General features: G+C 39.3%; 2 protein-coding genes across 2 annotated transcripts; both read left to right on the plus strand.

The window, feature by feature from the left end:
• The first annotated feature begins 5,306 nt into the window (after positions 1–5,306).
• Positions 5,307–10,993, plus strand: LOC132828112 (promotilin-like). Its single transcript, XM_060845022.1, has 4 exons — positions 5,307–5,423; positions 5,662–5,754; positions 9,488–9,596; positions 10,986–10,993. The coding sequence occupies exons 1-4, from the start codon at positions 5,307–5,309 to the stop codon at positions 10,991–10,993; spliced, it is 327 nt and encodes a 108-aa protein (XP_060701005.1).
• A 4,739-nt stretch (positions 10,994–15,732) lies between these two features.
• On the plus strand, positions 15,733–45,976 carry LOC132828399 (LEM domain-containing protein 2-like). Its single transcript, XM_060845469.1, has 9 exons — positions 15,733–17,118; positions 23,077–23,117; positions 24,765–24,840; positions 30,339–30,415; positions 33,993–34,072; positions 35,090–35,235; positions 40,354–40,455; positions 41,270–41,372; positions 42,626–45,976. Exons 1-9 carry the CDS (start codon positions 15,738–15,740, stop codon positions 42,771–42,773), a joined length of 2,154 nt encoding a protein of 717 aa, XP_060701452.1. The 5' UTR covers positions 15,733–15,737; the 3' UTR covers positions 42,774–45,976.
• The last annotated feature ends 26,113 nt before the right edge of the window (positions 45,977–72,089 follow it).

Below are 72,089 nucleotides of genomic sequence, written 5' to 3' on the forward strand. Positions count from 1 at the left end.
ATTAAACTATTTGGTAATGTCACCATTTCCTTCAGTATAATGTGTTATTGCTGTAATAAAATTAGATGGCACTGTTTCTATAGAAGTGGATATATTTTACAGCAGCTCTTTGGAATTCAATATATGTTACAGGAATGTACTGCAATATGAAAAATAACTACAATAAACTTTGCAAAAATAGTATAATATCTTTGTATATATATCTTTGTGGACCGAACTTCAAAAATCATAGAAAAGACCACACAAAAATACACTTAACTTCGGCACATAATATGCTTTCAAACGTTACACACTGAAAAATTAATTGATTAATGAAAATTTGAAGCCATTTAAATACTTATCAACTAAAATTCATATATCTATATAACCACCTATGTACCTCATATCAGTTTCATAAAAATAAGCAAAGTTAGTTTAATTGATTCCTTAATGTTGCCTCAGTGTATGTTGCTATTTATTTTGGTTGCTTTGTATCAATGTTCATTAAATTGCTCTATTTATATATCATATAGCAGACAATTTAAACAATGTGCACAGTTTTCTTTTCAATCAATTTCATCCTTTCCTTCTCTTATGAAGGAATTAGCTCCTCAATGACATACTTTTCAACGATTCCTAGTAAGCCTAAATTTTTTTGACCAAGTGTCCATTCTTCACTTACAAGCCTCAAGAATCACCAAACTATTTGATTGTGCTGCATATCACAGAAAAGATTAATCCTCAGCAGAAAAGTAAATTTCCAGCTGGCATCACTGAACAGCTATCACAGTATTGCTCCTGGCTAATTTTCTCTTTTCTAACTAAATGTCTCTATATCCACCTGATTAAGATCAGTTCTGAAGAAGAGTCATATTGGCCTTGAAACGTTAACTCTGTTTCTCTCACCAGAGGTGCTGCCAGACCTACTGATTTTTTCCAACACTCTTGTATTTGTTTCAGCTTTTCAGCATTCACAGCACTTTGGTTTTAATTGCAAGCTATTACCAATGTGGAAGACTGTGAACAGTTAGACTGTGAACAGCCTATCTTCCCAGGCTCCTGTGCCATCAATCAGGAAGTAGCTTGCACAAGTGAGCCTCTGTTTTTTTGGATAGTTATTTTTTACTGTTAAAAGCTGAAAGTGTTCATTATTTAATAATATTAAAGAATATTTCAAAGCAAGTTTTAAAGTTGGTTTGTGGTTCGCCTGAAAACTTTAAAAACAAAACTTTACTGGGAAAGTAAGCCAAATCATAAACATGTGCCTGCTTAAGACTCAAATATAAAAGAAGTTTTAACTTCTTTTCTGTATACAGCAAGTTTATCAGTTTAAAGTACTTGTCCTAGCCAAACAGTTATCATTTCTATTTCTTGGCTCAGAATCTAAATTGTTGCCTCAAAAAGAACTGGATGCCATAGAATCATAGAGTTTACAGCATGGAAACAGACTCCAACCAGTCCATGCTAAACATAATCTCAAACTAATCCCCACCTGCTTGCTTCTGGCCCATATCCCTCCAAAGCTTTCTTATTCATATACTTGTCAAAATGTCTTTTATATGTTGTAATTGTATTCACATCCACCACTTCCTTAGGACATTCATTCCACACATGAACCACCCTCAGTATAAAATAATTGCCCCATATATCTGTTTTAAGTCTCTCTCCTCTCACTTTAAAAATGTGCACCTGAGTCTTGACAATCAAGGTATGTTTCAATGCATAATTTCAGTTACATCACACTTTAAAGTTTTGCTATAAATTCTGTGCCTTACAATTGTGGCCTCCACAACCACCTGATGAAGGAGCAGTGCTCTGAAGGTTAGTGTGCTTCCAATTAAACCTGTTGGACATAACCTAGTGTTGTGTGATTTTTAGCCTTTCTTTATAACTCAAAAGTTCCATACCCGGCAACATCCTGGTAAATCTCTTCTGTAACCTCTCCGGCTTAAATAATATCCTTCCTGAATGTGTTTAGTTACAGATATTCACTGAGCTGCCTTTTTCCTCATCAAATTTAAATGTTTTGAAGTTGTGATGGAAATGTCTGCACTCTCCAAATGTTACTTTGATTTCCATGTAATGTATAGCATTGTCAAGGAGACTGACAGTTTTTGATCAGCTTTGGTATCAATGACTTCAGCAATATAAGGTTGCCTTTTCCAGTCCTTCACATCATTTTAAAATTCATTCATGGGGCATTGCTGTCTCGACCAGCATTTATTGCTCTTTCCTAGATACCCTTGGGTTAGTGGTGGCGATGTAGCTTCTTGAACTACTGCAGTCCATATGCTGCAGGTAGACCACAATGCCATTCAGAGGAAATTCCAGGATTTTATATCAATGTATTCATACTTTTGACATAAGTTAAGTGTTTAAAAATCACTTAGAGCCTCTCTGTTTTTTGGATAGCTAGGTTTTGCTGTTCGGGTGCTGGCAGGTGGGACTAGATTAGTTTGGGATATCTGGTCAGCATGGACAGTTTGGACCGAAGGGTCTGTTTCCATGCTGTACATCTCTGACTCTATAACTCTAAGTGTTATTTCTTTCATAATATAAAAGAAGACATCAAAGCAAGTTTTAAAGGTGGCTTGTGGTTTGCCTGAAAACTTTAAAAATAAAACTTTACTGGAAAAGTATAGTCAAATCATAAACATGTGCCTGCTTAAAACTTAAATACAATTGTTTTTTTCTGATACAGTAAATTTATCAGTTTAAAGTACATGTTCCAGCCAAACAGATGTCATTTCTATTTCTTGGCTCAGAATCTAACTTTTTATCTAATTTGTAGATTTCAAATTCTGTCATCACCTTGAATTTATGACAATCAATAGTTATTTTTACAAACAACATTTTAACTGGAAAGCGAAAGAAGCTATAATCTACATTGTATCTTCTGTAAGCAACTTCTTTGTATTCAGAATTTCCTTCTTGTATTATTTTGAGACTACGGTTATTTTAAACTCTTTCCTGGAAGCTTCCATACAGTTCAATTTAAATCTATTCAACAATTCCCCATTCTGTTGTGTTCAGTTCATTAAACAGCCTCTTCTCTTACAGGTTTGTGTTTATAAGTCACAATTTGTAAACAGGAGAAGCTACATGCATTACTTTCTCAAATGTTACTTTAACTCAGATCTTTGAATATTCCTAGATTTATTGTATTGGGCAGTTTTGAAATAAAATGTCACATTGCACTCATCAAGGCATCTTCAACTTTTAGAATGCCTGAATTCCATTACCTAGCAAGCTAAAGACAGCAGATGCCTGGAACCACTTGCAAGTTCCCAGTCAGACCACAAATCTATCTGACTTGGAACTATGTTGTCATTTGTTCATTGTTCTTGATTAAAATTCTGAAATACCCTTCCCAATTGCATTGTAAGAATGTACATCCACCAGATGTACTGCAGTGGTTCAAGAAAGCAACTCACACTATCTTCATATCGGCAACAAAGAATGGGCAACAAATTATGACTTTGTCAATGAAGCTCACATCCCATGAAAACACACTTAAAAACAATGCACTGCAGTATTACTGCAGTCATTGAATGATCTACTTCTTTGCCTAATTCATATGCTTGTAGTATCAGAAGGTCTCTCTGAAGGAGTTTCATGTCAGTTGGCTGAATATTCAATTTTGATATTGGACTTATGCTGCTACAAAACCACAATTAGAAGTGATAGAATGCTGACAGTCCAGGAGGCATAATGAGAATTCTTAATTATCTTAAAGTAACATTTCTGCATTACATTCTGCATCCAGAGAAGATCAGAAAAACACAGCAACATGCTTTGCTGATGCAAGATCAGCCCAATTTTTAAAAAGAAATGTGAATAAACGATTGTTAAATGTGTTTCAGAACATGAAATTGACTTTGATATTTTTTAAAAGTTAAACCATTTTTCACTAATCTTTTTACCAATAATGTTTACAACATATTTTGTGGTTTAATGTTGACATGGAAAATTGATTTAAACCTATGCTAAAAGTAATTCATAAACTGGTCTAAAGAAGAAGTCAACCCTGAGAATTGGTGAGTGACTTTATTACTAATATCAAAAAAGTACAATCCATAAAAACAATACTGCACAAATCTGGACAGCTGGATAAACTATCAATCAACATACATTAACTGTCATCACTACTACAAATATGTTAATATTTATTGCATTTTATGGATATGTGCTCTTCAAAGAAATTGTAGAGAATAGGAAACGTATCTGTTTCTATGAAAACAAAATATTTTGATGGGAATCTTTTTGTTTCAGAAGATGATGTTTTATATTGCTATGGTACGAGGAAGATTCATTCAATAAATTAGTTACCTCTCAACTATATAAAAGATCTGCAGGCAAGCATTTATGTTAGAAAGAGAACTGCAAAATACAGAACTCAACAAAGAAGATTCATAACAGTACAACTGCACTGAGGTACAGCATAGTTTTTTTTAATAAGGATTTACAAATGTTTATGTGTATTCATGAATGCATTTTTGTGGTTACTGTCAACTTATTGATACACGTGTGTCTCTTTTATTCACTACTTTTAAATAGTGCACCTATACATCAATGACCTACTCTGAAAGTGTTGCTTTTTGCTATTATCATTTATATTGTTATGAAGATAGCTCTGCATATGGTGACAGACTTAAGCAGACATTCACTGCTGATCATTCATTTTTAAGTGTCTTGAAAGTAGGATTGGGAATGTGTAATTTTTCTTTGGAGAGCAAAATCAGCCATTCTTTTATAAAAATAGAAACATTGATTGGTCATTCATATACTGGAAGGTAAAGAAAAGACTGTAAATACAGAGAAAATTAAATCTTGAAACCTAAGTGCAGAAGTTAATGTTTAACGGCAGAATTGGGAACCAAATTCACTGGAAGAATGAAGTTTGATGTCTTTTTCCCAAGTCAGAAGCTATTAATTCCTTTATTTGAAAGAAAAATATGTTGATATTTGAGCTGAAAACTGATGTTAACAAAGGATATTGAATTGTTTATCGCAATCTTTAGTACAAATGAATTGTATTCCTTAATAGTGATTTTTTTTGACAAATCCTGGATCTCTTGCTTGGAGTTTAACATTTTTAACTATTCACTTCAAAATTATTTAATATTTAGATAAAAGCAAAATTAATTTACAATGTGGTATCATTAGTAGTTTGAAATAAGTATCATATCTCCAGCCAAATATAGTTGACATACTGTTCCTAAGTCTGTATGAATAAATGAATCGATATGTGATTAATTAATTACTGTTGTGTTGTATTTTTCATTTATTATTCTTTTAAAAAAAATGTTTCTGCTTTCAGGTCAAAGATGATTTCTAAGAGAATAATGATAAATGTGATGGTGGTTTGCATTGTTGCAATGCTGGCAGAACAGACTGAGGGGTTCCTGACCTTTTTGAGCCCAAGAGATTACCAAAAAAAGATTGTACGTAAAACACTTATTATACAGTTTTAATACTTGATTGTTTGTGTTTTAAGCAGATTATGCCATTTTTCCTTGCAAGTTTGTAATATGTAATTTGTGAAGAAAGAAGGATTGCATTATAATACAGATAAAATGTCCACATATGGTGCAGTCTTGCCCCAGGAAACTCAAATCTGGTTTTGTCAAGATTAATTATCTGCTTGTGAAATGTCATTGACATTATATTTTTGCTTCAAAGGAAAATTACAAAAGCAGAATGAACCTCCAAAAGAGATCTGAAGAAAATAACTTACCAGAAGTGTCCAGTATGGAAGAAATGAAAGTAATAAAGGTAGATAGATGGAAAATAAAGTTGGATAGTTTTTTTGTATGAACTAGTTCTTCAATCTGACGTTTGCATTGATAAGAACCTATAGAAAGCAAATGTGAAAATTTCAGCTTGCTTTTGGCCATATGATATCATAGCAAAATGGTGAAGCAAAAATTCAGCCGATCAAATCTGCTCCACCATTTGATCGTGGCTGATGTTTCTCAACCTCATTCTCCTGCTTTCTTCCCATAACCATTGACCTTCCTGCTAATCAAGAACATACCTATCTCTGCCTTACATACACGCAATGGCTTGGCCTACACAGCCTTCTGCAGCAATAAATTCCACAGGTAACTATCCTCGCTGAAGAAATTCCCCCCCATCTCAGTTCTAAAGGATAATTCACTCTGAGGTTGTGCCCTCAGATCCTCATTTTTCCTGTTAGTGGAAGCTTTTCTCCGCATCCACAGTATTCAGGCCTCTCAGTATTCTCTAATTTTCAATCAGATCTCCCTAATCCTTCTAAACTGCATTGAGCACAGATCCAGAGGCCTCAACTGCTCCTCATGTACCAAGCCCTTAATCAGTGGGATCATTTTTGCAAACCTCCTTTGGCCCCCTCCAATGCTGCACATCTTTCCTGAGATACAGGGCTCAAAACTGCTCAGAACATTCCAAATGTGGTCCGACCACAGCATTATATAGCCTCAGCAGTACAACTCTACCCTCGTATTTGATCCCTATTGAAATGTATGCTAACATTGCATTTGCTTTCCTAACTCCCAAAGGAACCTCCATGTTAATTTTAAAAGAATCCTGAACAAGGACTTCTAAGTCCCTTTATGCATCACATTTATGAAGCCTTTCCCCATGTAGAAAATATTCTATGTCTCAACTTTCCTATCAAAATATATTACCTCATACTTTTCCACATTATATGCCATCTGGCACTTCTTTCCCCACTCTTCCAGCCTGTCCAAGTCCTTCTGCAGCCTTCACACTACCTCAACACTATCTGTCCCTCCACCTACCTTTGTGTCATCTGAGAACTTAGCAACAATGCATTCAGTTCCTTTTCCCAGCCCATTAATGTACTATAGGTCTGGTCCCAACACTGACCCCTGCGGAATCCATACAGTCAAAGTCATACAGCATGGAAACAGACCTTTTGGCTCAACTCATCCATGTCAATCAAGTTTCCTAAACTGAATTATTCTCATTTGTCTGTGTTTGGCCCATATCCTTCTAACCCTTTCCTATCCATGTACCTGCCTGACTATCTTTTAAATGTTGTACTTGTATTCGCCTATATCATTTCATCTGGCAGCTCGTTCTATATACGCACTGCCCTCCATGTAAAAACGTTGCTCCTCAGGTCTTTTAAAGTCTTTCCCCTCTCATGTTAAATCCATGCCCTTCACTTTTGGACTCCCCTTACTCTGCAGAAAAAATCTTGGCTCTTCACCTTATCCATACCTCTCATAATTTTATAAACCTCCATAAGGTCACCCCTCAGCCTCCTATGCTCCAGAGAAAAAAAGTCCCAGCCTATCTAGACTCTATAACTCAAGCCCTCCAGTCTCAGTAACATTCTCGCAAATTGTTTGTGTACCCATTCCAGTATAATAATTGTTTGCGTACCCTTCCTGTAGCAGGGTGATCAAAATCATATACAATACTCCAAATGCGGCCTTTCCAATGTCTTTTACAGCCATAGAATAGTGTCCCATCTCCTGCAGTCAATGTGCTCTGACTAACGAAGACAAGTGTACCAAATACCTTTTTTACCATCCTGTCTACCTGTGACATCACATCTTAGGAACTTTTACTTTCCCCAGGGCCCTACTATTAACTGTGTAAATCCTGCTCTCGTTTGTCTTACCAAAATGCAACACCTCATATTTATCTAAATTAAACTTCATCTGCCACTCCTTGGCCCACTGGCCCAGTTGATCTAGATCCTGTTTTATTCTTAGATAACCTTCTTCACTGTCCACTATATCAACACTATACCACCAAAACTTACTAAACATGCCTCATATATTCTCATCCAAATCATTTATATAAGCGATGAACAATAGTGGACCCAACACCGTTCCTTGCAGCACATCACTGGTCAAAAGCCTCCAGTTTTAATATCAACCCTCCACTAACAACCTCTGACTGCTATGGTCAAGGCAATTTTGAATCCAGTTGGCTAGCTCTCCCTGGATCCCATGTCATCTAACCTTATAATCAGCTGCAAATGTGTTGCTGGTCAAAGCACAGCAGGCCAGGCAGCATCTCAGGAATAGAGAATTCGACGTTTCGAGCATAAGCCCTTCATCAAGAATAAGGATCTTGAAGGGCTTATGCTCGAAACGTCGAATTCTCTATTCCTGAGATGCTGCCTGGCCTGCTGTGCTTTGACCAGCAACACATTTGCAGCTGTGATCTCCAGCATCTGCAGACCTCATTTTTTACTCGAAGATTTTAACCTTATAATCAGTTTATCATGTGGAACCTTAGTGAAGGCCTTGCCAATGTCAATGTAGATAATGTCTACCACTCTGCTTTCATTTATCACTATTCACCAGCTGCAATTCTGAAAAAGACCAACTCTTTGCCTTCTGCCAGTCAGCCAATCCTGTAACCATGCCAGTCAGTACCTTGCCCCTAAATCCATGAGCTCTAAGTTATTCAGCAGCATCCCATGCGCACTTTGTCAAAGGCCTTCTGGAAATCCAGATAGGTCAGTTCCTTTGGCTGTCCTTTGTCTAACTTGCTTGCTACTTCTCAAAGAATTCTCACAGATTTGTCAAGCATGGCCTCCCGTTCATGAAATCATGCTGACTCAGCCCTATTTTACCATGTACTTTCAAATACTCTGCAATCTCATCCTTAATAATGGACTCTAAGATCTTACCAACAATCAAATTCAGGCTAACTAGTCTATAATTCCCTGTCCTCTGTCTCCTTCATCTCTTAAACAGAGTTGTTACATCAGCCATTTTCCAGTCCTTTGTGAGACTACCTGAGTCTAGAAAAGTCATGATCAATGCCTCCACAATCTCTTCAGCTATCTCCTTCAGAATTCAGGGTATAGTTCATCTGGTTGAGATGATTTATCAACCATCAGACCTTTTAGCTTCTCCAATTCATTTTTTAGTGATGGCCACTACACTCAACTCTGCCCCAACTCTCTTGAAGTTCTGGAATGTTGCTGATGTCTTCCAATTTGAAGACTGAGGCAAAGTAGCTATTCAGTTCCTCTGCCATTTCTTTGTTCACTATTACTACCTCTCCAGCCTCTTCTGAATCTAATCTCTTATGTAATCTATCTCTTTACCTCCCATTGATAGCTCTATACTTAGTCATCTAGTTTTCACACTCCAGCATTCCCTGCTAATTCCCTGCATCTTTTCATTTCATTTCAACACATATCTTTGACCAAATTTTTGATCACTACTTCTGACTTCTTTGACTTTGTTCAATTTTGTCTGATTATACATTATGAAGTTTTTGACATTATGTTTACATTGAAAGCATGAAACAAATTAAAGTTCCTGACCACTTTTATTCACAGGAAACATTTGTATCCTATTTTGTAATACCTACTTTATTAATTTTTGTACAGCTCTGTTTTATATGGGCATTTGTGAGACAGTGGTAGTATCCCTACCTTTGAGCCAGAAGGCCTATGTTCAAGTCCCAGTGCTCCAGACGTGTGTAATAACATCCCTGAACAAGTTGATTAGAAACTTTTTTTTTACAGCTTTGTGTTCCTTTTGAAATTGGGATCAAGTTGAGTAGCAAACAATTTCAGAAGTATGGAGAACATCTGGGTGAGCTCCTGCAAAACATTTTGTCAGAAAACAAAAATGGTAAGACAGATTTTACTCAGTCTTTGAAATTTAACTTCAAAAGATATAGAGAAAAGCTTTAAAACTTAAAATCTTGTAATGATCATACTGTAATATATGCTGATAATTAATCAAAAATGAAATATATCTCTGTATAATTATGTTTAATCACTCATTAGTTTAATAAATATGTTTTATTTATGTTTAAACAGTTACTGAGTAGGGAATGGCATAGTAAAAATGTCACTGGACTAGTTACCCAGAGGGCAGGTTAATACTCTGGAAAACAACAAAAAAATGCTCCTGCAATTTTTCTTTTTGTTTCATATTTTCAGCATCCACAGTTCTTTATTTTATAATACTCTAGGGATACTGGTTTTAATGGCGAAATTTAAATTCAATTAGTAAAATCTGTAATTGAAAGTTAGTCTGAAAACCATGTAATTCATTTTAGGGAAGGACATCTTCCATCCATGCAGAGTCTGGCCTCTGTGTCATTCCAGAACCACAGCAATGCAGTTGACACTAAACTAATTAATATAGTAAGCCACTCTATTAAAGAGGAATTGTGATAAGCAACAAATGGTAGGCCTGTCTATGATGCTCATATCCCTCAGAAAATTTAATTAAAAATAAAGTTATTGCTAATCAGATCTAGATATAAATTTGAGCTTAGTTGAACCTTTTCTGGTCAGATCACATTTGGAATATTGTGCCCAGTTTTGGGCTCCATATCTCAGGAAGGATGTACAAGCCCTGGAGTGTGATTAAAGGAGATTCATGAGAATGGGCCCAGGAATGAAAAGCTTAACATATGAGGAATGTTTGAGGAATTTGGGTTTATACTCAATGGAGCTTAGAAGGATGAGGGAGATATAATTGAAACATACAGAATACTGAATAGCCCGGACAAAGCAGATGTTGTTTCCATTGATAGGAGAGATTAGGACCTGAGGACATAGCTTTAGAATAAAGGAAAGACCTTTTAGAACAGAGATAAGGAGAAACTTCTTGATCCAGAGAGTGGTAAATCCATGGAATTCATTGCCATAGAAGGCTGTGGAGTGCAGGTCATTCAGTATACTTAAGACTGAGATGGATATACTCTTGAATATCAAGGGTTACGGGGAGAAAGTAGGAGAATGGGGTTGAGAAATACATCAACCATGATTGAATGGTGGAGCAGACTCAATGGGCTGAATGGCCTAATTTCTGCTCCTATATCTTATGGTCTTCAAATACTGTACAAGTTTTGAATGGTTATATAGTTCTTGATGACATTTTTTCAATGCAAAACCTATCTTGAAATCTACAATATTTTTACACTTAAATATTGTGTGAGAATTATATGATATTCAAAGATATGTAGACACTGACAATAATTTTGTTTCTTTTCCTTTTTCAAAACAGGTCAATGACTTCAGCAAATCAGGCTGATTAAATATCGATGTATAGTTCACAAGTGACAGAGAACAGTTGTAGGAAACTTATATGTATAGGAACATTTAATAATTAATAAAATTATAACATAATGATGACTTTTGTGTGGCATTGAAAATGTCTGCTTATATACGAATGCTGCATCAAACATATAGCAATTCTGGAGCAATCTTGGGATTAAATTTTCCTACATTCTGAGAGCTTTTTCCAAACTTCTGAAACACACTTCTGCCTTTCTCTCCAGAAGGCAATGCCTCAAGCTGAGACATGGAGCTGGATTTAATGTAGCCCACTGCAGATGTAAACATAATGCTGGCCCACTTAATTGTGAGCAAGACTCTGTCAGTCTTTTGACAGTGGCATAACTAAAACAGGAAAACAAAAGTTCGATGGTGCTTTTAACGAAATCAGCACTTTACAAAGTAATTTTGAAACATAGTCAACATTATGCAAGATTAGTTTTGGAACTGGCTTAATTTACAGGTCTATTTTATTTTGAGTAGAAATGTATGAAACAGATGCATTTAAAATAAATCTAATCAATGGTTATTCTTCAATATGTCTATTACACACTTTTGCGATTAATGATCCTCAAATCAGTTTTATTAGACCCTTTACATATTTGTACTTCCTAATCTCCACCAAATAGTTACAGTCTTGTGTTTTTGTCATGGCAACCTGCTGTTTGAGATCAGTATAAAACACACCAATGGTTTAAGGAACACAAAAACTCAGGCATTCATGTTATGTCATAAACAAAGAAATAATGGCCCTTTTCTTTCCATCACCCCTTCCTCTTCCATCCAAAATTTAAGTGACAATTATACACTGGTCATAACACTGAATGTAAACAAATATATTGTCATGAAACAATAAAATATGTGTGCGAAAAAGTTTATTTGATGGTATCATTTCGCACTTCTTAAAAATAGCTCAAAAACTGTTTTTCATATTCAATGGGTTATTTTTGGAGCATAATTACATAAGCAAATGTGGCAAACATTTCCAAAAGCCATAAGGTCAAATAACCATGGAACAGTAACAAGTTAGAAGGAAGTTATTTGGCTCTTACTGTCCATACAAGCTGTCCATAAGAGCAACTCAGCTGGTCCCACTTCTTTGCTCTTTTTCTGCAGCCCATATTTTCTCTTCATACAGTTGCACAGTCCCTTTTTGAAAGCCACAATTAGTGCACTTTCAGATAGTACATTCCAGACCCTAACCACTTGGTTATAAAAGGTTTTCCTTTTCTTGCTTTTGGTGGAGGTGAAGCATGCAGCTACTACTGGTATGGCCTGATTGGATACTTCTAATAGGGCTGTATGTGGTTACCCCACCTGCTAGGTGCCTCCTGGAACCACCTTGACTCCTTGTGAGGAAAGTCACCTGCAATGCTGAACAGGTTCTTTGTGCCCCTGTCACATGCCTTTGATCTTGAGGACCAATGGTTGAGGCAATGGAGTATTGGTGTGTGTTCCTCTTCAGTAGGCCCTGACGGTGTCCATGGAGGCAGACAGATGATTCATAATACAGTTGCAGCTTCTGGGAAATGAGGGCCATTGTTTCCTAAATACGTGTCTGCTGCTCCTGTTTCAACCTGTCCACATAGGTGTAGTCCCTAATTGCCGATACCATAGGGTCTTCTCTTGTCTGGTGCTGAGGTGCCTGATACCCTCGGTGAGTCTGTGGCTGCAGCATTTCTTCCTTAGCCAGCAGTACAACCGTCATGGTGAGGTGCTCCTAAACTTTCTAGGATTAACATACTCATCAAGATGTCGATCTGAAATACTGTGGGGCACAAGAAGCAGCCTTGTTGATGCTTCCCCTGAAGCCTCAGTACACTTGTCCTCAGAAATCCAGGCAGTAGCTGGACAGGTAGTGAAGATACTGGTTGCACCTGCAAGACATAGGAGAGAGTGTGGTGTTTTGGTCTGTGGTTAGAAATGGTGTGCAATGAATGAGACTGACAGTGAAGTTCATGTGAAGCTAAATAAAGCCAATTGTTTTCCCTGGGTAGTTATTTAAAGACATTGCTCTTAACCAGTAAGTCACTTTACAATTTGGGAACGTATTGCTCTTTGCCTCCTGTGAAGAAGTGAAATAACACAAAGGAAAAGCTTAGAGAATGAAAGGACTTGAGAAACAAAAAATAATCCCTCACCCTGGGTATTGGTGCCATGAAACAATTTCCCCAGTTCTCCCCCCTCTTCAAAGGGTTCAGAAAAGATTTACAAGGATGTTGTCAGGGTTGGCGGATCTGAGCTACAGGGAGAGGCTGAATAGGCTGGGGCTGTTTTCCTTGGAGCGTCGGAGGCTGAGGGGTGACCTTATAGAAGTTTACAAAATTATGAGGGGCATGGATAGGATAAATAGACAAAGTCTTTTCCCTGGGATCGGGAAGTCCAGAACTAGAGGGCATAGGTTTAGGGTGAGAGGGGAAAGATATAAAAGAGACCTAAGAGGCAACTTTTTCACGCAGAGGGTGGTACATGTATGGAATGAGCTGCCAAAGGATGTGGTGGAGGCTGGTACAATTGCAACATTTAAGAGGCATTTGGATGGGTATATGAGTAGGAAGGGTGTGGAGGGATATGAGCCAGTTGCTGGCAGGTGGGATTAGTTTGGGTTGGGATTAGTTTGGGTTGGGATATCTGGTCGGCATGGACGGGGTTGGACTGAAGGGACTGTTTCCATGCTGTACATCTCTATGACTCTATGACTCTATAACAGAAATCATTTTCTAAAAGCAAAATTCTGTAGATGCTGGAAAATTGGAGAAACTCAAAATCAAGCACCATCTACACAGTGAGAAACAGAGTGAACATTTTGAGTCTGATATGACTCTTTTTCTTCATTTCAGACTTTAAATGTTAAATCTGTTTCTCTCTCCTTTGTTTTAGTCTATCTGTGTGTGCATGTATCGGGGGTTCGGTATTAAAATGGGGATAGAACTTTAAGCAGTAAATTTATATGTCAACTGTTATTTACCTGTGGTTATATGTATTAGTAGTAAATAGTAGTTCTTATTCAGTAGAGAAACGTGGTCTTGATATCTGTCTACCTGAATCTATCAGATAGATAAATTAGGGACTCTGCATACAAATAGCTTTTGTGATTACTCCAGGAATAGAAGGGCTTGATTTCCAGTGTGCTGCCACATGGATTCACAACAAACAGAAAGTTTCCTCTTCAAGAGAACTACTCCAACTTTTCCAAACAATTTGAGAAACCTGAGGTCCTAATCCCTAGAAATATTCTACTGCACCCTGACTGCCAAAGGCTTCAAGGTTCTTTATGCAGTGCTCAAAATGAAACATAATCCTTCAGTTCAAGTTGAACCAGTGATATAAAGATGGAGGTCCTGCATAACATCCCCTGATTTTGTATTGTATTCCTCCATTGGGACAGGATTCTAGATGCCTTCCTCAAACTATCACATACCACCTTCAATGATTTATTGAACTGAATCTGAATTGAATTTATTGTCACATGTACCAAGGCACAGTGGAAAGCTTTGTCTTGTGAGCAATACAGGCAGATCACAGAGATAAGTGGCATAGATAAGTAAACAATAGGTAAACAGTGACAAAATCAAAAACACAGGTGCAGGTGAATGTTAAGAGTTTGGAAGCGCATTCAGTATTCTAACATTAGGTTAGAAACTGTTTTGAGACCAGGTGGTGTGTGTGTTCAGGCTTCTGTACCTTCTTCCTGATGGTAGAGGTTGTAGAAAAACATTGCCAGGGTGGGATGGATCTTTGAGAATGCTGGCAGCCTTTCCTTGACAGTGGGCCTAGTAGATGAATTCTATAGATGGTAGGTTGGCCTTTGTGATTGTCCGGGCTGAGTTCACTACTCTCTGTAACCGTCTCCAATCTTCAATGATATAGTTGCCATACCAGGTAGTGATACATCCAGACAGAATGCTCTAGATGGCACACCTATAGTTGGCATATTTGCCATAATGCCAAATTTCCTCAGCTGCCCGAGGAAGAAGAAACATTGTTGGGCTTTTGTAACCAATGCATCCACATGAAGAGTCCAAGAAAGCTTGTTGTAGGTGACCACTCTCAGGAGCTTGACATTCTCCACCATTCCACCTCTGTGCTGTTAATGTGTAGGGGGGCATGAGTAACATCCCGCCGAAAATCAATAATGAGTTCCTTTATTTTGCCAGCATTGAGAGCTTGGTTGTTCTCAGTGCACCATTTATCCAGATCTTCCACCTCCCCTTTGTAGTCTGTTTCATTGTCATCTGAGATTTGACCGACTATGGCGGGGTAATCAGTGAACTTGTAAATAGCATTAGTCTAGCATTTGGCAATGCAGTCATGGGTATAGTGAGTACAATAGGGGGCTGAGTACACACCCCTGAGGGGGCTCTAGTGTTGAGTGTTGGTGAGGATGAAATATTATTTGCAATTTTCACTGTTTGTTGCCTATAGGGGAAACTGGGGATCTAGTTGCAGAGTGGGGCTTGGTCCAAGATCACTACATGTTCCCCTAACGAAGACGTTCAGAGATGTTATTACACACCCCTGGAGCAGGTTGACCTTGAACACGAGTCTCCTGGCCTAGAGGCAGTGCCATTACCACTTCACCACTTGTGCCCCTTGAATACTTGATACAGATCTCTCTTTAGGAGCTCGAGCCTCTTCCCCAGATCCTGAGTCTTGTCGAGTACGCATGCTCGGCGGCTGGAATTGCGCCTGCGCACTGGTGATGAAGCCCAAAATGGCGCCGACACTGAGCGACCGAGATTTGCGAAGCAAGCTGAAGGCCTTGGGCTTCACGGCCGGCCCTATCACCGACAGCACCAGGTCTGTGTACCTGAAAAAATTACACCAACTGCAGTCCGAAAAGAATCAACAGGAAAAGAGCAGCCGGGCGCCGCGGGTTCGCCAGAGCCTCCGGCAACGTGAGGTTGAGTTCCAGGCCCCCGCCCCAGCCCCAGCCCCAGCCCCAGAGCAGCCAAGGAGGAGGCCGGCCGCTGTCTCCAACGTGAGGGCCGAGTCCAGCCGCCAGCAGGCCGACCCTGTGTTTGACTCTACTACCACCCATTATACAGGGACATCGGCTGCATACCTTACAGATAGACTCCATTCAGGGGATGACGAAGACGCGGAGGAATCTGACAGTCTGAGCTCGCATCGATACACGGGGACTTCCAGCAGCTTGCATTCGGATTCGTTTACCAGGAAACCAGTCAACACATATTCAGATCGCTATGGAGGGGCATCTGGCAGCCTGACTTCAGATCCATATACCACGAAATCTGTTAGCTCATATTCAGATCGCTATACAGGAGCATTTAGCAGCCTGACTTCAGATCCATATACCAGAAAACCTGTCAGTTCATATTCTGAGCGATATACAGGGATATCTGGCAGCCTGACTTCAGATCCATATACCAGAAAACCTGTCAGTTCATATTCTGAGCGATATACAGGGGTATCTGGGAGCCTGGGTTCAGATCTGTATGCAGGGACATCGGGCGGCCTGACTTCGGAATCACACAGCAGGATAACTGACACACTGTATTCAGATCGCTACACTGGGGAGAGTCTGAATTCAGATCCATATACAAAAAAATCTGACAGTTCATATTCGGATCCATACACAAGGAAATCTGACAGCCTGTATCCAGAAACGTACACGGAAAAATCTGACATTCTGAGTTCGGATCAATATGCAAGGAAATTTCAGAGTCTAAAATCCAAGCCATACACAAGGAAATCTGATAGCATGTATTCAGATCAACACGCAGGGAAATCTGACAGCCTAAGGTCAGATCTACATACAGGCAGATTTAGCAGCTTGTATTCTGATCATTTTTCAAGAAATTTGGGCAGCCTCCATTCTGATAGTCGTTACAGAGGAAAGTCTGACAGTTTGTTGAAAAGTGAACGCTACATAAGAGGAACTGCTGCTGGGCTCCCTAAGAAGGGGATGCAAAAACCTAAGAATCGTCTAGACAGATTTGAGTTTTACCTATCATGGTTTCTCTATGTTACTACAATTGTCCTGTGTCTCGTTCTGTTGGGGTTAATCTGCATCAAAACCTTACAGTTGCTTGAAAAACCTGAAGACATCAGTGAAAATAGTAAGTACACGTATATAGATTGGTTTTAGAAGTAACTCATCTTTGTTTACAACTTTTGGTTGGAGCACAAAATAAAAATATCATGAGAAATACTGAGAAATAAAATTGTTGTACAGCAAGGGATAATTTGACTCAGTTGAGGTGTAAACATAAGTAGAAATGTGAGAATTTAGTGGCTTCAGGAATTGATAAAATATAGAAAATTGAATCCCAAGAAATTTCAATTCTTTCTCTAACCCTGCCATATGCCACAATGACTTTACAACTAATTAGGTATTCCATAATCCCACTCCTAAAAACTGAATGAGAAAAGGGGATAAAATATTCAGTAAAATCATTTTCAACACCCCCCCGCCCCCTTATGTAATTAAAACTAGTTAGGAGACCACACACATCTTGCGTTGTCCATTAATATGCCACTCAAAATAGAGATCAATAGATTTTTGGGTGTTGATGGACTGAGGATAGTGCAGGTAGGTGAAGATCAGCTGTGACCTTCGGACTCAAAGGCTGAATTACCTCCTAGACCTTATGTTATCTTAGCGATTATGCAATCTCTGCCTCAGTCTGCTCCTTCATTCAGGCATGTTGAGAGATAGTGTAAACCACTAGTCTGCAATGTATTCCAGAAGCACTCAGCGCTCTCTCAGTAGAAGAACTGACATATATCCAGTTTGTTTCACCCTTGGATCATTTCGCCTTTCTTCTGCTCTGGTCCAATATGTTTAACTGAAGTATATCAATGGGGATGCTATCCAGGCTGATAGTTATTTTATGTATCAGTAAGCCTACCCTGCTGAAAACTAATTGGATCGAATCCATTCAGAGTAGCTGAGGTCTTTTGCAGTTAGGCATCATTCTTGTAGTTCTTCTTCAAGACTACTGTATCATTCAACAAAATTAGTAACATAAAGGTGGATAACTGCCCAGAACCTGATCAGTTTAATTTAAGTAAATGTGATGTGTTGCATTTTAGAAAGGCAAATCAGGGCATGACTTATACACCATGAAGAACAGGGTCTTTTGTATTATTATGTGTAGCTGCAGTATACACAGTGCTTGACATTGCAATCCTGACTGATGATCCTAAATTATTTATCAATGTAATTCCTTGCACAATCAGAATATCCAGCAAATGTTCAATTGCAAATGTTATCCAATTATCTAGTCGGTATTTTGCTTGTTATGAACAGCCAAAAGGACGTGCTATTTGGTAGGATCTGCCAGTCTTTGGCTTTGTTGAGCTACATACCTGGCATCACATCACTGAACTCTTTACAATATACTCACCTGTGTGATTTTCAGAGGGTGTTGGTGAAGGGTTGTTTTTCAGACTGGAAGCCTGTGACCAGTGGAGTGCCACAAGGACCGATGATGAGTCCTCTACTTTTTGTCATTTTACATAAATGATTAGGTTGCAAGTTTAAGAGGTACAGTCAGTAAGTTTGCAGATGACATCAAAGTTAGAGGTGGAGTGGACAGCGAAGAAGGTTACCTTCGATTAAAACAGGATCTTGATCAGATGGGCCAATGGGCAGAGAAGTGGCAGATGGAGTTTAATTCAGATAAATGCGAGGTGCTGTATTTGGGAAAGCAAATCTTAGCAGGACTTATACACTTAATGGTAAGGTCCTAGGGAGTGTTGCTGAACAAAGATACCTTGGAGTGCAGGTTCATAGCTCCTTGAAAGTGGAGTCGCTGATAGATAGGATAATGAAGAAGATGTTTGGTATGCTTTCCTTTATTGGTCAGAGTATTAAATACAGGAGTTGGGAGGTCATGTTGCGGCTGTACAGGACATTGATGAGGCCACTGTTGGAATATTGCATGCAGTTCTGGTCTCCTTCCTATTAGAAAGATGTTGTGAAACCTGAAAGAGTTCAGAAAAGATTTACAAGGATGTTGCCAGGGTTGGAGGATTTGAGCTATGGGGAGAGACTGAACAGGCTGGGGCTGTTTTCCCTGGAGTGTCTGAGGCTGAGGGGTGACCTTATAGAGGTTTATAAAATCATGAGGGGCGTGGGTAGGATAAATAGATAAAGTCTTTTTCCTGGAGTGGGGAGTCCAGAACTAGAAGGCATAGGTTTAGGGTGCGAGGGGAAAGATATAAAAGAGACCTAAGGGCCAACCTTTTCACACGGGGTGGTATGGGTGTGGAATGAGCTGCCAGAGGAAGTGGTGGAGGCTAGTACAATTGCAACATTTAAAAGGCATTTGGGTTGGTATATGACTAGGAAGGGTTTGAAGGGATGTGGGCCTAGTGCTGGCAGGTGGGACTAATTGGGTTTGGATATCTGGTTGGCATGGTCAAGTTGGACCGAAGGGTCTGTGTCCATGCTGTAAATCTCTATGTTTCTAGTGGCTGACACCCCTTTTGCTGCTACTGCATCGTAAGTGTTCAGCTTTTGAGATACCTCAAGTTTGGGTAGATTGGACGCTTTTCAGGACCAGGATGTTCCAATGGTTTGAATGATATATAGTGAGAAATAATCTGATTTTGGTAGCTGCTATCTTGTAGGATGGCTCTGATGTGCTTTAATTCAATGTCAAGTTTGCATGGCAGACAAAGAGTTCAGGCTGTATTTACCAGGTTTTGGATAAGACCAGTCTTGTAGCAGATTGAACTGCACGTATTCCAAAGTGTGTACAGACCAGTGAGGATAGGTTTTGGTCAACAGACGTACAAGACACCATGGCTGCTGAATAAATAGTATGTTGAGGAAGGGGAGACCATTGTACTGTTTCCTTTCAAGTGTGAATTTCAGAGCAGGATGGAGCCCCTTAAGATAGGTAAGGACATTCTTATATACAGCTGCAGATTCAAATATAACAAACACATTGACATATTCAAAGTATGCAAAGGCTAAGGGTCCTTTGAAGACAAGATTCCCTCGGAATCCAACAAAAATATTTACATGTACTGACCCTAGAAGAATCCCATGGTGCACTTTCTATTTGGTGTACATGCTGTCTGTACAAGTTGTATAGTTCTTAAGTGCAATTCATATGATTCATACCATAATGGTGAACCAGGATCACTATAATATACTATTGCAGTGTAGATGTCTATAGTTGCTTCAAGTGTTACATGGTGAATAGACTAGCAATGTCAAATGACCACATGGACACTGCATTGTTATCAGTCTGCAAGTCCTATCTGGTCTTCACAAATGTCAAGGACTCCTTCACTATGCAAGTGGAGAACATGCTCAACATTGGTTGAAGCATTTTACTAACTGCATAGCCCAATTAATGTTGTGCAGAACTAGATGTAGGTAAGATAAAGTAAAGAGGCATCGATTTTGTGTGTCCGTGCACACAAAGGAGCAATTAGCCTTGAAGAATTACTCTATTGTATGTTACCTGACAGGTTCTTGCTCTTACATAAGTACAACAGTTTTTGTTTTAGCTTGCTTTTGAGTCAGGCTGTCTCTTCATGCTGAGCAGAAAATCCAGTGGACATATTTGGACTTGTAATAAAAAATGGTGTGCATTTTGTTAAAAATCACACAACTCCCAAGCTGTAGTCCAACAGGTTTCTTTGGAAGCACAAGCTTTCAGAGCGCTGCTCCTTCATCATGTAGCTAGTGGGGCTGGATCATAGGACACAATTTATAGTAAAAAAATCAAAGTGTCATTCAACTGATGCGATGCATTGAATAAACCTAGATTGCTGTTAAGTCTTTAATTACTTAGAACGGGGAAGCAGATTTCAATTAATTCATATGTAAATTCCAGGACTTATTTCAAGTAACAGTCCCAAGATAACTTAATGTTTTATATAAAAAGAGTGAGATCTCAGCTCGCACAGTGCATTAAAGGTGTGAGGTGAGAGTCTGTCTGTATCGCAACCTTGAGACAGGCTGCTTCTATTTCCAAAGTGGGAATTTATAAAATATAACATGGACTGACTGCCTACAGATACATTCGATTTTGCTCAAAATGCACTGAATCTGCAAATGAAAATTCATCTCATAGACTGATGTGTGTATGCGTGTGTGTTGTGTGGGAGAGAGTATGCATGTGTGCTTGCTTGGTAAAGTGTATTAGAGTGTGACGGAGTATATGCCTCTGAGAGGTTGTGCACATGAGTGTGTGTGTCTGAGAGAGAGCATGTGATTGAGAGAGGATCTGTGTGGGTGTGATTGTGTGTATAGTGTATTGGGGTCACCTGTAGTGTGAGATGAGCCCAAGATCCTGATTGTGCCCATCCTCACAGTATATTGTTGTATTTTGTTGACACAGATGACCTGTTAAGGATGACTATCTTGGCCCCTTTGGGGTTTACTGATTTATATCCATATTTGTCTTGAGGTCTTGTAATGCTATCAAACTCTCACAATGAATGTGAAAATTGATTTATTATTTGGAAACTTGCAATTTGTGTGGGTAGATCAGCTTGGCATGCCTTCAAGGATTTGCTGTCTTGAATGGAAACTGGTCTGTGGTGGGCTGGCTGGAAGTAGAGAAGTTCAAATTCAGCAAACATCTCTGCCTATTGTTTTGGGATGAACTCCCACTAAAGCAGAAAACTAAAGAACTACAGATATTGGAAATCAGAAATACAAACAGAAATTGTAGGAAAAACTCTACAGGTACCATCTGTGGAGAGAAAGCATGTTTCAGGTCTAATGACCCTTCTTCAGAACCTTCTGACACCTAAGGCGAAACCAGGTACAAGGGCAAACACATCACTTTCAGATAATGCGTGGTCAGAAAGATTTATCATATGTTTGGAGAGAGAGTTAATTAGGTTGCCAAGCCATATCTGTTTAAGTGAGTTTAAGTGCAATTGTGCTTTACGTAGGTAGTGTTTATGGTGTGGTTATCTATTGAAACAATACAGCAGCATAGATTGATCAAATGTTTAATTAATGTCTCCATCTAAATGTCTAATGTCCTTTTAGGGGGAAGAAGTGTGCCATCCTTATCTCGTGTAGCTACATGTGACTGTAGACCCATAGTAAAATGGCTGACTCTGAATTGCTGTCTGAAGTGGCATACCAAGCCATTAAGTTCAAGAGCAATTCGTGCTGAGCAATTGTCCAGCCAATGACAGCCACACCCCATGGATGAACTTTTTGATAAGAGGTTAAAAAAAGTCTATGTACTTAGTTTTAAGTACAGCATAGAACATGGTGTGAACTAGTAACCCTGTTACCACTCTGGTCAAAAATGTGAACAACAGGTGAAGCTAACTGCTTCACATTGCTGCAGTGCAGTAGAAACACGAGTGGTGTGCTCAATTTACAGGATGCTGTCATCAAATGTAAAGATATTCTGCCTGTCACACAAATGAGTGGTTTTGGCACATTGTGGTATATGCATTTCAGCACTGATATTATACCAGATGTGTAGGCCATACATGCTATTACTGATTAATGATATCAGACGGCAAATCGCTTTGGCTGTACACAACAAGCAAGGCACTGACCAATTTGCACATGTAAAAATTGCAACATTAAATGTGATTCTGCAATTGGACAATGGTTGGCTGCATTACCCAATACAGCATAAGTGCTGACTACTCCCTTCTAAAGACCTGCACCAATCTTATGGAAAATGATTCTTACAATTTTTTAAAAAAAATCATTGCATTTGAATGTGTTTTATACCACACTTCTGTGGCCACCATATCACATAATGAAACTCAAACTCCGATATCCTACCCCACAAGTAAGGACAGTACCATTTTGCCACTTGACTGTAATCTTACTGCTTTAATATGTATTTGCAATTAATCTGTGCAGACACATTATGAAATATCTAAGGAACAAGTGGGACTTGGGTCCAGACCTCTGGTCAAGTTATAGGGACAGTACTTCTCAACAGCTCTCACTCACTATATGGATTCAGTTGAAACACCATTTGTAGTATTAGCTTGGCATATCAGATAGTTGTATTTAACTATCCCGTGATTCTATATAATATATAATCTGTGGTTTTCTTTTGTTTCAGTTAAGATGCTGCCAGTGGATTGCAATGGGAAAACTGACGCAGTGAGTAACTGTTTTCTTCTCAGTTATAGTTAACACTTAGATGGTAAATTTTAAAATTATAAAATTTACAGAAATCTAAGTTTGATATTCACTCAACTCCTTCACAATATTACGAGGCATTGGCAATATTGAGAAGGTACAGTGGAAGTGCATGGATCTTTTTATGTAATCGAGCAAAGTTCTGTCTCTAGTCAACTCCTATATGTTTCACTGTATTAAAATAAATCTTATTTTTGGATTTTTAAATGCCAATTTTTTTCCTGGATCTAATTGTTGCCAAAAATAATTATAAAAAGTGCACAAAGTTAAAAATCACACAACACCAGGTTATAGTCCAACAGTTTAATTGGAAGTACACTAGCTTTCGGAGCGATGCTCCTTCTATCACCTGATGAAGGAGTGTCGCTCCAAAAGCTAGTACGCTTCCAATTAAACCTGTTGGACTATAACCTGGTGTTGTGTGATTTTTAACTTTGTACACCCCAATCCAACACCGGCATCTCCAAATTATGAAAAATCCCTGTAGGTGATAAATCAGTTGTAGGATTTCTCTCAACAATGATCCTTGTGGAAATCTGTTTGCTTCCTTAGCACAGGAATAGTTTCTTTTTCAGAAAGAGCAGTTAGCTTATTAGCAAAAGTAATGTTGCATATTGAGAGTTTTCTGAACAGTTGTAGAACTAGTATATACATCAAATAAGATTATTAATCAGTCTGTTTGGAAATGTTATGGCCACCTCTGGAACAGGTGGGCCTGAACCCAAACGTCCGGCTGGAGGAGGGTGAACTAACAGTTTGCCATGAGACTCTTTATAGACAGATTCTACTTTGACAACTTTGTTCTATTGTTGTTCAAATTATCTTGTAGTAAATGAAGTCTATTAGACAGTTTAAAGCTAAAAACCTAAAATCATGAAAACGTTTGAAAGAATAAGCAATGGATTTTAAGTGATTATGACTCGCTACCAGTGGTTGGCAGTTGCAGTGTTATGTGGCAAATTCAGATCATCATTAATCTAAATTGAAGGCTTAGTTATCCATTTCACAGATCCACTAGACCCACAATGCTGTACTGCTGACCAGATATCAATGATATGTGCATGCTGACTTGTACTGTGTACCTACAATGACAAAAAAGTGAAGCCCAAACAGAAATTGCTGGAAAAGCTTAGCAGGTCTGGCAGTATGTGCGGAGAGAAATCAGAGTTAACGTTTCGGGTCGGGTGACCCTTCCTCAGAATCTTCTCTTCTGTTTTGGTTTCTGATTTACAGCATCCGCAGTTCATTCAGTTTTTAGGTTGTTCAAAGATCTGAACATCTACAGACCGAAGTTTTTCAATGCATTAATAACACACTAGAGGTCACTGTTCTGTACTCAATGTGTAGCGCATAATACCAGATGGAGTAACTGGTAAACGGTATTTGCAGTATAAAATGAAACTGAGATATTATGCATTACTTTATTTGTTTCTGAAAAATGATAGGCTAGATTAAGTAATTTGTGACTGTTATCACACCAATATATGCTTGATAAAATACAAAATATTTCATTAATTAGTTTAGCACTTATTATTTTTGGATTTATATTACATTTCAAGCATTATTTTTATTAATACTTTAATTTCATTTATCAACTTTTTTTTCTAGTATTGCCAAGCTGAAGAACGCAAAATCATAATGCTCATGTTGTCTGAAATGTACGAGTATTTGGCAGAAATAGCTGGTGAGTTGAAAGATAATCACAAATGGGAATGTATTCTTGCTGTAAGTTACTAGCTACAAAAAATGTAAACAGCTAAGGAAAATATGAAAGATCCACAAAATTCAGTTTAACACGTACCATAATACTGCTATTCAATGGGAGAATAAATTGTTTAATGTAATCAAAATTGTGGACAATGTAGTGAACATTTTAAAGATTGCATTCAGTAGATTTATGCCAAGTAAAGATTCTGCAAAAAGGCAGAAAAGGGGAGTTGAGGTAGAAGATCAGCTATGATCTTTTCAATAATTGAGCAAGCTTGAGGGATTGCATAATGTAACCTAGCATTCCTAATGAAGGTAAAGTGTATAAATAATTCTGGCATAATCTCTGTTTTTATGTAAAATTCTTCATTTGATTGAAACACCCTGCATCTTTGTACTTAATCCTCTTAAACTCAGTCTGGTTTTAGTTTTTCAGCAATTTCAAATGCTATACTTACATCACGATAACCAAGAAATGTAAGCAGGCAGTGTATCACTGCGTTGCCTCTTGTCAGTCAGAGCGATGACTTATGTTTCTCTATAGGAGTAGAAGCAGCTGTTCAATTATTTTCCACACCATTGCATGAATTGTAAAATCTCTAGGATTACGTGCATTCATGAGAAATTGAGGTTATTCTTCAGTCGCTACTCAGGAGAAGAAAAAAACAACAAAAAAAAATCTGTTTTTTGGTTGAACCATTTTGGTTATTAGTTCTTAAGTGCTGGAGATAGTGTTAACTTCTGCTGTATTGAATGATTGGAGGTGAGTGGTTATTTTGATCCAGACTCTAGGAAATGGTCAAGCAAAGTTTATTTTCCAAAACTTTTTTGCTTTGGGGAAGGTTCCATTAGATGGGAATACACCAAATGTGATTATTCAGCAGGGGAGGAGACAGAAAACAGTAAGTTACAGACCAGTTTTTTTTTGATAGCTGTCATACGGAAAATGTTAGAAACTTTAACTAAAGACATTATAGCGAGGCACTTAGGTAAGGTCAACATAATCCTGCAGAGTTAGTAAGGTTTTGTGAAAGGTAAATCATCTTTAACCAATCTATCAAAGTCTTTGAGGAAGTAACACATTCAGTGTATAAGAGTGACTTGGGTATATAGTGTACTTCAATTTAAAGAAATAATTTGATAAGGTGCCACAGAAAGTAGAAGCTCGTGGTGTAGAGGGTAGCATGTTGGCATGGACAGAGGATTGGCTGGATATCAGGAAGTAGAGAGAAGGCAAAAATGGGTCATTTTCAGATTGACACGTTATAATGAGTGTTGTGCCACAGAAAGTGGTGCTGGGATCTTTACTGCTTCCAATTTATATCAATAACTTGGATGAAGAGATCGAAGATATAGTTGCTGCATTTGCTGATATCAAGAAGACAAGTTGAAAAATAAGTTACAAAGGGGACTTAAGGAGGCTACGAAAAGATATACTTTTAAGTAGTGGGCAAATGGAATATAACATGGGGGAAAAAATGAATGTACTTCCGCTTTGGCAGAAAGAATAAAAAGTAAACATTTTGTCTAAATGGTGAGAGATTGCAGAACTTTGGGATGCAGAGATAGCTTGATGTCCTGGTACATGAATTGCATAAGGCGAGTGTGTATGAATATGTGAAACCTCATACAATATTATCATTTATTGTGGAGTGCGTTGAATAAAAAAGATAGAGATGTCTATACAGATCATTGAGAGACCACATCTAACTATTGTGTACAGTATTGGTCAACCTATTTAAGGGAGGATATAAATGTTTTGGAGCAGTTCAGAGAAGGTTTGCTAGTCTAATACTGGGAATGGCTACATTATGTTATGAGGAAATACTGGACAGACTATGCTTACATCTACTGGAATTTGGAAGAAAAAGAGGTGACTTGATTAAGACATTAGATCCTGAGGGGTCTTTGACAAGATGATGTTTCCCCTTAATGGAAAATCAAGAACTAGGGTCACTGGTTAAAAATCAGAGATGAGATGAAATTTCTTCTCCCAGTTTCACGAATCTGTGGAACACTCTTTCTGAGAAAATGTTAGAAGAGGCATCCTTGAATATTTTAAAGACAGAGATGGATAGCTTCTTGTTAAGAAAGGTGAAAGGTTATCTGGGATAGTGTGGATTTGGAGTTGAGGTTATTAAATAGTAGAGAAGACCCCAGGAGCCTAGTGGCCTATTTCTGCTGTTTATACATTTACAACACAAAATGCAACTCACTTGAAAACTTGGGAGGCAGTAAACATGGGCTTTGCCTATCATGTTCTGCCTGTTAAATGTGTTGTTCAAAGTAACTAATGGTACTGTTTAAATAATTTAAGCACAAATGTTTATGTAAAAGGATATGGAATAAGCTATTTGTGGGGCATTTTCCCTGGTGCTTCGAAGGATAGGGTGAATACCAAGGTCTTCTCTCTAGGGGAGTCCAAAACTAGAGGGTAGAGGTCTAAGGTGAGAGGGGAATGATTTAGAAGGAATCTGAGGAGTAACTACTTCACGTAGAGAGTGGTGCGCATATTGAATGAGCGGCCAGAGGAAGTGGTGGAGGTTGGTACAATGACAACATTTAAAAGGTCTCTGGATGGGTACATAAATCGGAACGGTTTAGAGGGATAGAGGTCAAATGCTGGCAAATGGCACTCGATCAGTTTAGGATATCTGATCAGCACAGGCCTGTTTACATGCTGGATAATTCTATGACTCTCTGACTGAGATGAGGAAAATTTTCTTGACTCAAAGGTTAGTGAACCTGTAGAATTCTCTACCACAGACGGATGTAGAGGCAAAGGCACTGAATACAGTAGTCCCCCAGTACCCGCAGGGGATACGTTCAAACACCTACTGCCGACGCCCCAAACCATGGATAGGTGCAAACCCGTTCATTTAAATGGGAAATTTACCTCCCTGGCAGAACCCTGGTCCCCGGTTCTGGAATGTTCCACGTAATTTACTGCGGGTCACGATAAACCACGGGTAACTGAAACCGCGGAAACTGATTCCACAGATAGGCAGTTGACCTGTATACTCAAGAAACATCTTTTCTAGAAATTTTTGGATATTAAATACATCAAGGGATATCGGGAGAAAGTGGGATTATGGCCTTGAAATAACCATGACCATTTGAATGGCAGAGCAGGCTTGAAGGGACAAATGATCTTTTTCTGCTTCTTGTCTCTATGATTCTACATCATTAATTTTAGGAAGTACTGAAGAATTATCTAAAATCATGTGCTTCTGGATGGTACCCAGAAAATAATGTATATAACTGAATCTCTGATATGTTGTCTTCTTGCACATAAAAGTACATTCATCTTTACACTGAAAGCCTTCATTAATTCCGGTCTTTCTGAATGGTGTTAATCTTGTCAGTTACCTGGTTACTCTCAATGTTGCAGGGTCTTTTATGTGATTGTAGAGGGACTTTTGTAGTTGGCAGTAACCAAGCATAATGTTTCTATCTTGCAATGTTCTTCATGCCAATCTACTGGCATTTACCCAGTTGCTTTCTCTGTAACTACAGCAATGTCATATACTGTTAAAATATAACCTGTTACTTTCCCCTTACACTGCTTGGGTGAAAAATGTAATTCTCTATTTGCAGCTATTTTAAAATCTGTCAGCACAACCTAATGTGCTAATAAATTGAATGCAGTTGGATTTATTCTTTTTCATTATGTCAATTAGAGTCTTTTGGTTTTTAGCTATACGTTGTCATTGTCAACAGGAATACTGCCAGAAGAGCAAATGTTGTCCCCCTTGTTCAAGAAGGGGAGTAGGGACAATCCTGGTAATTGACCCTTACTTTGGTTGTGGGTAAAATATTGGAAAGAATTACAAGAGATAGGATTTATAATCCTCTGGAAAGAAATAATTTGATTAGGGATAGTCAGCACGGTTTTGTGAACAGTACATCGTGCCTCACAAACCTTATTGAGTTCTTTGAGAAGGTGACCAAACAGGTGGATGAGGGTAAAGCTGTTGATGGGGTATATATAGATTTCAAGGTAAGGCTATTGCATAAAATATGCATGGGATTGAGGGTGATTTAGCGGTTTGGATCAGAAATTGACTAGCTGAAAGAAGACAGAAGGTGGTGGTTGATAGGAAATGTTCATGCTGGAGTTCAGTTAGTTGTGGTATACCACAAGGATCTGTTTTGGGGGCCACTACTATTTGTCATTTTTATAAGTGACCTGGATGAGGGTGTAGAAGGATGAGTTAGTAAATTTGTCGATGATACTAAAGTTGGTGGAGTTGTGGACAGTGCGGAAGGATGTTGCAGGTTACAGAGGGAAATAGATAAGCTGCAGAACTGGGCTAGGAGGTAGCACATGGAATTTAATATAGAAAAGTGTGAGGTGATTCACTTTGGAAGGAGTAACAGGAATACAGAGTGCTGGGCTAATGGTAAAATCCTTGGCTGTCTGGATGAGCATGTAAATAGATCCCTGAAAGTTACCATCCAGTCTTATAGGGTTATTAAGAAGGCTTGTGGTGTGTTAAGCTTTTATTGTTATAGGAATTAAGTTTCAGAGCCCTGAGGTCATGTTGCAGCTGTCCCGTGGGCGGCACGGTGGCACGGTGGTTAGCACTGCTGCCTCACAGCGCCAGAGACCCTGTTCAATTCCCGCCTCAGGCGACTGACTGTGTGGAGTTTGCACGTTCTCCCTGTGTCTGCGTGGGTTTCCTCCGGGTGCTCCGGTTTCCTCCCACAGTCCAAAGATGTGCGGGTCAGGTGAATTGGCCATGCTAAAATTGCCCGTAGTGTTAGGTAGGGGTATGGGTGGGTTGCGTTTCGGCGGGTCAGTGTGGACTTGTTGGGCCGAAGGGCCTGTTTCCACACTGTAAGTAATCTAATCTAATCCAAAACTCTGGTGCGGCCGCCCTTTGTTATTGCGTAACGTTCTGGCTGCCGCATTACATGAAGGATGTGGAAGCATTGGAAAGGGTGCAGAGGAGAGTTACCAGGATTTTGCCTGGTATGGAGGAAAGGCTGAGGGACTTGAGGCTGTTTTCGTTAGAAGAGGTTTGAGAGGTGACTTAACGGACATATAAGATGATCAGAGGATTAGGTAGGGTGGACAGTGAGAGCCTTTTTCCTCTGATGGTAATGGCTAGCACGAGGGGGCATAGCTTTAAATTGAGGTATGATAGTTATAGGACAAAGGTCAGAGGTAGTTTCTTTAATCAGAGTAGTAAGGGCGTGGAACACACTGCCTGCAACAGTAGTAGACTTGCCAACTTTAAGAGCATTTAAATGTTCGTTGGATAAAGGTATGGATGATAATGGAATAGTACAGCATAGATGGGCTTCAGATTGATTTCACAGGTCTGTGCAACATCGAGGGCCGAAGGGCCTGTACTACACTGTAATGTTCTATTAATGTGGAATGTTTGAATTTTCAATGTACTTAGAGATTCATTTTTAGTGACAAAGTGCATGATTGAAGTTAAACAGTTTAATTTTTTTGACTTGTAGGTGAGTTTGAGTGTGGATCTGAATATCTGCTGAAGACCAAATGTGTGCCAGTCGCTGATGTACAGAGACATTTAGCAGTAAGTTATACATTTTAATGTAAAATATTTTTAATGTACATAAGATTAGTTAATGGTTATTTGTATCTTGTAAAATTAGAAGTTTTGGACTATAAAAAATGCTTGTGGAAATAAAGGAAACAGGTGAAAATCAGCTATGTAATATTGCCATAGTGTTAAAACATTCATTGAAAATTCCTTTGTTAACATTAACATGGTGTTCAGTAACTCTTGGGAAAAAAAAATGGGTCAGTAAGATTTTTAAATACTGAACCAAAGAGTTCACAAAAAGGTGCTACAGCTGTTGTATACTAATATTGTGCATAACAATTGCATCGCATTTAATGAATATTGATGGTAATGAAGAGAATTGACATTAAAATGATGTACTGAACTATTGCTGAGGTGTGCAATGGAACGATAATAACTTGTCTACAATAACTCCTGCACAGTCTTCATCATTTTATCATTGGATTGGTTCCATTGGAGCTCTACCTCGGCAAGAAGCCAAAGAATATGTACTTAAAACAAATTGGTCTTATTGTTGTGTGCATTGATTTGCAATATCACTTGAGGTTTGAAGCAGGAAACATGTAACACTGATATTTATTTTTACACAATCAAACTATATTTGTAACTTTTGTATTCCTGTACAAAGGGGTAAAAATTTAGAGTTACTGATCATAGCTACATGCATACCTAGAAATGGTACACTTAATGGCAGTGATTTTTCAGTCCATTAACTGTAATAGGTAAAAACATTGTGGGCTGAGAAAGCAAAATTTGCAATATATGCTCTAGGCTCACATGAAGGAGAGTGTTGTTAGAGCTGCACCCTCCATGCAAGTGAAAAATATTATATCACAGTCTTGACCTGCATTTTGAAGATGGTGGACTGGCATTGGAGAGAAGAAGGCAGGTTATTCACTGCCGGATTCTAGCCTTTGATCAACTCATTATACCACAGTATTTATAAGGCTGGGCCAGTTCAGTTTCTGGTTGATGTTAACCCCCAAGATGGTGAGAGTGGGGATTCAGCGATAGTAAGGGTACTCTAGGGTCTCTGGAGGAAGATGGTTAGGTTCCGTTTTGTTTGAGATGGTCACTTGTAGCACAATGTGCCAGGCAATATTACTTGCCAGTAGCCCAAATCTGGGTGTAGTCCATGTCTTTTTGTATATGAACATGGGCTACTTCAGTATCTGAGGAAATGCAAATATTGCTAAGCATCGTCCATTTGTTAGTCAATATTCCAAATCTGACCTTATGATGAGGAAAGGTCATTAAAGCAGCTGAAGCTAATTGAGCTTAGGAATTCCTGCAATTTCAATCGTGAGCAAGCTTTCTGGCCTTATGATGGAAGATTAATGAGGCAGCTGAAGGTAGTTATGCAGAGCCTGAGGAGTTTGTGAGCCATGAGGCCTGAGTTCAAATTCCAAAGTTATGTAATACTGTGTTTGAGCAGGTTGATTAGCAAATATCTACCCTGAAGAATTAGAGTGCTTATGGTGTCATGGTAATGTCTCTGCCTATGGACCTCGAGGCCTGGTTCAAGTCCCACCTGCTTCAGAGTTTTTTTTTGTATTCACTCGTAGGACATGGGCATCACTGGCTGGCCAGCATTTATTGCCTGTCTCTAGCTCCCTTGACTGAGTGGCTTCTAGGCCATTTCAGAGGACAGTTGAGAGTCAACCGCAGTGCTGTGGCTCTGGAGTCAAATGTAGGCAAGACCAGGTAAGGATAGTAGACTTCCTTGCCTTAATGTTTGTAAGCCATTTTTTTCCCCCAAAATCAGCAATGATTTTACGGCCATCAGTAGATTCTTAATTTCCAATTTTTTTTTTAACTTAAGTCAAAATTATTATCTTAATTCCCCCATCTGCTGTGACAGGCCTCAGACCTGGTCTCAGAACATTAGTTGAGTTTGTGATGTATAATTATATCTCTGAACGGGTTAATTTAAAAAGAAATGCCCTGAGGAATTCTTACAGTGAGGTACTGGGTCTAAAATGAATGACCTCAAAGAACAGCTATCTTGCCTTGGAAAATGTGCATATTTTCTACTTATCTTGTTCAGAGATGATATAACCCCATTGGAGCAGGTGGAACTTGAGCCAAGGCTGTTTGACCTGGAGGTAGGGACACTACTACTGCACCACAAGAGACCTTGCGCAAAGTATAGTTATTTTTTAATCAACCTGTTCAGAAATGTTATTACCCAGACGTGTAACCTGGTCTCCTGGCTCAGGGGTGAGTATACTCCCACTTTACCACAGGAGCCCTTGTACATAGAATGGGCTAAAAAAAAGAAACATACTCTAATCAACCTACTCAGCAATGCTATTACACACCTTTGGAACAGATGGGATTGGAACCCAGGCCTCCTGACTCAAAGGTGGAGATACTACTTCTGTATCACAACAGCCCTCTTGCACAAAGTATGACTCAATGAGTGGAGAGTTTTTGCCTGATTTGAATTTGCCTTGATTCCATACTCTATCACATACTGTCTTGAAATCAAGGTCACTCTCATCTAATCTCATCTCTGGAGTTCTATAGTTTTGTACATGTTTGAACCAAGGCTGTAATGGATTCAGGACCCTAGTGGCTTTGACAGAATCTAAACTGAGCATCAGTGAGTAGGTTATTGTTAGCAAGCACAGCTTGGAGCATTGTTGTTGTACCTTTTCATTACTTTGATTGAAAGCAATTGACTGAGTGCTCAAGGTGCACATAAATGCTTTTGCTTTCTCTTTGACACTGATGTGCTGTGTTCACCCATTATTGAGAATGGGGATATTTGTAGAGTCCTCTTCATTTGTTAATTGTTTAATGGTTCTCCACCATTTACATTGAATGTGGCAGGACTGCAGAGCTTCTGTCAGATCAGTTAACTGTATGATTGCTTAGCCATGTCTATCAAATGCTGATTTCATAGCTTAGCATGTACATAGTCCTGTGTTCTTGCTTTACAAGTTTAGATCTTATTTTTATCTACGGCTGGAGCCACTTGTAGCATGCCTCCCTGCATTGAACAAAGAAGGGTTGGATCCCCCAGCTTAATAGTAAAGTGGGAGATCTGCCAGCCCATTGTGGTTGAATGCAGTTCTGTTGTTGATGGCCTGCAGCACCTCATGAATGCCTAGTTTTGTTGGATGTTGGATATTTTTGAAATCTGTGTGCAGCCTACTTGGTGATCGTGCTCTAAAGCACATGTAAAAGCTGATGTAAGAGTTTGATTGGTGGCTTTGGAGGCTTGGTTTATCAATCAATATTTACCTCTCCCATAGCATATGACTTCCCTATTCTGATAATGACGCATGACCACCAGCACATTTCACATACTGTTTTTCTTCATTTTTATTAAATGTTGATTTTTGTTATTGAAATTGTAAGGTTCAGTAACAGGTATGTCTTGTCCTCAAATTGTTTCTAGATTTGAATCTTAAATACATTCTGAAATTTTCTATTAAAATGGCAGCACCATCTTGATGGTGGAAAAATGAAACTTGTGCAGTGATGTGAAGCATATTAGCTTGAATATTTTTTTAAAATGTCCTTATTTATATTTGTTTACTCACTAATATTGCTTTCCCAGACTAATAATATACCTAATCTAGAAAAATTTAATGAGGCACTCCAATGGATCATTCAGAGTACTCGAGACTTTGGGATTAGGTGAGTTGTTTTCTTGTAAATTCTAGCTGAAATTAATGAACAGTATTTGAATGCATAAAGTAGAACATAACCTCCAGTCATTGTGCATGGAATTCTGTTACTTTCCTCTCACTGTGTTGTTGACAATTCTTTAAAAGTTTAAAACAACAGGTACTTGAGACACAACTCTTGACCATTTCTTGACTGATTTAAAATGGTACTTGCAATTGTTGAGAATTTTTGTGGCCTGGGTTGTGGTTCAGGTTGGAACTTTATTAGCTGAGTTGGTAGATTTGTCCTCAAATGTTCGTCACCACATGAGGTAACATCATCAATGAGCCTCCATTGAAGTGCTGGTATTTTGTTCCACTTTCTATTTATGTGTCTTGGTATGTTGTGGTGGGTGATATCATTTCTGGTTCTGGGAGGTTGTTAAATGAGGTCCAACAGTGCTTCAGTGGAGGCTCACTGATGATGTTACCTCACATAGTGATGAAACATCGGAGAACAAATTTACCAGCTCAGCTAGCAAACTTCCAACCTTAAAATGGCACTTCTGTCTCATTCTTGGCTGATATATTTCCTTCTTGAGAGGTCAACCAACTTCCCTTTTTGAAAGTAGATGTCAACTAATTTCTTGCCCTTCATTGCCAAGTAAGATCACATTTTCATTCACCAATTAATTTAAGAGCTGACTGGCAAATGTCTCAGCCAATCACAGCAGCAACATCCTGTCTTATCAGAAACTGAATCCTAAAAAAACATATTTGTGTATTGATGAAGCTTCTGATTAAAATTACTTTCAAGTTACTTGATGGATAGCATAAACAGTGGGTTGGCTTCAGCTGGACTTATAGTTTATTCTCTTATAATTATAGATTACAGACATTTGGTGGTCATCCATAATGAAAATGTAACATTTGAATAACAGACTTGAATCATTTTTAAGAGTTTTATACAATTTAAAAAAAAAGATTGTTGCAGACATTCCCTTGAAGAATGTTTATTTAATTATCTTTTTTTAATATCTGCTTACAGGCTAGTTGGTGAAGATTCTGAAGCACCAGTGACTTCAGTGGATCAAGTGATCTGTCTTGAATCCACTCGTCCACAGATGAATTTATATTGTCGCCTCCGTCATGCTGTTTATACTATTCTTCACAGAATGCTAATCTTTATCTTGGGTAAGTCATTGCTACTGTTAATATATCTATAACTTATATACTACTTTAGATTTGAAAATTATCAGCCACAGAGTAATTGATTTTTCCTTAGGGCAAGGCCAGTGATAGATTTGGTAAACAATTCTTAGAAAGATAATTGTTGAAATAAATTGTCAAGAACACCTCTCATGGTAATTTCTAACAAGAAATGAGCAGAAGTTACTTGCTGAATTTAAATCTCATTTTTATTGCATTATGGTTTTGATTTGTGGGAAAATATGATATCTTTTATAATTTTGTTATTTGTAGAAGATTATCTTCTGAATTGCTCAAATTATTTAATATTAAGTGTCCCAAGTACTTTAATACTTGAAACTAAAAATTCTTCTTCTGTTGTTCATTACAACAAATATATTATTCTATCAATCTATTTTACTTATACAATTTGATTAGTGGAGCAAAATACTCACATCATAATGCTGTAAAATGTTTGCATTTTAGCAATAAAACTGGTAATCTAAATAATTAGTAAGTTTCTCACATGAGGTTACTAAAACTGATCGAATCTAGGTTCAGATGTCAGATGACCTTTTCAACTTCCTATCAGAACACAGTTGTGTTAACGTTGCAGCAGACAATATGCTGTCATAGAGATGTCCAGCTTGGAAATAGACCCTTCAGTCCAACTTGTCCATGCGATCAGATATTCCAACCCAATCTAGTCTCACCTGCCAGCACCCAGCCTTATCCCTCCAAACCCTTCCTATTCATATAACCATTCAAATGCCTCTTAAATGTTGCAATTATACCAGCCTCCACCATTTCCTCTGGCAGCTCATTCCATACATGTACCACCCTCTGAGTGAAAAAGTTGCCTCTTAGGTCTCTTTTACATCTTTTCCCTCTCACCCTAAACCTATGCCCTCTAGTTCTGGACTCCCTGACCCCAGGGAAAAGACTTTGTCTATTTACCCTATCCATGCCCCTCATAATTTTGTAAACCTCTATAAGGTCACCCCTCAGCATCCGACGCTCCAGGGAAAACAGCCCCAGCCTGTTAAGTCTCTTCCTAAAGCTCAAATCCTCCAAACCTGACAAAATCCTTGTAAATCTTTTCTGAACCCTTTCAAGTTTCACAACATCTTTCCGATAGAAAGGAAACCAGAATTGCATGCAATATTCCAACAGTGGCCTAACCAATGTCCTGTACAGCTGCAACATGACCTCCCAACTCCAGTACACAATACTCTGACCAATAAAGGAAAGCAGACCGAACACCACCTTCACTATCCTACCTACCTGCGACTCCACTTTCAAGGAACTATGAACCTACACTCCAAGGTCTCTTTGTTCAGCAACACTCCCTAGGACCTTACCATTAAGTGTATAAGTCCTGCTAAGATTTGCTTTCCCAAAATTGGAATCTCACATTTATCTGAATTAAACTCCAACTGCCACCTCTCAGCCCTTTGGCCCATCTGGTCAAGATCCTATTGTAATCTGAGGTAATCCTCTTCGCTATCCACTACACCTCCAATTTTGGTGTCATCTGCAAACTTAATAACTGTACCTCTTATGCTCGCATCTGAATCATTTATGTATATGACAAAAATTAGAGGACCTGGCACTGATCCTTGTGACACTCCACTGGTCACAGGCTTCCAGTCTGAAAAATAACCCTCCACCACCACCCTCTGTTTTCTACTTTTGAGCCAGTTCTGTATCCAAATGGCTAGTTCTCCCTGTATTCCGTGAGATCTAATTTTGCTAACCAGTCTCCCATGGGGAACCTTGTCGAACACCTTACTGAAGTCCATGTAGATCACATCTACTGCTCTGCCCTCATCAATCTTCTTTGTTACTTCTTCAAAAAACTCAATCAAGTTTGTGAGAAATGATTTCTTATGCACAGAACCATGTTGACTATCTCTAATTAGTCCTTACCTTTCCAAATACATGTACATCCTGTCCCTCAGGATTCCCTCCAACAACTTGCCCACCACCGACGTCAAGCTCACTGGTCTATAGTTCCCTGGCTTGTCCTTACCATCCTGCTTAAACAGTAGCACCACGTTAGCCAACCTCCAGTCTTCCGGCACTTCATCTGTGACCATCGATGATACAAATATCTCAGCAAGAGGCCCAGCAATCACTTCTCTAGCTTCCCACAGAGTTATAGAGTACACCTGATCAGGTCCTGGGGATTTATCCACTTTTATGCATTTCAAGACATCCAGCACTTCTTCCTCTGTAATCTTGACATTTTGCATGATGTCACCATCTATTTCCCTACAGTCGATAGCTTCCATATCCTTTTCCACAATAAATACTGATGCAAAATATTCATTTAGTATCTTCCCCCATTTTCTGCAGCTCCACACAAAGGCCGCCTTGCTGATCTTTGAGGGGCCCTGTTCTCTCCCTAGTTACCCTTTTGGCCTTCATGTATTTGTAAAAACCCTTCGGATTCTCCTTAATCCTATTTGCCAAAGCCGTCGAGGGTACCCTTGACAAGGATGGAGTCCTGGTTGAAGAGATCCTTGAAATGCTCCTTCCAGTGAGTGCTAACTGCTTCTCTGTGCTGTACATGCGCCACTTCATTCTTGGCGTTCAGTAGTGTAGCTTCTTAAGTGGTTCAGATGATCTTGACTAAGCTGAATTATCCAAGCACGTCATGGCTCTCAATCAATTTCTGGATTTCCAGCATTCTTTTCACTTACCATCCGTTCTTTAGGTCACAGGCTGTTTTTGGACCTTAGGCTTTTTGTTTGACCTTCTCCTTCAATTAGCAGGAGGGCTGAGAAAACATTACGCTGTTGTCCTCATAGTTCCCAGAAAAAAAAGCATTACCATCAACATATGGGAGTCTGTAGCCTAAGACCCCAGCAATTAAAGAAGCAGCATTTGCAAAGGTGCCAGCCGTTCTGAGCATCTCAGAAAGGCTCTGGTGTTACCAATCAAAAGCAGTGGAAGGAGCATGCAAAAGCCCCAGCATCTCATCCACCCATTTTTCTTCCATCATAAGGTTAGAATTGGGGATGTACAGTCATCAGCAAACAATGTTCAGCACCATTCGTGACGACTCAGATGCTGAAGCAGACAGTGTCTGAATGCAGCAAGCCTTGGAAGACATCCAGGTTTAGACTGAGAAGTGGCAAGTAACATTTGCGCTAAACAAATGCCAGACAATGACCATCACCAACAAGATAGAATCTAACTATCACCTCTTGACAAAATAAGGCAGGGCAAGTGACTAGGTATCAATGGGGGAGCACTTTGGGGGCCAGTGATCATAATTCTATTAGTTTTAAAATAGTGATGGATAAGGATGGATCGGATCTAAAAGTTGAAATTCGAAATTGGAGCATGGCCAATTTTGACAGTATTAGGCAAGAACTTTCAGAAGTTCATTGGGGGCAGATGTTCGCAGGTAAAGGGACAGCTGAAAAATGGGAAATGAGATATCGAGAGTCCAGAGACAGTATTTTCCTGTTAGGTGGAAAGGCAAGGCTGGCTGGTGTAGCGAATGCTGGATGACTAGAGAAATTGGGGTTTTAGTCAAGAAAAAGAAGGAAGCAACTGTCAGGTTTACACAGCAGAGATCAAGTGAATTCTTAGAAGAGTATAAAGGCTGTAGAAGTATACTAAAGAGGCAAATCAGGAGGGCAAAAAGGAGACATGAGATAGCTTTGGCAAATAGGATAGTGAAGAAGTTGTTTAATTTGGCTTCCTTTATTGGTCAGAGCATTGAGTATAGGAGTTGGGAGGTCATGTTGCAGCTATACAGGACATTGGTTATGCCACTACTTGTGTGCAATTCTGGTCTCTCCTATAGGAAGGATGTTGTGAAACTTGAAAGGGTTCAAAAAAGATTTACAAGAATGTTGCCAGAGTTGGTGGATTTGAGCTATAGTGAGAGGCTGAATAGACTGGGGCTGTTTTTCCTTGAGTGTCAGAGGCTGAGGGGTATATACCTTGTAGAAGTATATAAAATCATGATGGACATGGGTAGGGGAAATAGACAAGGTCTCTTGCCTGGGGTGGGGGAGTCCAGAACTAGAGGATATAGTTTTAGGGTGAGAGGGGGAAAAATTTTAAAGGGACCTAAGGGGCAACTTTTTTATGCAGAGGGTGCTGCGCGTATGGAATGAGTTGCCAGAGGAAGTGGTGGAGGCTGGTACAATTGCAGCATTTAAAAGGCATCTGGATGGGTATATGAATAGGAAGTGTTTAAAGCAATATGGGCCAAATACTGGCAAATGAGACTAGGTCAGTTTAGGATATCTGGTCGTCATATACAAGTTGAACTGAAGGGTCTGTTTCTGTCCTGCACATCTCTATGACTCTATTTATATATGATACCATTATAAATCCCCCACTGGCAAGGTCCTTGGGGTTGTTATTGACCACAAACTGAACTGATCTAACCGTATAAATACTGTGGCTGCAAGAGCAACTCAGACACCAGGAATCCTGAAGCAGTGGTTGTGTCCCTACCTCTAAACCAGGAGACTCAGGTTCAACTCCCATCTGCTGCAGAAGTGAATAAAATATCTGGATAGGATGACTAGAAAATAGCTCTAATTACTGCATCACAGTACTGTACTGTCAATGTCCATATCATAGCTTTAACTTTCCCCAACGTGATTCTTTTCCTCCAACTCATTGTCATTAAAAACATCCTCATTACCCACTTCCAGATGAATGTCCAGTATCCAAGTCCTTAATGATATAAATCATAAATTACATTAGTCATAGATTAACCACTGCATGTAAAGTTCTAGACATAACTCTGAGACCTTCTGTTTTATTGTGTAACCGTGCATAAATGAATAACATCTGTAACTGCAAGCAATAGCAGATACGATAACCACACTTTTGGTGAAAGGAGACTTTGAGAAGGCTTTTGCAGAATCAAGAAGTGAAAGATAGAGGGATTTAGGGACATACTTTTTGAGAGTAGAGACAGAACAGCTGAAAATTGTAATATAGACAGTGAAGCACAGAGAGGAAGCAGACACACAAAGCTAAGGTTGAATATTAAATTAATTCCTAGTGTAGAACCCATAACAATTTACCTTATTACAAAAAGCCACCAAAAATAATTGAGTTGATGAGCTTCGATGTATTTTTCTAAAGTTTTAAGCCTTTTGTGGATCATGTTGCTACTTCTGAAATACCAGTTGAAGAAAATGAAGGACCGAGAGCAAGCCGTGTATGAAATGGTGAACAAAATTATAGGTACTGTACATTTATTATTTTCTTGTTTGCATGACATGTTGCTAAAATCGTGAATTATGAAAGCGTGCTTATGTGTGCAAGTGTTCAAATGAATGCAACTTAGTAGGAGTCGTGCTAGTTTTGGGATTAGCACTCAAGTACCCGTGTTCCTTCTCTCATGTTTTCTGTTCCTTGCTCTTGTAATAGTAGTGCCACATTTGAGTTATTGTGTCAAGTTAAAGTGGCTAGGATGCAGTTCCTTTCTGTTCAGTAGTTAGTGGCAAATTAGGCTCCTTGCAATGTAATTGTGAAACTTAGTACTCAGATAATTTTTCTAACTCAAAAGCATTTTGGAAAACTTTCAATAACTCTCACACAGCTTATCCAAGCAACCTTACATGTTAGGAAAATGAGGTTAGTGAGAAGTACCTTATCTCACCCAGGCACCAACATAATCATTCCATTTGTAATCAAATCTTCAATGTTAGGATGGGATGGAATTGGCTACCATCTGAGAGAGCTCTCCTCAGTGGGTTAATACGAACATTCAGTAAGGATGTGATGTGGACTCGAGATTGATTGTAGAAGAGTTGAACATCTTCCTAAACACCCGCTACGAAGTGTTTCACCTGCAAAGTCACCATTTGTTTCAGTGTTAACCATATCATTGTTTATCAATCTTTATCATTAATTAGTCATTATCAAAGAAACAAATTGCGTCTTTCAGTTAATAAAGCAAAATAAATTCAATTGTGCTATTTGTCTTATGATTATGTACTATTATCAGATAATTTGCTTTGTAAATAAAGCTCAATCTGTTCTAATTTTAAAACAGCTGTCGTTCGTGCCCATAATCAAGACTGGGAAAAAGATTTAGAACTCATACCATATGTACCTGTCCCTCATGTCCGTGACACTCTGATTCAACCTGAGAACAGGTCTGTTTATTATTACAAAAAAACTTTGTACGATTGTTCACTGGTATTTCTTTTTAATTTCCTGGCAAGGTGGCTCAGTGGTTAGCAATGCTGCCTCACAGCGCCAGGGACCCAGGTTTGATTCCAGTCTCGGGCAATTGCCTGTGTGGAGTTTGCACATTCTCCTTCTGTGTGGGTTTCCTCCCACAATCCAAAGATATGCAGGTTAGGTGAATTGGCCATGCTAAATTGCCCAAAGTGTCAGGATGTATTAGTTAGGGGTAAGTGTATAATTGGGTAGGGGAATGGATTTGGGTGGGATACTCTTTGGAGAGTCGGTGTGGATTGTTGGGTCGAAGGGCCTGTTTCCACACTCTAGGGATTCTATAAATAGATATATGGAGCATTTGCAGCTCCAACTTGTACTTTTTTTTTCATAGGAAATCAACTGAGCCTCATGGAGCTATACGTTTTATTGTTATTAGGATTAATCAGCAGAAAGCAATGTGACTGCATTTATGCACCAGAATCAAAGCTATTGCAACTATTCATGCAATCTTCCAAAAATTAAGTTTTTTTTTAAATTGAAAAATTACTATATAATGATGCAAACAATATTTCCATGCTACCTTTTAAAATGTATTATGAGTTGTAGGTTTTGGAGGCTTTTCTTGCCCATCCATAATTGCCTTCAGGTGGTGAGATACCTCCTTGGTGTTACCACAATGCTATTAAGGAATATATTCTGGAATTTTGACCCATTGACAGCGAAGGCACAATGACATATTTCCAAGTCAGGAAGTACCACTAGGAAACAGGGTATTACTGCGCAGTCCTCTATTTGCAGCCACTGCTGTGACTTGTATCATTCTCAGCAGTTATACTGATCAAGAAAATAAAACCCTGGCATTTGTAAGTAAACATCACTGCCTATCGTTTTCTGCTATTTTGAACTGGAAAATTATGCCTAAAGTTCCTTATTTTCTATACAAGAATTTTGCTGTCGACCTAGAGATAAGTTGGCCACTGTCTCTGCACCTCAATCATTTAGTCTGCCATAAAAAAAATCAAAGCAATAACATGACGTTACAAAAATGAGAAAAAGAATTATAAGAGTAGAGTGTATCAAACCCTAAACTCACTATCTATTCTGCCTCATTAAAATTTATCTGAGCTACACATCACATTGTTTTTTAATGTATTTTATTTGGGGCAGGTAGGTTTTAATGTTAGACTACCAAATTTTATAGTTTGTAAATTTTCTTTTACTTAAGGAAAAAGATGAAGATGATCTGGGAGAAGGCTGTTCAGTTTCTTGAAGCAAATGAATCACGAATTCGTACAGAGACTCAGATAATAAATGGAGAAGATTTCTTAGTCTGGAGGTGGACACAGCCTTCGTCCCTCTGTGATTCAATGTGATAAATAACTAAATGTAATGAGCAAAGGGCAGTTAGGAGCCATATTGTTGATGCAGTGCTTTAGCATGCCAGCAAGCTTTACTACACGATGAACACTTGTGTTTGTGAAATTTTCACACAGCAGTTGATTTATTTGAGAGCAAGGAGTAAGCCACTACTGATGAAAAGGTAGAAGAATTGAGTGGATACCTGGGACATCTTGCAATGCTTGTTGACAGATTTTAAAAATATCATTATTCATTGTTGGGATTAAGGAATCACGAGCAAGGCCTAGATTTAATCTTCATCTCTAATATAACTGAGGGGCTTAATAGGTAACCAGAGAAAGCAGCTAAAAACCTGTCATATGTTGAGTGACTGAAGTTGTATACAGTTTGACAAGTTTTGTAATAGATTTTTTTGACAGTGCCAATCCAACAATCATCAATTACCACTTAAAGTTCCTGATGAGATTTGACCTCTCAATATCCTGAATAACTAGTTCAGACACTTAGATTATTAGTTCAATAAGAGAGGCACCATACCATAGCTATATTTATTGAAGTTGTTAGAGATTCGGAAACAAACGATCTTGCATTTTTCCAAAGCCAGATAATATGCTAATGTAGCCAAATAAAGCAGAAAGGTAATACTGTAAATCTGAGAACAATAAAATAATGTGTAACTTTGAACTAGGCCTTATATTTAATGGACTTTAAATATAGTTGTCATAATTCTTAAACATAAAGGTTTAAAGTCTTTGTCCAGATTCATATTCTGTGCTGCATAGTGTTTTAAATTTGCTTTTATGCACTGACTTTGTGAAAATAATTGTCATTATGTCAGAAATTCTGTCTCCTGTATATAAGTACTGCACTTGCTTTAAGTATTTTATACATTTTAAGGACAAGTTTTTTGCAGTTTATGCAATCAAATTTATTTTATGAAGAGGGTGCAACATCAGTTTTTCCTTTCTGCTGCATACAAATTTGATAGGAAATGTAATAATGCTGATTCTTCTGAACAGAGCCAAACATGCTGAAATCTATTAATTCCACTTAACTGACCTGGTATTCCTGACCCATATCTGTTCTATTTCTGTTTTCAACTGTCAACAGAAATATTAAAAAAATGAAATAACTCCACAAAGGCTGGTATCCCATCACCAAATCACCCTTTTTTTGACTCATGCATAGCATTTGACACTGACCAGTCTTGCTCAGAACCATTTCTGTGTGTGTTCAGAACCCCTGACACTTCTGTTTATATCTGTCAGCCAGGACTGCTGATTGGGGCTGTTATCCCAGTCCAATCAGGGAACTGGTATTCAGTGAGGTCCACCTACCTGACCTTGTTCCAATCACTGCAGAAAGCATATCTCCAAAGTATTTTAAAATATTTGTAAATGTATTTTGTTCCATAAGGGTAATTTTATTTCTTAAAACGCAGGTTATTTTCTTTTTAAAGGGGTGGCAATAGCTTCCATGTAAAGGGTAATTATGTAAAATAGTAGATCTCTATGACTATAAAACTGACAGTTGAGCAGCAGCTTTATGACTTAAGAAATGTCTGATAATGTTTTTATGTGTGGAAGTTAAGTGGTTAACATATTTGATGAAGCCTAATTGGAAACAATTGGAAAGCTATTTGGTAATGAAAATGCAGCAGGCGTGTGTTCAAGTTTCATAATGATACTTTACCGTGAATAATCTATCTCAAAGCATTGTGAATGAACTAAAAATATACAGTATAAAGTAAAACATTTCGTATTACACAGTGCCTCATTGAATTGGTATAAAAGTGAATTATTGTTCTGTATTTTGTATATATCTTAGAGGGTATATTTGTACAAACATAGGAATTGCCTCTTTGGGTTTGCTCTGCCATTTGATAAGGTCATGGGTGAGTTGATTGTGGCGCCAACTCTGGAATCCATAGAATCTCTGAAGTGTGGAAACAGGTAATTTGGCCCAACAAGTTCATGCTGACCCTCCAAAGAGCATCCCACCCAGGCCCATCACCTATCCTGACCCTGTAACCTTGTGTTTCCCATGGCTAACACATTTAACCTATATATCCCTGTTCACTAGCCAATCCACCTAACTTGCTCATCTTTCAATTGAGGAAGGAATCTGGAGCACCCAGAAGATACCCATGAAGACATGGGAGAATGTGCAAACACTACACAGACATTCGGGCGAGGGTATAATTGAACCCAGGTCTCTGGCACTGAGAGGCAGCAGTGCGAATCACTAAGCCCCAAAATACTATTATTGTAGAATCCCCACGGTGCACATAGAAGCCATTCAGTCCATCAAGTCCGCACCAACCCTCAAAAGAACATCCAACCCATTCATGTAACCCTGCATTAACCATGGCTAACCCACCTATCCTGCACATACCTGGACACTATGGGGCAGTTTACCATGGGCAATCTACGTAACCTGCATATCTTTGGATGTGGGAAGAAACTGGAGCACGGAGCAGAAACCCACACAGACACAGGGAGAACTGTCCATGCAGACAGTCACCCAAGGCTGGAATTGAACCCAGGGCCCTGGCAGTTGGAAGCAGCAGTGCTAACTACTGTGCCACCTTGTCGTTCTCTACTTTCCTCCCTACCCCATAACTCTGACTCCGTTGTTAGTCAAGAATCTGTCTATCGCTGCCTTAAGGGATATTCATTGAGCCTGCCTCAACACTTTCTGTGGAAGAAAGTTTCAAAGGCTCACAAATTAATTTCTCTTTTTCTTCAATGGGCAACCCCTTATTTTTAGGGCTGTGTCTCCTGACATCCCCAAAAGGTGCACATTGCATATGCGGAAAGCTTTGCATATGCACACTTTGTGAAACACTGTGCCAGTCAAAAACATGGTGATACCCAAATAAACACACAAATACGAGAGTGAGGGACGTCTTTGGCAGCTTTGCTCATATGTACTAAGAGCATTTATGAGGTGTCGGCAGACATTCTCTTTTTAAACTGTGTCACCTAATTCTAGTGCCTGCTACAATGGGAAATACACTTTTAGGATCCACCTTGACAAGGTCCCCACAAGTTCATATATGTTCATAGTACCTTTATGTAATCACATGGTGCTAATCTGCTATTTGTTAGGAAGATAAAATTCTTGGGCTTCAGTTGCTGTTTTCAGTTCTATGATATATATTGCATGTTTTTACTGATTTTACAGAATCATTAAACTCTTTAGTGATAAATGTTAATTCATACATTTTGACTGACTTTTTTATGTGGACGTGGATTTTTAATCTTCTCTATTGAATTTCATATTTTTAGAAGTTTAATAAAATATTGAAACAATGCTTGTGAATTTATTAAGTATTTGAATCTGATTAAACATCCAGCTAAATTAATAACTATACATGGCAGGACAGATTAAATGTCCCAATTTAAATTAAAATTATTTTAAAGTCATTATTAATAATTTCAATCAGTTATCGGTGGTGAATTGACATAGGGACTTAAAATACCTTTTTTAAATGATTGATCCATTTTCAGGTATGTTAATCAAATTCTTACCTAATTATTACTCGTAAAGATGTTAATGAATATATATTTTAATGCAATATATATTTAAAATAACTTGTATTTAAAATGCTAGGCAATGACACTGATTCACAGAAAAATTTGCTTTTGGTGACATGCATAACAGTCCTATTATAAAATACTATACTGTGTGATTCAGCCATGAACAACAGCATGCTATTTAATTTATTAGAAGTGACAAGTCTGCATGTAGATGTTTTGTACTTTTACAATGAACTTGAAACACAACTTGGACTGAAGGGTCTGTGCTGTATTGGCTCTATAACTTTAAATGTTGAGTTCTTCTGAGCATTTCCATTGTTGTTCGTGCTTTGGACTTCAACTAGTTCATGTACTAAAAATATTTTGCCCATGTACTCGTATCGATGAAGCAGGCAAAGGAATACTGAATTCGGTTTTTGGTTCAACTCAATTTTATTAACAAATATTCCTTAGTAAAAACACCATATGAGCATTTTTCAAATTCCCACAATGTTAACTCTACTTCTATCCCTCTTAGAAAGGATATAACCTGTAATGATCCACATGTCAGAGCTGGCCTGTTGGAATCTTGCTCCTCTCTAAAGCTCTTTTTCACAAAAGTAGGTCAGGACAAATCTTCTCCTTGGTTTGCCGCACTGTCTTACCTCAATGAAGACTCTCAGCAAGATTCAACACACATTGGACTGACAAACAGGAACTGGGAAAATTCTATAAAAGCAAATTTTGAAGAGTTTGGCTGACCTTGGGCCAAGACCAGACACGAGAGATCTCCACAGATGGAGAAGGCTGGGGATGTGTCTAGATTTGGTCAAATATCTAATGATAATAACAGATGCCACTGCACCTCCAATTTTGGCGTTATCTGCAACCTGACTAGACATACCTCTTATGCTCACATCCGAATCATTTATATAAATGATGAAAAGTAGTGGACCAAGCACTGATCCTTGTGGCACTCCACTGGTCACAGGCCTCCAGTCTGAAAAACAACCCTCCACCACCACCGTCTGTCTTCTACGTTTGAGCCAGTTCTGTATCCAAATGGCTAGTTCTCCCTGTATTCCATGAGATCCAACCTTGCTAACCAATCTCCCTTCCTGAAGTCTATATATTTCATGTGCGCTGCTCTGCCCTCATCGATCCTCTTTGTTACTTCAAAAAACTCAATCAAGTCTGTGAGATGATTTCTCACACACAAAGCCTTGACTATCTCTAATCAGTTCTTGCCTTTCTAAATACATGTACATCCTGCCCCTCAGGATTCCCTCCAACATCTTGCCCACCACTGACGTCAGGCTCACTGGTATATAGTTTCCCGGCTTGTTCTTACCAACCTTCTTAAACAGTGGCACCACATTACCAACATCCAATATTCCGGCACCTCACCTGTGACTATGCATATCCTCCTATTCCTACCCTCACTAGCTCGTAGCACTGGGAGTAATACAGGTATTTTAAATATCCCTCATTGCATTAAGGCCAGTCTCAATATCAGAAATTTGGCTGTTCATGCTACATTTCCCTGAGAACCCATCACCTCTTACATTTTCAAAAACAGCATACTTGTTTGAAATGGAGATAATCACAGAAGGGTCCAGCACTACCTGCCTACTTCTCTCACATTTCCCTGAGTTAGTCCATCTATGTGACTATATCTATGACTTTTCCCCTTCCTATAACTGCCTTCCATCACATTCCCTTGCTCTTGTAAATTCCTCTTTGCCTCTGTCTCTCCAACCGATCCATTCAATCTGATCAGATTCGCAACCAATGGCATTTATTGCAAATATAATCCTCAGTAATATGTAAACTTTCCCTAAACTCCCACACCCGACAAGAAGAGATATGACTCTACGAAATGCCATTTTTGCTTCTTACAATGTACAGACCCAGAAAATAATAGTCTCATTCCTCAACAAAAGACTGCTGTAGGCTAACTTGATACTTATTGCTTATATTTTTAAGGTTAATCAAGAGACATATCTCCATAGAGGATATAATCATGAAATAACCCACTTTACTCACTACAGCAGACTTACTGTAAGGCCACATTTAAAAACATTCACTTATGTTTCTGTGCTGTGTACCTCTCCCAAGCAAGTTCCTCCAAGATTAGTCATGAATTTCACTGTGTTAATTTCCTCAGTTGCACTCCGATGTCCAGCAATACATGAATTCATACAGCAAAGGCAGTAACTGCACAAGTTCACAACTGTGTCAGTTAGCAGTGTGGGTTTCTCTCTGTCTGCCTGTCTCTCTCTCTCTCTCTCTGTTGTTTTGACATTTTGTTTTCCAAAGTTTCAAACAATGCAACAGCATATAAAACAGTCATTGCTGCTTCTGGAATTCAAGGAAATCACCTCCAACACCTAAAATATCTCAAAAAAGGAGCAGCCTTCTGTCACATCCTGAACGTTTTCCCCTCCTTCATCTTTGATTACCCAGAATCCAGCCAAATAACAATGGGCTACCTCTCTTTGAGGTAGAAAATGTCAGTAAATAAAAGCAACTGTGTGACCGTACCCCATGTATTCAAAACAATGTGTGGATTTTAGACAAAAGTTGTTCTAAATTATACCGTAAAGATCTGGAGTCTAAACTCATGCCTCACCAGAGGGGGGAAAGGGAGATTACTACATCACATCATCACCCTTAACATCTGACCCATACAGACCCTTCATTTGTAACATCCAAAAAATCAACCTTTTGTATTAGGTCACATGTACCAGCTGGGATAGACCTAGTCAAGTTCCCGAAGTGTTAGAACCTTGGACAACTCCATCTGCGGGGTTTCCTGAGATCCTGCAGAGTGACCTGAGACTTTCGATCATTTTATTGTGTGTTTAAAGGAATAGAGCTACATGAAGAAGTTGCCCCTTAGGTCTCTTTTATATCTTTCCCATCTCACCATAAACCTATGCCCTCTAGCTCTGGACTTCCCCACCCCAGGGAAAAGATTTTGTCTATTTATCCTATCCATGCCCCTCATAATTTTATAAACCTCTATAAGATCACCCCTCAGCCTCTGATACTCCAGGGAAAACAGCCCCAGCCTGTTCAGCCTCCCCCTATAGCTCAAATCCTACAAACCCTGGCAGTATCCTTGTAAATTATTTCTGAACCCTTTCAAGTTTCACAACATCTTTCCGATAGGAAGGAGACTAGAATTGCATGCAGTATTCCAACAGTGGTCTAACCAATGTTCTGTACAGCTGCAACATGCCCTCCCAACTCCTGTGCTCAATACTCTGACCAATAAAGGAAAGCATACCAAACGCCACCTTCACTATCCTATCTACCTGTGACTCCACTTTCAAGGAGCTGTGAACCTACGCTCCAAGGTCTCTTTGTTCAGCAATACTTCCCAGGGCATACTTCATCAAAATACAACAAGCGTCATCTTACTTATGAAGAGCTTTTCTGTTGAGATTCTGAAATAATCAAAACTTCAAACCGAAAACATCTTTATGTGAGGACACTGCTCTTAATATATAGTATGTGTAAATAATTAGAACCATAGAAGGAAATATTAAGTCAGAGAATCAAAAGTTTAGTCAAAAAGGCAGACTTTAAGAATTATCTTAAAGCATTCAGAGAAGTATCTGAAACTTAAGGTCTTACTAAATAAGGTGTACACATTGATGCTAAAGCAATTAAAATTGGAGGTGTTCAAGTGACAAGAATTAGAGGAATCCTGCTGTCTTGAAGGGAGCCATCAGAGATGGTTGGGGGTGGGGAGACGAGGCAGGCATTAAGTCATGTACAGGTTTAGAAACAAGGATGAGAATTTTAAAATCAATGAAAACCAGTGAGCATCCAGCTTTGGTGTGAGTTAAGTCACTGGCCGCAAAGATTTGGATGTCTGAAGTTTATAGAGGCAAGGATGTAGGAGCCCAACAGGATTGAATTGTGGTCATGACTGAAAATGGCTTCAGTCTTTGACAGAAATTTCCTTGTATTAAATATTATAATCCAATACTGAATGATGGATAAACAGGCTGATAATGAAATAATAATGGAGGAATTGAGAGAGGTGATGGTGAGGTAGAATGTGATGTTAGGTAAAAACAAGGACCGCAGATGCTGGAAACCAGATTCTAGATTAGAGCGGTGCTGGAAAAGCACAGCAGTTCAGGCAGCATCCGAGGAGCAGGAAAATCGACGTTTCGGGAAAAAGCCCTTCATCCATTTTCAGCTGATGCCACCATGGAGCAGCATGTTGATGAGAAATAGGATTCAAATCTTCTACTACTGTAATCTTCTCTTTCCATCCCACTTATTCCCACTATTGCTCTATTCCCTTCATACTTAATTATATACCATGTTTCCCCTTCAGATGTGTCGATAATAATTGCATCAATCATGTGGCAATGAATTCTACATTGTCACTGCTGATGAAATTCCTCTTAAATTATATACTTGATCTGTTGGTTTCTATATAATGTTGATCCACCATTTGTCTGAACCTGTTTTCTTCTCATTTGGTATATTGAAACCCACTGGTCCCCCAACCCAATAATCTGAAATTTCTGTCAGGTCTCCTTTCATCATGATAAATTAGATAGTTGTGTGCTCCAAATTAGGCTACCATTCCTTTATTTTGCTTCTTTCTGATAGTTTAATATACCTCTCGTGCGGAAAGAGTGGCAAAGATTGAAGGCAACTTGCTGTGTGATAATCAGTGCTGGATCCAATGGATGTTAGCCAGGGAAAGCAACAACAAGGTGAGTATGTAGATGCACATCAGTTACATAATTAGTGCCCAAAAGTTACTGTAAAAATAATATCCTTTTCAACCTTTCCTCCTCATAGTTATATTGCCCAGAGAAATAGCCAAAAAGAGTGTTACACCATCTTTTCTCTAAACTGGTGATTCAATCATTGAGATCCAGTCAAGAATTGCTCCATAGCATCACCCAGTGGTCAAACTGCATACAGATTGAAGAAAGATTATTGAAACAACATAGAACATTACAGCGCAGTACAGGCCCTTCGGCCCTCGATGTTGAGCCGACCTGTCATACCAATCTGAAGCCCATCTAACCTACACTATTCCATGTACGTCCATATGCTTGTCCAATGATGACTTAAATGTACTTAAAGTTGGTGAATCTACAAACGTTGCAGGCAAAACATTCCATACCCTTAATACTCTCTGAGTAAAGAAACTACCTCTGACATCTGTCCCATACCTATCACCCCTCAATTTAAAGCTATACCCCCTCGCGCTCGCCGTCACCATTCTTGGAAAAAAGGCTCTTCCTATCCACCCTACCTAACCCTCTGATTATCTTATATGTCTCTATTAAGTCACCTTTCAACCACCTTCTCTCTAACGAAAACAACCTCAATTCCCTCAGCCTTTCCTCATAAGACCTTCCCTCCATACCAAGCAACATCCTAGTAAATCTCTTTTGCACCCTTTCCAAAGCTTCCACATCCTTTTTATAATGCAGTGACCAGAACTGTACACAATACTCCAAGTGCAGCCGCACTAGAGTTTTATACAGCCGTAGCATAACCTCATGGTTCCAGAACTCGATCCCCCTACTAATAAAAGCCAAAACACTGTATGCCTTCTTAACAACCCTGTCCACCTGGGTGGCAACTTTCAAGGATCTGTGTGCCTGGGCACCAAGATCTCTCTGCTCATCTACACTACCAACATGTGTATGAAATAGCAGCACTGACATCATAAAACCATAAAGCCTTTCAGCCCATTGAATCTGCACTGACAAGACAACTACACTAAATCTACTCTAGTCCCACTTACCAACACTTGGCCCTCAGCCTTGAATGTTATGACACTTCAATGATGTAAAGGTGCCAGTGTTGGACCGGGATGGACAAGGTCAGAAGTCAGATGACACCTGGTTATCATCCAACAGATTTATTTGAAATCACAAGCTTTTGAAGCGTTGCCCCTTCTAATGCTCTGAAAGCTAGTGATTTCAAATAAACCTGCTGGAGTATAACCTGGTGTCGTCTAACTTCTGATCATGACATTTCAAGTGCTCGTCTAAGTATTTTTTGAAGATTGTGAGGTTTTCTGCTGCAACCTGGGGTTATATTCACAGATCTCTAAAGGCAGGAGGACAGGTTAAGAGGTTAGCATAAGAGCAGGGAGGTCATGTTGGAGCTGTCTGCGACTATGGTTAGGCAGCGGCTGGAATATTGTGTTCAGTTCTGTTCTCCACATGAAAGGAAGGATGTGAATGCATTGGAGAAGGTGCAGAGGAGATACACCAGGATGTTGTCTGGAATGGAGGAACTTAGCTATGAAAAAAGGCTGAATAAGTTTGGGTTGTTTTCTTTAGAGCAGAGAAGAGCAAGAGGCAACCTGATTGAGCTGTATAAGATTATGAGGAGCATGGATAGAGCAGTTACAAAACGATTAGTGAAGAATCGATATCAAGGAGGCATCATATTAAGGTGAAAGGCAAAAGGGTTCGAGGGGATTTGAGGAAAAGAAATTCACACAGAGGATAGTGGAAATCAGGGTTCCTAACATCCTGCTATTCATTGAATATTCCCGTGTCTTGTTGCTTCTTCTGGAAAGCCTCACCTCACATCTATCAGGTTTACATTTCATCTGCCATTGATCTGCCCATCTCACTAATCTGTCTATACCCTCTTGTAACCTAAGACCTTCTTCACTGTCAACTACCTGTAGAAAGTGAGGACTGCAAAAGCTGGAGATCAGAGCAGGAGAATCAATGTTTCAGGCATAAGCCCATAGATGAGGGTGGGGGTGGAAGTGATAGGTTGGAGAGGAGGGTGGAGCGGATAGTTAGGGATGAAAATGGACAGGTAGGACCGGTCAAGAGGACGGTGCCGAGTTGAAGGCTTGGGACTGGGATAAGATGGGGAGGAGTGGGGGGGAGAGGAATGAGGAAACTGGTGACATCTGCATTTATCCCATGTGATTGCAGGGTCCCAAGGCAGAAGATGAGACGTTCTTCCTCCAGGCATTGGGTGGTTAGGGTTTGGCGATGGAGAAGGCCCAGGATCTGCATGTCTTTGGCAGAGTGGGAGGGGGAGTTAAAGTGTTCAGTTACAGGGCAGTGGGGTTGATTGATGCGAGTATCCCAGAGATGTTCGCTGAAACGATCCACAAGTTGGCATCCTGTCTCCCTGATGTACAGGAAACCACATCAGGTGTAATGGATGCAGTAGATGATCTATGTGGAGGTACAGGTAAATTTCTGTCCAATGTGAAAGGATTCTTTGGGGCCTTGGATGGAGGTGAGGGGGGAGGTGTGGGCGCAGGTTTTGCACTTCCTGCGGTGGCAGGGGAAGGTGGCAGGGTTGGGAGTGGGATGGTGGGAATGTGTGGATCTGTTGAGGGAGTTGTGGAGGGAATTACCTCTCCAGAATGCAGGTAAGGGTTGGGAAATATATCCTTCGAGGTGGGGTCTGTTTGCAGGTGGTGGAAGTGGCAGAGGATGATGCAGAGGTCAGTGGGGTGGAAGGAGAGGACAAGGGGTATCTGTCCCTGTTATGAATGGAGGGGTGGGGTTCAAGGGCAGAGGTGCGGGAAGTGGAAGAGACATACTGGAGAGCATCGTCGAACAAGTGGGAAGGGAAATTGCAGTCTTTGAAGAATAAGGCCATCTGGGATGTTCTGTAGTGAAATTGGTCATCCTGGGAACAGATGCGGTGGAGATGGAGGAATTGGGAATAAGGGATAGCGTTTTTACAGGAGGCAGGGTGGAAAGTGGTATAGTCCAGGTAGCTATGTGAGTCGATGGGTTTGATTAAATGTCCGTGTTTAGTTGGTCACCAGAGATGGAGCTGGAGAGGTGCAGGAAGGGAAGAGAGGTGTCCAAGATGGTCCAGGCAAATTTGAGGTCAGGATCCACTCCACCTTCCTCTCCGACCTATCACTTCCACCCCTACCTTCATCTATCAATTACATTTCCATCTACCTTCTCCCCAGCCCCCACTCCCATTTATCTTTCAGCCCCCGGGCCCAAAAGCCTCATTCCTGATGTAGGACTTATGCCTGAAATGTCAATCCTCCTGCTCTTTGGATGCTGTCTGACCTGCTGTGCTTTTTCTGCACCACATGCTCGACACTAGCCAACTTTGTGTCATTCTCAAATTTACTAATCAGCGTTATGCCTGATAACAATCTTCCAGGAAAGTAGCTGAATAATTCAATTTATAAATTCTATAAATGTAAAAAATATCAGTTTTCATTCCCTGAATTTAAACTTTAAACAATTTACCGAGAAGGGAACCTGAAGTTATGCCAAGTTAAATTAATTTTCACTCTCATCTAGGTAGTACCACCAATGGCTCACTTTATCAATATGTTTAATTTTACTATTATTCAGTAAGTGCTGTGTTCATTGCTTTATATTCCCAAATTGAAATTCTGAGTATCAAAGGGATAATGTAATATTTTGCAGTTAATTATCTAAATCAGTTTTATTCCTGAGATCATGATGACCCTTGCATACTTCTGGCTCCAGTTTAGCAGATAACTTATTCCCAAAGAAACATTTTTCACTTTGAAGTTTAATTCCCCGTCAGGGATCCATGGTTCTACATTTACCCGAAGAATTCTTGTTTTCACTCGAGAAATACAAGGAAAAACTGTAATTTTAAAATTAAATACGTAATTTAATTTCTTCACATTCAATCAAATTGAAAACCACATGAACATCAATTGAGGTAGTGGAATGCAAAAAAAACTGCGAGGTTGGTACAATTACAGCATTGAAAAGCCTCTGGATGCATATACGAATAGGAAGGGTTTAGAGAGATATAGGCCAAGTGCTGGCAAATGGGATTAGATTAGATTAGGATATCTGGGCAGAATGGACGAGTTGGATCGTAGGATCCGTTTCCATGCTGTGTACCTCTACAACTCTATGACTATAAAGTCAGAAATTCCCTTTTCTGCTTTGTTGTCTGCAGTAGCACAGCATGACCATTCAGGGGCAGTATTTTGAATAATGCAGTTTTCAGTAACATGCATCTCCGAAGATCATCTTATGGATTGTGGTTTTAATATTAAAGATACTTGGCTGGATTATTGGTTTGCAGAGTAGTGGGATGCCAACAGCATGGGTTTAATTCCCATCACCGGTTTGAAGTTACCATGAAAGATTCTCCATCTTAACCTCTTCCATCACTAAGGTCTGTTGGCCTCAGGTTAAATCACCACCAGTCACTCCTCTCTAATAAGAGAGCAGCCCTATGATCTGTTAAGACTATGGTGACACAACCGGTAACAACTTCACAGGAGCATGATGAATAAAAAGTGATGCTAAATCACTTTTGAAAGTGTGAGGATTGTACATAGAAGTGATTTTCAAGGAATGTTTCAAAGGAGGAAAGAAACAATATGTTAGGAGCAGGGGTAAGCTGTTTGGCCCCTCAAGCCTGCTCTATCTTGCAATAAGGTTACAGTTGATCTAACAGAAGCCTCGAATTACTCTCCAGCACTACTCAGAAATAATGGAGAGATTAAAACTGGGGGTGTTCAAAACCAGAATGAATGCAGATACCTTTGAGAGTTGTGGAGCTGGAGCAGATTAGAAATCATGTTCACCAGCTGCCTATGGAACTCATGGATGAAGGATCCTCAGAAGACCTCATCATTTCTGTGGCTTCACCACCACAGGATTCACTTCATCATGCACCAGCACACATACTTGTGTGACAGTAAGCCCAGCTAGACAAATTGTCAGATTTTTGCCAGTTAACTCATCTTTCACAAGTTAGCAAGAGGAGGTGGTGGTGACATAGGCGTCTTGTACAGAGTCCTCATCAGAAGGCACAGCCAACTCCAAACTCTGTTCAACTGAACAGAGGCATTATAAAGTCAGGACTGTCAACAGACATGTACTGACACGCTTTTAAGAAAAAAAAATCACAATTGCTATGGGAATGAAACAAACCACTTCAAACACGTGATTGATGTTACTGGGCATTGCAATATATCTTGTTCTATGGCTATCTGCTTGGAGTAGCAATTGGAATAATCAAATATGCTCAACTTGATCATGCAGTCTCTTGATACCAATATGTTTGGTTCCTTGAAAGAATCATCTTCAGACCATAAAAGGCATGATATTTCAGGAAAATGACTCAAAGTTTTGCAAAAGCGGTAAAGAAATCGTCAAATTAAACAAAATTTTAAAGATAAGAATGCATCCTGACTAAAACCATTGAAGCCAAAACTTTGAATATTTGATCTCTGATACATGGTAATTTATTTCATCAGCCTCCAGATTTCTTTTCCAAATATCCATCTCACCCTGGAAAAATGCCTTGTTTTTTTTTAACAGGAATAATTGGAACAGTAGAACTGGTTATTGAAACATTCAACTCACTGGAATTCTGTTTTTTAAATGTCTATAAATCCATGTCGAGTATTGGACTTTGCAAATTAACATCAAAGAGGATGTGAAAAGAGCTGTTAGTTTTGAGAAAACATGGAAGAGAAAAAAAGAAGTAAATGTAAGTTCAAGGGAAATAAAATGGAACACGGAAAAAACAGAAAATGCTGGAAACAGTCAACAAGGAATAAAGAATCATTTTGAAAAGAATGAAAGATGCAACAACCTATTATAACACTAATTTGAAGAAAGGATTGCTTTAGAAAAACACAGGGATGATGGAGTAAAAAGAAACACAAAGTAGAAAAACAGACCCTTATCATGTTCATCATCATCATCATTACCATTGGTGGTCCTTCACTGACAAGGATTATTCACTTCCACTCTCAGGGTGAGTATGTAAGTGGCTTTACAGACCAATGTGAAGGGGTGGTTGGGGTGTTGGTGTGGCAGTGCACTCCTTACGCTGTTTTCATCTGGCTTTCAGTTTTTCCCAATGGCAAGTTTCGAGGTTCTCAACGCCTTCCGCTTTGGATGGTCTTGGGTCAAGTGTGGTCAGTGCCTCAGTGGTAGGAATTTTGGCCCTGGTCATACTCCGTGCAGTGGAGTGCCTCAGTGATTTGTACTGACCTTTGCTCATTTTCCATTTTCATCTTCATCTTAGTTAATGAGAAGTGTCATTGCTCTCTTTTTTAATGTCCCACCCTCAGTGGAATAATCCACTTCTTATCAGGAAAGGGAATTGATTTGGTCAAGTCTTGGCAAAGGTTACAAAGGTCAATGAAGATATAAAGAAATACAACACCAGCCACAGTACCTAAGAATGTTATTTATCAATTTAGTTAGGCTCACATCAGTGTTGTGGAATAAGCCAGACACTTGATTGATGTGATCCAAGCAGGAAGGTCTGAGAGAAATCAAAATGGACATGAGAGGCTACAATGTTTTATGGATTTTGCAGAGGAAAGGCAAGTTAGAGTTGTGATGGCATTTTGCAAGAACATAAGGAGTCAAGAGTTTTTCGAGCAGGGGTTTGATGGTAGTTTTGAATTGAAAAGGGCCAGTGCTTTAGGAGTGACAACAATTTAAATTGTCAGCTGTCGTAGGGAAGTTGAGTGGTCAGCAGGTCATTGGGACCATGTCAAGGCAGTATAGGAGATAGGATTAACAAATGAGCAAAGTCATGGAAGAACAAAGAGGGCTTGATGTGTTTCAGCCCGGTCTGAGTTTGGATGTTGGAACCATTTCTGCACCAGATAAATTCAAGAGTGTAAATGGTGGACATGAGGGCAGAAATGTGAGGTTCCTCATCATAGATTTGCTGGTGAAATGGGTGAATACCAGATTAAGAAAATTGACAACTATAAGAGTGGCACAATCAATGGAGGTCAAAGACAAGACAGCTGGAAGTTTAACAATATATTTTTAAACTTCATGGGGAAGTTTTTTTCTAACTTTGGATGCAGGAAGAGGTGGATTTGGAAGATGGACAGATGTAATTGATGAGGGGTACAAGGAAATAGTTTCTGATGGACCTGTTAATGAGTAAGACTATGCGAGCCAGTAGACACAAGAATGACATGGTAGAGCATAAACATAAATGAGTTTATGACAAGAACAAAAAAAAAGTGCTGGAGAAATTCAGCAGGTCTGGCCACATGTGTGGAAAGAGAAACAGAGTTAAAGTTTCATGTCCAATTGACTCTTCTTCAAAACTCAACTGTAGGAGGTTTTTTTTATTTTGCAGATGGGACAGAACAGGAAGTTGTGGAATTCAAAGAAATAGGAAAGAGTAAGGTTCAGGAGTATTGCTCAATATAGGTCAGATGTGTTTCTCATTCTGTCCCCAGTGATCCCCATTTCAACATCGCTTGCTTCACTGGGAATACGTGGCAGAGCCCAGTGAAATTGATAAATGCAGATCATTGAAACACCAATAGCATTTTGATTCAATCTTGTGTGGGGTCCACAGTGTGCCTCACCTGCATTAAGCCCGTTTGAATTTCATTGACAGTCTTTAATAAGACACGGAATGCCAATGGATCCCACAATAAAGGTTTAGGTTTCTCTCCCAAGTTTTGAGATTGCAACAATACCCCAGTCTCCTCACTCCCTCTGACAGGTAAAGTTGATAAAAGAATGGAGAGGCGATAGCCTCGTGGTATTATTGCTGGACTGTTAATCCAGAGATCCAGATAACATTCTGGGGACTTGGATTCAAATCCTGCCATGGCTGCTGGTGGAACTGGAATTTAATTTTAAAAATCTGTAATTAAGAAACCATTGTTGATTGTTGGAAAAATCAATCTGGTTCACTAATGTCCCTTAGTGGAAGGGATGAAAGGAAACTGCCATACTTACCTGATTTGGCTGACATATGAATCCAGATCCACAACAATGTGATTGACTCTTAAATGTATTGTAAGCAATTAGGGATGGGCAATCCAATGTCTTCATCCCATGAATGAACAAAAAAATGTCAAGATCCGCAGGGCATCTATCAACTTCTCTCTGAAATTATCATTGATCAAGAGTAAAAGGAGATTCAAAATAGATAGAGAGAACGGATATCGATGTAGCAACAGAGTTTTAGTTAAGAAAAGGTAGAAAAAGAGGGGATAGTAGAAGGGATGAGAATAATAAAGGATTGCAAGTTGGAAGAGGATAAGAGAAACAAAATTGATTTTCAAGTGTTCTTTTAATGTGAGAAAATATATCCAAAGCACTTCACAAGAATCAAACAAACTATGACTCTGAACAATGTATGGAGATCTTAGGTTAGTTGACTGACCCAGATGCAGTTTTACAACAAGGTGTATCAAAGACACATGAGAGGTCAGACTGGTGTTGTGAGGAACATGCATATAATTATGGTGCTGCAGAACAATTCAGAGATAGGGAGAAGCAAAGCCGCAAAGGCATTTGAAAAGAAGTAGAAATTAAAAAATGAAACAAGTCTGGGAGTCAATATTAGTGATTGAGCACAGGGTTGATAAGCAAACAAGACTTGTTACAAAATCAGATACAGCAGACCTATGGATATTCTAAATTAAGGGAGCATGAATATTTGGAGGCTGGTCAGAAAAGCAAAAGAATATTGTCTAATGGCAATAAAGACGTACCTGAGAGTTTCAGCAGCACAGGATGGAATGTGTTCACAGGCTATGAGGTCGCTGGCTATGCAGCATTTATTTTCTTTATTGCTGTTACTTTTTAGTTTATTTTTAACAAACCATTTACAGTTTAATTTACATCAACGTTAACTGTTTGCAGACCTTTGTAGGACATGATAGTGATTGTACAGCTCACTAGGGAGTCCACACCCTCATTTTGTTTTAGTTAAACACACACAAATGTGATATAGAATACTCCTTTTGCCTTCAGCCCAAACAGCCCTTTTCAATTAATGTGGGCTTCAGGAATAACCATTTCCTTCATTGCAAATTTATGGATCTCCTTAATAGAAGAAGGAGCACAGGATTTATTGCATCCCTGCATGCCCTGGGGAAGCTGGTGGTGCGCTGCCTACTTGAATTGCAGGGATTCCCTAATGTTGTTGAGGAGAGAGTTCTAGGATTTTGACTCAGCTTGAGAATTATGTAACAGATTTGAACTTTTTAATAAAGGTGCATTTTTTCAATACACTATGCAGTTGACCATGAGTAAAATCCTGGAGAAACAAGTTTCTCATGAACATAAGTGCAAACATAAATATAAATTCATTCAAGTAAAATATGAAATTCATGTAAAAGTTAAAACTCATTCTGAATTCTATGGGACAAACGCTAGTATGCAAAACACAATAAGCAAAAGGGAGGTGGAATTTAAAAGTGTTTCAAATTTCTTTGGTGAAAGAATAGTATGTTCCAGTGTTGATCCCTACGTTCTGATGGGGTTTAAAACTGAGTTGGTTGCTCTCATGACAACATCTCTATTAAAGTTGAATCAGTTATTTTCTCAGAGTGGATGCTACAGCGCTTTCAATTTCTTTTATCTTAATTTCTCTATCTCTGTGTTGCATTCCAACTTGTGACATAGACAGGATCTAAACATGAGAATTGCTGTGAATGAGAGATTCCAATTCCAGGAAATGCAGACAAGGAGTATAAGTGCATTTCATCAGCCTTCACAGTTAATGCAAACAATGCTTTTAGATATTCATTTTTTAATTCCCTGTGGAACTTGTCTAGTTTTCAGGTCAAAAGACTTCTATAGCCATTTTAAAACAGTTTGTTGAAAAGTATTTTTTTTTCAAACAAAAATCCAGGTGTTAAGTCAGCTGATTTAAAATTATAATTAATCATCAACTGAATTAAAAATTAATTGTCCATCTATTACTTCATGAGAGGGGACAGGAAAAGAAATTTCTGATCAATGGTTTCTGAGGAATAAGAATGAGGAATACATTAAATTCAATTCAGCCATGCCCTTAGGTCCACACGAGAGACAGTGCTTGTTTTTAATAGCAGGTTTATCATTTTGGCACAAGTAGATGCCTATAGGAATTAGGTGTTTCAAGACATTGGCCAGGTAGTAATTAAACATTACAAACACACTCATGGCTAGCTGTGAGCAATACACAACAAATATGTTAGATTTTTAAAAAAATTTCTAAGTGTGAGGAATGTTTTTTGGAAATCATTTCCTTTATGCATCAAGAGCATCATGAAACCTGTGAATGACCTCATTTCAAGGTTATATCTTACTCTGGGACCTTGAATAGGGGATTCATTAAATTTTGGCACCAGTGACCTTCAATTCATTTCTTGTTTAGGAAATAGGAAATGTGTAATGTTATTGTAGAAGTCTCAAGTTCAATTTAGTATTACTGTCATTCTAGATCATATAGGAAGCGGTAGCCTGGAAAAAGTGCCATAATCTTTTTGATAGATTAGTTTGATGAAATAAGAGCCCCCTTCATAGTCTTTAGTGAACCCTGATGTGAGTTTTCTCTGATACTCTCACGCAGTTGCAAAGCATTATCTTAAAAGTTTACTTTCATATGAAGCCAGCAAAATATGAGAAATTAATGTTCACATTTGCTCACTGTAGATTTAATTGAGTTGACTATGACAATACTTGCTTATTTTCATGTTGATCTTGAAGTTGTAGTTAAGAAATATTAAAAAGGTTATTGGTTTCAAGGTAAGTTCTTCAGTTCTAAAAGTAGTTTGCAATGTTATTGACTGTTAACTGTCGTCTAAAGTATTTTGGCAAGCTACACAATTGTATTCAGGAGGATTGCACACCACCACCTTCCCAGTTGTCATTTTTACATCTGTTCAATTTTTCAGCAGCATTGCAGGGCTGCAACCACCTATAAAAACAAGAGAGGGCATTTGGAGCTGCAGATAGTTTGGAAATTATTTACTATTCTGACTTTATTATTTTTATCTATGCCATGCTAAGACTTTTGAGATTAAATTGTAAATATTCAAGGATAATTCTCACCTGAACATGTGAGAGATTGAGAAAATTGGGTGAGATTCCTTGATCAGTTCTTGGGTGTTAAAATATCTGGGATCAAATTGCTCACAAATTCCCATTGTATGATGGGATCACTCTGAATGATCAGCTGACCAACCAATAAGGGGTTCTGAATGCAAAGTGCAAAGTGCAGAGTCACTTCTATTGGATATGGTTAATGCTATTTTTCCATGAATGGATTTTTTTTTGCAATATTTGCAGTGGAGAGGGTGATTCTCCAGACATCAAAATACAGTGAAAGCAGATAACTATGGACTTCATTGCCAGAAGTAAAGTTCTAAAGACATTGATCACAAGAAGTCGATAATTATCTGCACATAGGTGGTCGAGGTCAATTTAAGCATTTCGTTTCAAATTTCCTTTTATTCTTTCTTGGGCTATGAGGATCACTAGCTAAGCCAACAATTTTTGTCCTTGAAAAGCTGAGGAATAAAAGCCTTACCAATATCACCACTAATGTTAACCACTGCTCAAATCACTTTATGGCTCATCATTCACCTCCTCACAATTTCTAATCAGACCATGTTCCTAGTGTTTAAATGCTTCTCCTTACCCTCACATCCTGAGCATTTCTTCAAACCCTGCTCCTACATCTCACGGCTTGAGCCAGCGATTCGACAATGGTGTACAAATCAGCCAGATGTGAAGGGTAGGTTTTTTACACAGAGAGTGATAAGACGTGGTGGTGGAGGCTTTTATAGTAGGGCCATTTAAGCAACTTTTAGATAAGCACAGGAATATAAGAGGAATGGAGGGATATAGAGCAAGGGCAGGCAGAAGGGATTCATTTAATTCTGACAACATTGTATTTTGCAGGGCCCGCTCCTGTTTTATGTTATTGTCCAATGCTAATTCCAGCTCACATCCCATTCTTCCTCATCTCACACACTCTTTGGATAAACAAGCTGCAGATGATGTAAGCATGTTCGACTTAATTTTCCATCCCCCCCAAAAAAACTCAGTGTTACCCTGGAGTTTGTCTGTTTCTTTAAGATATTCATGAGATTCAAATAGGTCAGGTCATTCCAGAGGAAAACTACCAAGACAGTGACAATGAAAATACGCCATTTTGACTTCACACTTGCAACCATCAGTTCAGATACAGACACTGCCAATATCCTAAGGAATAACCCGGAGGTGGCTGCTGTATTTGATGAGACATAGGGCAAAAGTGGCATGCAGCCATGTCTGTCACGAGGGTAGCACAGATGTCAGACCACAAGAAGGGGAAGGTCACACCTGGATTCCACTGTAGAGGATTTGGATGAGAAACTCTGGGGGACAACCTACAGAAAAACACTGATGAGTATACACAATGAAATTATTGGTGCATTGGGAAGTCTGCCAAGACGCTTGTGGTCTATGTTAAGGAGCATGGAGTAGTCCAGCACCAGTTTGGTATGGGCCTATATGAAGCTTAGACATATCCCCTTCCAGCTTGGGGGCGGTAAGCAACAACCCCAGACTCTTTCCCCCTTCCCAGAAAATCGGAAACCTTCACTCATATTTGAATATGTTGGAAACGTCAGCAGGCATCAATGATCTCCGGTATCTTTCTGAAGGAGTCTTAATTGCAGATGATCAAGCTCAAGCAGTCAAGCATCCAAAAGCGCTGACAGGTTGTTAAATTTGTATTTGCAGGCATAAAGTCATCAAATGCAGCTACTGGTCATGTTATAAACAAAACTAAACAAATCTTGCTTTATATTTTAAAAATTTTGACCCAACAACTTCTGTCACCACTTTCATTTCTACTGGCATACCACTCTTATTTCCAGTGTCTCTGTGCCAATTCTGCCATGGTGACCAACTCTTTAGAGAAAAAAAAACAAGGATGATCCATCAGGGAAGTGGGGGTGAGGGAGGTAATAAACAAATTGTCAACAGAAGTGTGGCAACTTTGGAGCAATTGATTTAAAAGTAAAAGGTGAAAACTGGCTACACATCAAATCATCAAGGCTTTGATAACAGCATTTTTCAAATGTACAACTTGTACCATCTAGAAAGACAAGCATAGCAGATACATGGGAACACCACCATCTGCAAGTTCCTTCTCAAAACTATAAACTTTTAATTTCTACAATAACATTTGATTGGCGTCTTATCAGAAGAAGCAAACTTTTTGTTGTATGTTGCCCACATTTATGTAAGCTGTGTGCTGAATTCATAGAATCATAGAAACAGGCCATTAGGCCCAACAAGTCCACACCAATCCTCCGTAGAGCATCCAACTCAGACCTACTCTCCCTCCCCTACTTTAGAAACCCTACAGTTCCCATGGCTAATCTATCTAACCCACCCATCCCTGGGCACTATGGGAAATTTAGCATGACCAATCCACCAAACCTGCACATCTTTGGACTGTGGGAGGAAACTGGAGCACTCAAAAGAAACTCATGCAGACAGTGGGGGTGGAAGAATGTGCAAACACCACATAGTCATGTGAGGCTAGAATTGAACCCAGATCCCTTGCACTGTGAGGAAGCAGTACGCACAATTGAACCACCGTATTGCCCTCAATTAATCAGCCATGTCATCAATGGGTGTCCTTCTCACCAAGTAGTTATCCTTTACGTAACTGCTGCTACAACATCAAGGACTGTCATAGAATGAAGGCGTCATGACTGATGAAGGGTATTGGGCATTTACTTGCCTTTGGTCACATACCAGTCAGATGAAGGGTAATAATTGAAGGGTGTCTTTGTGTCAACTTGCCTGTGCTCAGTGGTGTACAACACATATTGTACAAACTTGTTGTTTGTTGTGTACATTAATGATCTAGACAGGAATGTAGAAGGTATGAATGGTAACTTCACAGATGACATGAAATTTGGCAGTGTGGAAAAATATCAAGGAGGAAAGCCTTAAACCACAGCCAAAATAATGTAGATGGGCTGGTCAGCAGGGTTGAACAGCAGAAAATAGAATTTATTCCTGAAAAGTGTGAGATAATGTATTTTGGGAAGACTAACAAGGCAAGGGAGTACATGCTGAATGATAGGACTCTAGAGGATCAGTGGGACCTTGGTGTGCATGTCCAGAGATCCTTGAAGGCAAAGGGAAAGTTAGAGAAGATGGTTAAGAAGATAAACAGGATACTTGCCTTTATTAGTGAGATGCAAGAGCAAGTAGGTATGATGGAACTGTCGATGATGTTTGTTAGGCTACAACTGGAGTTTGGTTTTGATTTTATTGTCACGGACAAAAATACAAGAAAATACAGTGAAATGCTTTCATTTGTCGCACAATATGAATAATTTCAGAAAAAGGAAAGATATATAGAGAGTCCAACAGTTCTGAGCCAGCTCACCACCATCAATGATGCCTGTGCCACCATCGCTCCACCACTGCTTCGCTGCAATCTACTCTGGACCCAGCCAACCACCAAGTTGACAGTCCTTCGGTGACACATTTTGATGTTGGGCCAACCTTGCTGACATTGCCTCTGCCAATGTAGCAGCTGCTGATTCCAGGTCCTGTGCTTGCTCCAGAAAAGTAAGTAGGTGCTCACCTGATGTCCATGCTAGACCCACTCTCCTCTGCTCTGGCCTGCTCAAGGTCCGCAGTAGATTCACCCAAGCTCTGTGCCCTGGACCCATCTTGAAGTCTTTGGGTCCACTCGAGGTTTGCCTGCTGGGGTCCCGCCACTGCCAATGCCATCCAAGCTCAGGGCAAAACAAATAAGTGAAAGAAGAACAGAAATAAAAGAAAGAGAAAGGCGGTCAGAGTGGACACGCTCCGGTGTAGGATCCTAACACCACTATCATCTTCGACCAGTTTTCCAACTTTGGGTGATAGTTCATTGAGACTCAAAGAAGGTTGATGGGACATAAAACTGTGATGGCTCCATCCCTGGGTGGTCTTGTGGACAGTTCTGAAATCCATTTTCTAGGAGATTGCACTAAGAGAGAGCAATGGAGATTCACCAGAATGTTGCCTGGACTAGAATGATTCAGCTTTGAAAAGAGACTAAATAGGCTAGTGAAGGCTGAGGGGGGGATCTGATTGAGGGCATAAACAGGATAGATAAGGAGGAGCTTTTCCTCTTTGTACGCGATCAAAAGCCCAGGGGCACAGTTTTAAGGTAAGGAACAGGAGGCTGAGAGGGAATATGAGGAATGTATTTATTAGTCAGCTAAATAGCCTTTTCTGAAAGTGATGGGGGCAAGTCCTCAGTCCAATCAAGGGTGGGCCACTCTCAGTCAGGGACCCAGTACCATTAGTCATGGGCTCAGTTCATACACAGTCCAGAGACATTTTCATGGTCAGTGAACTACTTCGGATATTCAGTATAACCTAGGGGTGTTAAGCAGTCAGTCACTTAGAGCCAGCACAAACAGACAAGTGCATTATGCATCTTCTGTCAGGGAGTTACAAATATAGCCATCTGGGGTCTGCTCAGCTTTGTGTAGGTAATGCTTTTCAGCATCAGTTTTATAGTGAATTCAGTCTCTGGGACTCTGTCTGTCGATTTTTCGGGAGGGTTCAGGGAAATCCCTGTATGGATGGCAGTGAAAGGGGACATTGCCAGAAAGAGTCAAGGGTAGTAATGGCTGGTTGGTGGAAAGCAGAGGCATCTGTAGAAGGTGGGGCAATTATGGCAATAAGGGTAAATCGAAGATATGGGAAGTTTGGGGAAAAGCATTGTCACTCCAATTCTGATCTACCCTCAATAAGTGGACATGACATCCATCTGGTTACTGCCTCTTCCTTTGAAGATGATTGCAGCATAATTAGCAATCTGACACAGAATAACGCATACAAAATGATTCTTGGTTTTTGTTGCATCGTGATGACTTCAGGAAAAGTAATTTATTTTTGGCAGAGAATTGCTCATGTTAAAATCATTAAAGAAAGGCCCTTACTTAGATTAAAGAAAAAGAAAGAACTTGCATTTGTATAGCAGCTTTCCTGACCTCAGGAGCCCCAAAGCATTTTGCAGCTAATTAAGTATGCCTGAATTGTAATGAGTGTGACCAATGCAGGAACTGTGGCAACCAATCTGTGCACAGCAAGAGCTCATAAACACACTGTGATAAAAACAGGGTAATCTATTTTAGTGGTGTTAGTTGAGGAATAAATATTGGCCAGGACATTCTGAAGAATTCCTTCTGCTCTTCTAAATAGTGGCATGGGATCCGTTACAACTATCATCGCATTAACATCGCAGCAGAAAGACACCACCTTCCAACTCTGCATTGTGCTCCCTCAGCACTGCATTACAGCGTGTAAACTTTGCGCTTAAAACCTCTGGGGCAAGATGACCCCACAACTTCCTGACTCAGTAAAGATAATAATACCACTGAACTATGGTTAACATCTTAAGAAGTTGTCCTTATCAGTGTTGCTGCAGTACATTGCCCTGATTCTGAATATGAAACTAAACAATCTCTGCATATTAAGGGCAAGGACTTTGAATGAAAGAAAATATTCACCACCTAGTTTCATCAATCACCTCTAACAGTAACGCAGAAGCAAAGCATTATGGTATTGTATTTTCCATTGTTTGAATTGTTGCTAAGGAAGGAAAAATAATAAAAAGTCTCATAATTTAACGACATAGGAATTCAGTTGCAAAATGCCTGACAATCCTGCTTTCATGAAAATTCCCCTGGACAATGTTTGCCCTGTTTTTGTTTGTATTTCCTTAATCCATAAGGTTTCCTTTTAGGTGCTTGGATGACTCAAGTGGTGCTCATGACTTCTGATTCAGCGCAGACAGCTGCCCCTCACATTCCAGGCTTCCGAAAGTTTCCTGTTTGAGGATGTGGATGACAAGAAGCTAATCATAACCTGTCAGTGAAATATACAGGAGGGACTACTGAGTCAGAAGTTAGGAAACACAACATGCAGATTGACATCCTCTATAAGCTTAGTGTGTGCAGGAGGATCCATTTCTACAATCATCTGCACTACATTATTGCTGCCAACTATTTTACAAATATGGAGGAGGCTGAATGAGAGTTTTAAAAGCCAAGGACCCAACCTTCAATCACAGTTTGTAAAGCAAAGCTGTTCAAGTTTTGAAGTGAATCACTCAAAGGAAATTACCATGTCAGGGTGAATTTCTTCAGACATGAACAAAGAAACTGCAGAAAGGCATTTTTTATAGAATTTGTGCCGGTGTAAAAAAGGGAATTATTTAATCTCACATATTTTCATGCACATAATTTTTTGCATTTTAGTTTCACTGGATTAACCTGGATTGTCAAAGAAATTTGAGGGTCCATACATGAGGATCAGTGGTCGGCACAACATCGTGGGCTGAAGGGCCTGTTCTGTGCTGTACTGTTCTATGTTCTATGTTCTATGTAATCTGATGAAAGAACGTACTGATTAAATATACTGACAAAAGGTTTGCTTAACAGATGTAAAATCAGGCTTTGTCTTGTGAATGTGATTAGAAATACCCCAGGAGAATTTACAAGGCTGCTGAGTTTGTTAACTTTGATTCAATAGACAATAGACAATAGGTGCAGGAGTAGGCCATTCTGCCCTTTGAGACTGCACCACCATTCAATATGATCAAGGCTGATCATCCTTAATCAGTATCCTGTTCCTGCCTTATCTCCATAACCTTGATTCCACAATCCTTGAGAGCTCTATCCAACTCTTTCTTAAATGAATCCAGAGACTGGGCTTCCACTGCCCTCTAGGACAGAGCATTCCACACAGTCACCACTCTCTGGGTGAAGACGTTTCTCCTTATCTCTGTCCTAAATGGTCTACCCCGTATTTTTAAGCTGTGTCCTCTGGTTCGGTACTCGCCCATCAGCGGAAACATGTTTCCTGCCTCCAGAGTGTCCAATCCTTTTATAATCTTATATGTCTCAATCAGATCCCCTCTCAATCTTCTAAACTCAAGGGTATACAAGCCCAGTCACTCCAGTCTTTCAGTGTAAGGTAATCCCGCCATTCCAGGAATTGACCTCGTGAACCTACGCTGCACTCCCTCAATAGCCAGAATGTCTTTCCTCAAATTTGGAGACCAGAACTGTGCACAGTACTCCAGGTGTGGTCTCACCAGGGCCCTGTACAGCTGCAGAAGAACCTCTTTGCTTCTATACTCAATCCCTCTTGTTATGAAGGCCAGCATGCTATTAGCCTTCTTCACTACCTACTATACTTGCATGCTTACCTTCATTGACTGGTGTACAAGAACACCCAGATCTCTCTGTACTGCCCCTTTACCTAAATTGATTCCATTAAGGTAGTAATCTGCCTTTCTGCTCTTGCCACCAAAGTGGATAACCATACATTTATCCACATTAAACTGCATCGGCCATGCATCTAACCACTCACCTAACTTGTCCAGATCACCCTGTAATCTCCTAACATCCTCATCATATTTCATCCTGCCACCTAGCTTAGTATCATCAGCAAATTTGCTAATGTTATTACTAATACCATCTTCTATATCATTAACATATATTGTAAAAAGCTGCAGTCCCAGTACTGATCCCTGTGGTACCCCACTGGTCACTGCCTGCCATTCAGAAATGGAGCCGTTTATCACTACTCTTTGTTTCCTATCAGCCAATCAACTTTCAATCCAAGTTAGTACTTTGCCCCCAGTACCATGCGCCCTAATTTTGCTCACTAACCTCCTATGTGGGACTTTATCAAAAGCTTTCTGAAAGTCCAAATGTTGAGCTGAGAGAACTGCATTATGTAAAGACGTTTGTATTGTGTTCAATGACTCTGTTATGCATAAACCTTTGCATTGATCTGTACAAACAGGGGAGAATTTAACATTTTTGTGTGGTGGACCTGAAGTGCATCACAGTGGCACATGGTTTGCACTGTTGCCTCACAGCACCAGGAACCCAGGTTTGACTCCAGTGACTGACTCCAGTGTGAAGTTTGCATGTTCGCCCTGTGTCTGCGTGCGTTTCCTCCAGTTTCCTTCTTCAAGTGGCACGAGATATTCTGTAATTGATCCCCGTATGTCTCAACCAAGGAGGAATCTTAACAAAGCTCCTTGTAAATGTTTTAGGACTTCACACTGGCCTCGATGTTGGGAACCTGGAGACTCTGTATATTTTCCTGAATATAAGTCAGCACAATCACTTATACTTCCCATTTGTCACACCCCCTGACCCCAGCAGAAAAACTGCTGCCATGAACTGAAAGAGGAGGGCTGTAGATGTTGGATTTGGGATAATTGTTATTGCTGATGTAACTTTCATGTTTCTAACTCTTATTTTCTATTTTAAAACTAAAAGTCAAATAATTATATAATATAAAATTACTTAAAATAATGAGAATGTGTAGATTCTATACATTTGGAAGTGGAAGTCTGAGAGCTTGCCTAACCCTTACCCTATCACATTAGTTTTGTGTTTTCAACATTTGTATGTTACCAATAGATTTTCACATACTATTGTCATTTTATTCCCTTTGACATTCATGGAATGTAGGATATACTTACAAATTAAGTTGCAAAGCATGTGCAATCCTTGTTTAACATATAAGGACTGTCCTTGATTTTAAAAAATTTATTCAAGTGTCTGTGCACATTATTGGCTGGCCCTGCATTTATTACCTAGTCTTAGTAGCTCTTGAGAAAGTAGTGATGCGCTCCTCAGGGTAAAGGAACACCCTCAGCACTAATTGACCTGGCAGATTTGAGAATATACTGGCTTTCTTTAAAGCTACTGATTAACTTTTGCTAATTTCGAGATTGGCTTGTCTGTTAGTTAGTTTTTATCCTGCACTGTTGTAAAATGATGGAAGTGAAATAACTTCACAGATGCTGGTATTCCATCACCAAATCACCCTTTATTTACATGTGGACAGTCCTTGACACTGATCCAGCTTTCTCAGAGCCAGTTCTTGGAGTAATACTCCTGTTTATGTCTGTTCACCAGGACTCCCTGATTGGACAGGATTAACAGTCTCCATCAGGGAACTCATAATTTATGAGGTCCACCTGGCTGACCTCATTACAATCACTAAAGGAAGTTTATTTGTGAACTTAAATTGGCCTTTAACCTGTTCCTTGTCACTCAGCCCAAATTACTTAGAGTTGCAAATGTACTCAAGCTGAATTGTGTTTAGAAAAACATTTTATTTCCAAAGCAGAAGTAAGATGTTGCAGCTTGACTGAAGATGTTTAAACCTTTTGAAAAAAATATTTTCCAAATGCCTGAGGGCAAGCAATGTCTAACTATAAGGATACAATACAATCTTACATGTGAAGTCATGCTAATGAATGTAAGACATAAGTGGCCCCATGTGACAAGCTATTAAAATTGTCATGGACCCCTAACATCAAATACTGCCAATGGCTCAATTTATAATATCTATACTTTGTTCCAACTAAATGTGCTTAACGGCTCCCAAAAGCACTTACAGCAACAGAATTGAGGTCACATAATTTTATAAAGCCAGTTAGTATATAAACACAATTGCATATGTCCAAACATTCCCCATTTCTTGAAAGGTTTAACATGCTATTGTGGTGATTGGAACAATGTCAGCCAGGTGGATCTCATAGAATATGAGTTACCTGATTGGGGCTGTTAACCTGATTCAATCCGTCCAATCGGAGAGTCTGGACAGATAAGAAAAGGAATATCAGAGATTCGGCTTATTCTAGGAACCGGCTCTGTGCTAATTGGGTCAGTGTCATGCACTGTGCACATGTAAATAAAGAGTGACTTGATGACAGAATACTGGCCTTTGTGGAGTTGTTTCATGCAAGTTAGCCAATATATATGGGCACAAGGAAAACTGTTAATGTGTTAATTCTAGTTAGTTCCATTTTCACTAATCTCTGGAAAAATACATTGCACACATTATCTTTCAATTATGTAGATCTTCTAATGATATATGTGCATGTGGCCATTGGCTGATCCTCATGTATATGCTCATACTTTGTTTTAGGCTCCTTCTCCAGTAAGTGTTGTTCCTGTAATGAGTACTACTGCCATGTTAACTGTTGTTG

Source organism: Hemiscyllium ocellatum, chromosome 26 (assembly GCF_020745735.1).
Source record: "Hemiscyllium ocellatum isolate sHemOce1 chromosome 26, sHemOce1.pat.X.cur, whole genome shotgun sequence".
NCBI classification, from domain to species: Eukaryota; Metazoa; Chordata; class Chondrichthyes; order Orectolobiformes; family Hemiscylliidae; genus Hemiscyllium; species Hemiscyllium ocellatum.

Bases quoted from the DNA above. Each gene is read 5' to 3' on its own strand.
- LOC132828112 (XM_060845022.1), top strand. From the start codon at position 5,307: ATGATTTCTAAGAGAATAATGATAAATGTGATGGTGGTTTGCATTGTT. The intron at 5,424-5,661 runs GTACGTAAAACA...TTTGCTTCAAAG, and splicing joins GAGATTACCAAAAAAAGATT to GAAAATTACAAAAGCAGAAT. The intron at 5,755-9,487 runs GTAGATAGATGG...TTTTTTTTACAG, and splicing joins AAGAAATGAAAGTAATAAAG to CTTTGTGTTCCTTTTGAAAT.
- LOC132828399 (XM_060845469.1), top strand. From the start codon at position 15,738: ATGAAGCCCAAAATGGCGCCGACACTGAGCGACCGAGATTTGCGAAGC. The intron at 23,118-24,764 runs GTGAGTAACTGT...TTTTTTTTCTAG, and splicing joins GCAATGGGAAAACTGACGCA to TATTGCCAAGCTGAAGAACG. The intron at 40,456-41,269 runs GTACTGTACATT...ATTTTAAAACAG, and splicing joins AATGGTGAACAAAATTATAG to CTGTCGTTCGTGCCCATAAT.